Source organism: Agelaius tricolor, unplaced genomic scaffold (assembly GCF_023055355.1).
Source record: "Agelaius tricolor isolate 1412-34295 unplaced genomic scaffold, bAgeTri1.0.p SCAF_12, whole genome shotgun sequence".
NCBI lineage: Eukaryota > Metazoa > Chordata > Aves > Passeriformes > Icteridae > Agelaius > Agelaius tricolor.
Window position 1 is genome coordinate 23,628,142 of NW_027269272.1, and position 72,089 is coordinate 23,700,230.

The following is a 72,089-nucleotide window of genomic DNA, read 5'->3' on the forward strand; positions in this document are numbered from 1 at the left end:
CTTTCTCTATGATTTTTCTACCTTACTGCAACATTTCCCTCTTCCCAGCCTCGGTCAGGCCACACTTCCCTTTGTTCCTCCCTGCTCCTCCTGCCAGGCTGGCAGCTGCAGCATTCCAAGGGAAGCAGGGATCTGCTTATAAACAAGATAAAGGGAGGGATTCAACTTTTGTTTTCCCCCCTGGCACTTCTTTAACTTTTAAAGGAGAGTTTGGACTCCCTCCTTCCACGCCCTTGTTGTGCTCAGAGCCTTTTCCAGCCTCGTGGCTGCCCATCAGGAGATTTTGCTGAGAGACAGAAACATCCAATTTGTTCCTTGGTTTGTCCAGCCCCCAGGCTGGCTGTGTTTGGGCAGCTCTGCTAAAGATCCCTGGGCTGGGAAATTGTTCTCTGTGTGTGGGAAGAAGAACGTGGATTTTATGTTGACAAAAAGCCTCTCAAAGTTGTTGCTTTTTTGCTGGAGGGACAATCCCAAACTCGTGCTGTGGATGCCTGAACAGATGTGCCACAGCCAGGGCACCTCAAGGGCAGCACTCAGAATTACCTCATGGCATAAAAGGGGTTTTTCCCCATCTGCTTAGGAATAAACACCTGGTGTAAAAAAAATCTTCAATCAGTGGCAATTAATACAGTAAAAATCAAGGATTAGAGTCAATATTTAATGAGTGTGTTACAGAGCAGGGAGAACTGGATCAATTGAAGGTGGCAGGACACAGTGGAGAAAACAGAAACTTCTCTTGTAATGAAAGGCGATGTCTAAGAGCATAAACCCCTGTGATGAGATTTAAAATCCTGTGAGTGACTTTCCAGGCTAAGGAATGCCTGAATTGAGTGGTTTTTGTGTAGGCTGCTGCTGCTCTTTCCATACACATTTTCTATTTCTGGCATAATACATAAATCAGTGTCACAACAGAAAGGAAAAATGATGCACACTTAAAGCAAAACATAAAATTACCTCTTTATGGGCTATCTTCTTCTTAGGTATTATTTAGAAAGCACAAAATAAAGTAGCAGAGCTGTTTTGGAGCTGCCTTTTACAGCACAGGAAGGGAGGAGACAGATTTGACAGGGATGAAATCCCTGCACCCACAGTGGCGTTCAAACACCTCTGAGCATCACCTTTGTGCCTTCTGCTGCCAGGGAAATGCAGAATTCCTCTTCCTTGGACAACAGAGGACAAATTTACTGCAGGATTTGCTCCTCACCCTGCAGAGAGAGCAGAAAATGCCTCACATCCAGCTGGAGTCTGGTGAGGGGGACAACCCTGACTTTGCTGTGGTTTCCTGGGACATCTCACGAGGGAGAACTTGGAAATCAGGATTTGATAGCTCGAATGTGAGCTTTAATAAATTGCCTGAACCTCTGGGAATTCTTATTGTGATAGGGACAAATAGACAAGAGCCAATATTCTATGGACAGAAATGCCTACATCTGTAATATTCACCTAATATAATATTGTGGATTTTTTACTTGCATAAAACACACAAATAAATAAAATGTCCTGCTCACAACTCAAGCTTTGCAGAAAAAGCCTGTCTTGTGCTGAGTGTGGGTTGATGGAACATTGCCTGGCCAGGATTTTCCCTGCAAATGGAACCTCCTGTGCTTTCTGTCCATTCTCTCCACCCAAAGCAGCCAGGAGGAGATAAGAGCACAGATCTGATACCTGATCATCAGAGAGATAAGAGGCATTCACCCAGGGAAAGCCCCACCAAAGATAAAGGATTGCTCTGATGTTGTCCAACCTGTTATTAGCTCATGGACGAGTGGGAAATTCAGTTTGTTCTGTGGGAATGCCTTTTTCTACAATACTCCCAATATCAAGGGGAAATAATTTCATAACACCAAAAACCAGCACCAAAACCTGCTCAGGACACCATTTCTGGAATATTTTGCACCAAACTTTCTTAGCCTAAGGTACCAATGTTTGCAGTTCTACCCTGACTCTTTTGGGAAAGATTAATAAATGGAGCATGCTGCCCATAATTCACTTTTTTTTTTTTTTTAATGTCATTAGAAATAAATGGACTTTGTAAAGAGTTTCAGTAAAATATAGCACTGTCAGCCTTAGGAAAGTTATTTTGGAAAAAAAAATAATAATATATTTGAATATAGAGAAAAATCACTTGATGAGATCTGTTTCCTTCCTTGCTGTAAGAAATACAATTTTTAAAGGTATTTAGAGCCTGATTTGTGGGTATCTCACCTCCTCACCTTTCTCTTCTGCTTGCCCTTATCTTTTGTGAGGATGATAAAAGCTTCACCTGCCACGGCTCCATCCTCTTTAAGCCCAGCCATGAGGTTTAATCCATTGTAGGCCTAGTTCATAAAAAGGGTTTTACCTCTCTCTTTCCTAAAAGAGAGCCCAAGACATAATCCAATTATCAACAGTATATGGCTGTTAGAGCTGAAGACTTTCAGTTTTGTTGGAAATAATTTTTGAATGGTGTTAATATCAGGGGCAACCAAGTTTCCTATGAAGAAAAATAGGATTTATTAAAAAATAGGATTTAAAAACTGTCCCCAAAAAAGGTGGATTTGCTGTCTCTTCTGAAATAAAAATGTTGATAAAAATGTCTTTCAGTTTTATTTCTTCAAGCAGAAAACCGCAATAAAGAAAACTGCTGCTTTTTCTATTATAACAAATTCAAGGTTTCATGAATGAATTTGAAATAAATGAATTTTAAAATCTCACACCCAGGCACTAAACCCAAATAAGAACATGCTATGTTATTTTCAAAACCGTTCCTGTTATAACCCAGTGCCAATTAAACCTCAATATATGTGTTAATTTCAGAAACAAGGAAAACTTGTTTCCCCTCGCTTATTGCTGCTTGTGCAGGTTCCTTCTTTGGAAGTTAATTTGCAATTTTTGTGAGTTTTGGAGCAGTTTGGGGGGAGGTACAGAGGCAGCTCTGTACCTCTCTGTAAAATTCCTTTTTTCCAGGCTCAGCATCTGTTGCTAAGCTCTAAATACACAACAAAAATTTCAGGTGAGGCTTTCTCATCCATGGCAAGGCTTAATTTGTGTTCACGTTCCAGAATCTCTCCTGTTATTTGAAACACCAGGTGACTGCATTGCTAATCTTGCAGTTGACAAGTGGCCTTCCTCCCCTTTGGGACTGCAAAAAATTATTTCTGCAAGCAGCCCCAATCCCAAGCAAAACTTCTCCAAGATAGGGGTTATGCTGCTCCTTCTGCTCTTAAATATACATATAAATAAACAATACATAAATAAACAAACCAATAGGACCTTTAAATAAACAAGCAAATAAATAAATAAATAAATAAATAAATAAATAAATAAAGGACCAGGACCTTAAAATAAATAAAACTCTGCAAAACTTTGGGATGGCTCTGAAGGTTTTGGGGCTGTTTCAAGGAGAATTTCTGACAACGTTTTCAAGGTCTGTGTTCTGCACCCCAAACATTAAAAAACATTTAAAAGGAGCACGAGCTACAAGCATTGCAGGTAAAGCAAGGCAGAAAAGCCTTGCCAGCTTGCTGAGCATCAGTGTGTTTAGATAAATCTGGGAATCTCTGTATGGCAATTTATGTTCCAGCAGCCACTGCATAGAAAAAGCTTTTGTATCCAATTTAAAAACATGAATGTTCCATCCTTACCCTAGAGCTTAAAGACAATTTACAGAAGTAGGGCACTGTGAAGTATTGCCACAATAAACAGTTGTTTTACTTCCCTTTTACAGCAAAATTAGGGGAACACTGCAACCCTTGTCAAGCCTTAAAATATGTTTGCAATAAAATAGAAGCCATTGGCTTTCTTTAATTTCAATGAGTTTCTTCATTATTCAAAGGCCTCTTTAAATCTTTCAGAGATTCAAATCTGGTTTTTTAAGAGGAAATACATAATCCTTCAGTAATTAATTAGTGTCTGGCTACTAAAAAATTGGATATTGGTGGTCCTCCTGTATTTTTTTCATGGAGGGAGAAAGCATTTTAATTCTTCAAAATTTGCTTATAGGTTCCTTTCTGTTGGCAGGAGTTTGAATACATTATAAAATGCTTTTCTGGTAATACCCTTCCAGAATTAATGAAGGAGCCCCTTATAACTGGTTACTATGAATTAATTAGAAATTCATCCTGGTGGCTGGAGATTTATTTGGATATGAAAGAAAGTTCATAGAAAGTTGCTGTTTATTTACCCACAAAGAAGTTCCTTAGTAAAGACTGAGGGTACAGCGAGTTAATAAAGACAAGAACAATTATTTTTATATTTTCAGTGAATGAAAATAATTGACCAGAGGTAAATAGTTTCTACAAATGACACAGAGTAGCTCTAAAATAGCCAGGCTGGAATATTTCAATTAACTGTGAGCAGCACTTCACTGCACAATCAGTCCCTCTGAAAACAACAGAAACAGAGGATTAATGTCCAGCAATGAGATTGTATAAATTCAGATCTTTGGGCCCTTTGAGGCAGAGGCCCCTGGATTTCAGGAGCCTGGGTTTGGTACTTAGGGCACACCACGGACACCAGGGGATGGCTGGAGGTGGAGAAAGATTTCTCTCATTGGCATAAAAATCAGTGAGTGGAATTACAGCTTCATCTGCTGCTGTTTGTGTGATAAGGGATGGACAGAAGGTGTTTTCTGGCTGTGTGAATGAAAACAATGGAGAGTGAACTGGGAATCTGAGAGAGGATTTAGGCAGAAAATCCTGGTGCAGCTCACCCCAGTCACTGCAGAGTGAAGGAGAGAAAAATCTTTTCATGTTCTGCAAACCCTGAGCTGGGTGGGCTTTGGGCAAACAGACACTTCCAGGCTACCCTTGACAAGCACAATTTCAAAGTGATGCAGACATGATGTCTTTGTTTGAAGAAATAGCTTTAAACAGAGGGAGCGAGGGAAAAAAAGTCAAATAAGATAAAACCAGAAAAAAAAATCTCAAGATGGGAGTTGTCAGATACTTGGATTTTAGTAAAGCATTTGACACTGTCTCATGAAATCTTAATTGAAAAATTAATTCAAGTCAGCTTGGCTGCAGACAATGGTGTGTGGGTTGAATATTGGCTAAAGCACAAATGAAAAAATGCTGATAAACAGCTGGTAACAAGATGGGTGGAAATGTCCAGTGGGGTGGACATAACAAACATACACTGATTTTTAGTCTGAGTTTACTTTATATCTTCATTAACGGCTTAGAAAAAAGATATAATCAAGATCACAATTAAATACACAGATTATGCCCATCCTAGATGGATGTCAATAAGGGGAGTGAAATAAAAAATGAAACATGGATAAAACATGGCCAAAATAGATTCATCAAGGGAAGCAAATTATTTTACTGCAAACACAAAATCAGCACAAAGCAGAGGAACTCAAGAGATGAACAATAGTTTATCTTTTAGGGGATGGAAGAGTGGCAATGGACAAGAGAGCAGAAGGATGCTGCTACAGGAATGATAAAAAGGGAAATGCAAGTTGAGGATCCAGTGCCCTTTGCATCCAGTGGAAGTGCAGCCATGGACTTCAAAGGGTTCTGGGCATGGCTGGCAGTCCCAAAGCAGGGATTATCTGCAACCTTGTTCTGGCCACTGCAGGCAGCCATAGGAGATGCTCTCCCAGAAAGATGTTAAATTGGCAGCAAATCAGAGAGGAGGCAGAATAAAAAATGAAGGGGTTTTGTGAGAGCTGAAGTGGGAAGAAAAATGAAGGGAATTAAGCAGTTATAATTTGGCCAAATAAGGAATAAGCAGGAGCACAATAACAGCTTTCAAATGTCTGAGGACCTAAGCCTGTATAAAGGATAATAATTATTCACTCTGTTACATGGCAGAAGGAGTTTAACAGGTGAAGGGAATATATTATGAGGGAAGAAAGACATTTGATGTAAATATCAGGAAATGCTGCATATTAAACTGTTGAATAATAGAGGAGATGGAAGTCCTGTGGTCTGGGATTTCTGAAACTCAGATTGAATGCCAGCTATTGAAATGCAGAGAGGAACCTTTTCAATTCCCCAGGACACCAGGAAATGCATCTGCCTTGGAAAGATTGGGATCTTCTCCCGACCTCTCCCTGTGCAAGCTCCATGTGTTTTAAAGCCCACACCAGGAGATGCAGGAATATCAGAGGATAAATTGTTCTTAATAAGGAATAAACACTCCTCATATCTTCTGATTGTGCAATCTGCTCCCACCCCTGTCTGACTGAGATCACAGCCTTTTCTCAAATCACAGCTTTTTCTCAAGTCAATATCTTCAAACTGCTTTGTTCTGCTCAGGCAAAAATAAAATGCTTTACTGGGGTGGGAAATGGGGATATTCATAGCAGCAACCCAAAGATTTATTAGTAGAGGACATTTTTTACCTCAGTTTGTCTCAGAATACTGGTTGGTTTGGTTTTTTTTCCTGCTAGAAATACTGTCTAGAAGTGCTATAAGACTTCTTTTCTGGAGTTTTTCTTCCCCGGTCTCATTTTTTTCTTAGTTCTTTAGATACTAAAACCACTGACTACACTAAAAACCATTAATGAATTTGTTTGTTCGCATGTGCCCACTCATTCACAGAGCAAGGGGTTTGACTAAAAATATTAATCAAAGAGAAAAATATAAAAATCTGACTTTTATTCCATCATGCAGTCCATGATAGGGGAGGGAGCTATTTCTATCCAGCAATTCCTGCCTTTTTCCACCCCCTGCATTTTGCTTCCCAGCTCTCCACCAAACGTAGGAAGCAAAGACAAATTTCAGATGATAAATCAGGAAGGCTTTTTTTTTTTCACATATCAATGTGAAAAAAGGCAATTTTAAATACAGCTAAATATTTGTAAACATGGGAAATGCCAGATCTCACTTGGTGTAAATGATCCCAAGTTTATTCATTTTGATTTGAGCATGACTGTTTACACTGGATGTTTCAGTGTGTGGTAAATTACAGGACTTCACCCACTTTAATATCAGTTTTAATGACCAATAATGAGCTCAGGCAACAATAAATCAGTTTTTAGACTTTAGACCTTGCTACAGTCTATGGCAGAAAACATTAAAAGTACTTCTTGGCCCTTTCTGTCTTGATTTGATACTAATGCACAATGAATTGCAGCTTAAGGAAACACTAGAGAAAGCTTTCCATGTCTTAGTGTAAATCAATAGATTTTATTACAGCAAAACACGTCTCGTACATCTGCAACACCATAAATTTATGCCTGGGAAAAAAAAAATAAAAAATCAACATGTCCTGCACTGCAGAGATCAGAGCTGAGAAGCTGAATATTCAGTGTCAGTAGAATGCTGCAGGAAAGGCAAGGACACAACACCTGAGGACAAAAGCAGGACAGGGAGGAGCAGGAGCAGGGAAGAGGTGGCAGCTGTCCACAGGGCATTGCTGACCCCTTGATTGGAACAATCTGCTTAATTCTGCAGCCTGGTTTCCAGGCTGATCCTGAAAATATTCCCGTTAGGAATTAGGAATAGGAATATTTTCAGGATCGGCCTGGAAATGAGGCTGCAGAAAATATTCTGAAAAAGGAAGGTGGGATGCCTGGCAAAGATGTTTTATGGAGAGAAAGTTCTGAAGCTGAGTGTATTTGGTTTATATGAGTGTGGTTCAGGGGATGACTTCCTTGAAGTCAGGGAAGCACTGATGTGAGAAATCTTGCAATAATAAGTTATTAAAAGCAGTAACTCTTCTGATCCTCCCACAAACTCTGAGAGCAGCACTGGCATCAGTGGAGCCCCACAATTCTGGGAGTCAAAGCTCCTGGGGGGGTTCTGGGCTGGTTTCTCCTCCATAAATTCAGTCACTGCTCTGATTTGCACTTGCCTGAAAAGACATTCAGGATCAGAACCAGTTCAGATTCGAATTAAATTCAGTCTTGGATATATGCACAAATTATAAATACCTGGAGAGAAACAGATTAAGGATTAAGGCTGGTTAAGTAAAGAATTAGCTCAAAATTAAAGGGAAAACAATACATAAACCACAGACTGTAAAATGCCCTGACATTCCTGAAAACCAAGATTCTGTATTTCTACACACTTGTATTATGAACCTTAAAAGCATGAATGTGTTTTATTCCTTGCCAGGTTCGTTCCTCTACTTGGAAAACATTTATTCTGCTTCTTGTTTACACTGAATTTAGAATTAATGTGGCTGTTCTGGTTGAGCAAAAACAACCTTGACTTGTATAAGGCATCATTTTATCATGCCAAGATATCTTGTGTAAAAACATAACATGAGCAGAGTTCTCAGAATTAAGCTGGTTAATAATTACTATATAAACAGGTCAAGGATCAAGAGAGACAGTAAATTCTTGTGAAGTGTGTGTAGATTATATTTCCAAATTGCAATACTGAAAGGCAGAGCTGTCTTAATGTGCACAGAAGAAGTCAGATATCCAGAGGTGAAATATTGTGGTCTCAGGGAACATTTTTCACACACTAATAATCAAAATACAAACACCGGTAGTTGGTTATATGAAATACTGCACTGTTTGCATTAGTGAAGTATTTCTTAGGTGCAATAATATTTACTGAAAAACTACATAATCCAATCCACATTTTCTTATATACTGTAAAAACGAACAGAAATCACAACTGAGAGACTCCAGGTGGGTTTTCTGATAAGTTTTTCAGCTCAAACTCATTTCCCTGGCCCAGCTTTCCTCCCAGAGCCTGCCCAGACACTGCTCCCATCACCTTCCCCAGGACTTCCACAGGGGAGACTCCTTTGGGGCCCCTTTGGCTCTTTTATCTCCTCCAGCCTGGCTTTGAACATTTCCTGAGGGTCACCCCGTCTTCAGCTTTGGCCATGGTCACCTCTGAACCTTTTCAGACATTGAATGTTTCATTTCATGGTATCAAGAGCATGGTAACAAGTTCCTAGGGCTTGTGTAAGTGGCTGGAGCCAGCCAAGGGTTCTCTCCTGCTGAACAACTTGGGTTGTTCTGGATGGGCAAAATTCAGGACTAAATGGATGGCTCAGAGTCAAGGTTTTGAAATTCAGATGGTAAACACACATAGGGCTGGGTATACACCCAGGTGCACACGTGAGAGTGACAACACTGCAGATCTGATGAGAACTGAACTGTGGACTTTCTTCAACTGGAATTATTTTTCAGACATTTTTCTAATGGAGGTTTTCTATTCAATTCATTTGCTCACAGAAGATAGTATTAAAAAAAACCCCAAACAAACGCAAAACAACTGTTTTGTTTTCTGTCAGAAAATGGGAAGTGGAAAGGGAAGTAGTTCTATGTTCCAGCACTCCCTGAGCAGAACCAGCCCTTTCTCCCTTAGCGATGTCCCAGAATAAAACAGCCAAGCAATACCAGACCTGAAAACTGAATAACTGCATTATTCTAGATGTTAATGCTTCTTTATTTCTTGTAAAAGCAATGTGGAATGTAAATTCCACTCAAATGACAAGTCAAGCCCATGAATTAAAACTCAAAATGGTTTTAAAAAACAATTAAATGAACATAAATGTGCTTTTTTGGGACCTTGGAAAGGATTTCAAAATAAATATAAAACCCTGGTCGTATCAGTAACTACAAAAAATATGCAATACCAGGGAAAGGTCTCAGCAAAGTGGGAAAAGCACAGATGTGCAAACAGAGCTGAGCAGAAATGTGTGTGTGGCTCATTCACTTGTTTGCCAAAGTGTCATTACTGCAGAACGTTATTTACAGATAAAAAATAGCATATCCTTGCAGTCATGTGGTGCTGCTGGCTCCTGAACTTCCTGCTTATCTGACAGGTTAACCAGCAATTCTGGGCATAAATAATCTGGCTGCTTTGGTAGTCAGCTCTTGGCCCCGGGAAACTCCTTCATTCAAAGAAAGAAGCAGCCACCCAGGAAAAGCAGCTCTCCAGGTTGGTGTTTTCCTGCTTCCTTTTCAGACCCAGGAGTGCTCAAAGTGGGAGAGGTGGAAGTGCTGAAGTGATCAGACAGGGAGGTTATGGTGGATAAGCAAAGCCCTGCTGCCCCCCTACATTTTGGGTTAATTTGATGCCACTCCACAGCTCTGACGTTTCAGTGGGTGCAGGACGAGAGCAGCACAGCTCGAGGGGCCCCGTGGTGTCCTTTAGTCCTGAGCTCTGCCCTGTCCCCTCCTGGGACCCACAGACACCAGAGAAGAGCAGCTGGAGGGTGGTCAGGGCTGCAGTCAGCCCCAGGGATCCTGGAAAACCATGGAATTGCACCCAAAACCTGCAGCAGCCACCGCACAGGACTGGCCCTGGCTTTGGGATTAAAGCAGGAAACTGGGGTCCTGTCCTTTTTGGGGTTCCCTCCTCTGTGGGAACCCCAAAAAGGACAATTAATGGATTGCAGATGGGGGGAAATGTCGTGGTGTTGGTTCTTTCTAAAAGCAAAAGAAATAATCCTAGAAATATTTGGGTTGCAAGGGACCTTAAAGATCAACTCTGCCATGGGCAGGGGTGACACCCACTGGAGTAGTTTGTACTGGAAATGCTCCAAAGAATGGATGAGCACTTGAATATGATGCAATACCTTACAGCCATGTTTAAATACAGAGACAACCCCAGAAAGGACATGCAAACACCTCTGTGTCATACTGAGGAATGATGATAGGCTCTACAAAATGTTCAGGTAGAGGGAAATGTACAGGGCATCACCCCTGTGCAAAGGGGAACAGTGTAGAAACAAGCAGAGCTGCAGGGGAGGAAGAGACATCATCTAAATCTAGTGTGGTCAAAAAAAAAATCAATGTCAACCTTAGAACTGCACAGGAATATTGGAGGGACAATTAGCATTGGGTGGTGCAAACCAACAAGACCATGAAAGTGCACATACTCTTTTCTCTTTAAAGTGTTAGCAGGACATCAAGGTGGAATTGAAACATTTTATAAGTCTGTTGCTTGATCCCACTGTGAGTTTCCCCAATCACCAAAAATCCAGCCATAATCACTGCACTCTCAGCTGTGCTGTGCTTTGGAGCTCCTGCTCTCTGCTGATGCCGCTCTCAGGTGTCCGTGAAGGTGTGTTACAAACACCACAAGTGCAGCACTCCCCTCTGAGCTCATCTCCTGCTCCTCCAGGGCTCAGGGGGGCTGGGTGCCAGAGGGTTGAGACTTCAGGGGTGTTTTTCTTTGGGCTGTGGTTGTGCCATGAGAGCAGCAAAGCTCAGACACTGAGATTTGCCATCACTTCCAGCCTGCTCCTTGCTTCTGCAGGAGAGGCTCTGAGATTTCAGGGCTGGGGAAGCTCCTTGGAGCCTCTTTGCAGATAAAACTTGGTCACAGCTCACCAAGGCCCTGCTGATACTGATGCTTTAGGATTTGAGCTTTTCTATTTCCATCTCTCTGTAGCTCTGCAGTTCTTTAGTGTGTAACTCTGAGCTCCACACCCAGTGCCAGCTGCTGCTGTCCCATTTTGGGCAGACACAACAATTCCTCTCCAGGCCTGGCAATCAAGGATACCTCAGTGCCTCAGGGCCCAGAGATGGAAACAAAAGTGAGTTGGGGCAGCAAACTGGGGCTCAATGACTTCATGACCTGAAGCTGGCATTGGAAGATGAGCCCCCAATCTGTCCTGCAGAGCTCCCCTGCACCTCCTCAGGAACCGCGGCCTTGCCTGGCACTGCTGTCACCCCTGAGCCCTGCAGGGACCGGGGGCAGCTCGGTGACATTGCCCAGGTCATCCCTCATGCCTTAGGGCTCTGCTTTTTATATTTTTTTCATCTATTTGTAGCCCTGCAATTCTTTAGTGTGTGACTCCAAACTCCATGTACAGTGTGAGCTGCTGCTTTCCCATTTTGGGCAGACACAACAATTCCTCTCCAGGCCTGGCAATCAAGGACACCTCAGTGCCTCAGGGCCCAGAGATGGAAACAAAAGTGACTTGGGGCAGCAAACTGGGGCTCAATGACTTCATGACCTGAAGCTGGCATTGGAGGATGAACCCCCAAAATGCAAATGGCCCAAAGTTATAAAAGCGTGAAACCCGTGAGCCGTGGGGCATTTTGGGTTGGTCTGCCCTGGATGTAGCTGAAGGGCTTCAATAAATAGAACTGCTTTTTATTGCCTTCACTCTTTCAGGACTGTTTTTAAGTAGTCCCAATAAAAGGCATCAACACCCCAGAGCTTTTGCATTTAAAAATTCCAATTATTAATGTAACCTCCCTGATAGCCCTGAGGAGTGGCTCTTTCTTCTTGTCCAGCTTCCTCAGGACACAGAAACTGTGCTCGGTTTTCCCCTTCTTCCCTTCCCTTTTCTCTCCCATCTGACCCCCAGGGCACTGCAGCAGCCAGAGCTGGCACAATTAATTAAGTTAATCATTACCTGCTGCAGCTCTGGGGTCGCTGCTGCAGGTAACTCAGCTGATTAACACCTGTGATCCTGCAGTGCTGCTTGGTTAAACCTTTGCATTCTTCCTCATGGGATTAATGCCATTTTACAGATTTGTGCTCGGGTTTTTGGATCCTGGAGCAGCCAAGCTGCTCCAGAGCTCCTCATCTTCTCAAGCTCTGCATAAACACTTTTCCATAAGCAGCACTCTTGTTTCACTGAGCAACAGCAGCAAATCATTGCATTTCTAAGAATTCTGAAAAATAAAGTTCCCAGGCTTTCCCAGCTGTAAAACCCTCAGAAAGGCTTCTCTTCCCTTTTCTGCGCTCGGGTTTCTCTGGCAGAAGTGTGGCTGTTACACAGCAATTTTCTTTCCATGTTTTTAAAGTGGCTGATTTTAATTTGGATCTATTTTCCCCTGCAAATCCTTCCAGTCAATATGGAATTACATAAAGCAGCTTTTTGAAGAGAAATTGTATCTGGAGAAGTTTCCACTCTGTGTGTGTGTATTTTACACAAACTATTTATTTTTTATGTCTTGGTGGCACTATCATTTTTGATGACCTGTGCTCTACCAGACTGACCTCAAACACATAAAATGAAAAAAAATGATGCAATAGTTTTGATCCTTCCACATCAAGAGTGCTGCTTTCAAATAAGGACAGGGTGGACAAAGTTTACTTGGATGATGGGAGGAAAGTAATTTTTTTTTTCTTATCCCCAAAAAGCTGAAAATAGGTTGAAGTGACTTAGAAATGTGTTTCCATCATATAAATTTAAAATGCATGTAGTGTATTTTACAATTTCTTCCCATTAAGAAAGGGAAGAAATTGTAAAATTTATAATGAAAAAAGATTTGTATAGGTTTATCTGGAAAGGGCAGTAAAGTTTCCAATCATGAATGACTGTCAAATGCTCTTCCATAAGGGATCATCAAAATTTCCCAATAGCTAATCTTGAATAGAAGGTGAATTCTTTGCATGTGCAACACAAAACCTGAAATAAAATACAATTATTGGCTTCAGCTCTCCATTATTCTCAAAAGGATAAAAGTACTGTGTAAGTTGAGAAAGCTCCCAAACACATTTTTAGAAAAATGATGTGGTTTAGGTGTCCTCCACCAGGCAGCATTATTGATAATGCAAACGAAAATATTCCAGAGTCCCACATATCAATTTTGATTTTCTGAGATCATGGCTGCAGTAGCTGACAATGGAAATGAAATATTCAGCTTTGTTTTCTGTCAGAAAACAGAGCTGCCATGGTGATTATGAAATAACACCTCCAAGAGAACTTTTAGGCTGGACTGACCATTAATCAGTTTATGTTCTGAATACTGAGCATTCATGGTATTCAGGATTTTTACCTTTATGTGCCCCAGACGTTTGAGTCAGGTTTCTCTGACCATGGCAGCCTGTTCTGGGACATGGCACAGCTGAAATGGTCAAAAGGAGCAGAACCCTGTGTAAAACTGCTTTTACACTTTTCAGAGCTCTTTGCTGCCCTGAAGACCTTCCTGTCTGCTCCTGCAGAGCGTTTTCCATATTTTCTCTCTCATTGTTTCATTGATTTGAATGAAACAATTCAAAATCAAGAGGGTGTGCAATAACACCAAACATCTATTTGGGCTTCATCTTCTTTGCCATGAAGCACATTAACCATTTTGGGGTGGTTTTGAAGAATAAGCAGACACTTCTACTGAGTTGTTTAATTTTTTTTTAACATCCAAACCTGAATCCATTAGTGTCTCTATTGGTAGACTCATAAATCTTTATCTGAATGAAAGTTCCTCCACTGTTTTTTCCAGTTGGCTCCATGTGCTGGCTTATTTCCATGCTGAACATCTGCACACATTCGTGCTATCACTTAAACCTTCAACACAAAGTTTACTTTGGATTTAAAGAATCTTTTTGATGCCATTCATTCACACATAACAGCAAGATTTTCCACAGCACCAGCATAGTTCCCAATTATTTTTTAGTATATATATACGAGGGGAAAAAAAAATGTTTTATCTACCTTACAGAGCTTCAGACTGGCAGGATGTTTAAAAGAAAAAATGTCTTTGCTCTGATTTATGAGAAATCACAAGTAATACAGATTCCCCCCTGGGGATATTTCTGGGGAACCACGTGGAGATTGAGCTCCCTCCTGGTGTGCCCTGACTGTCCTGTGGGTGCTGTTACAATCTGGGGCACAGCAGCTCAGGAGCCTGAGCTAAAGCAAGCACGAGGATTTATTGCAGAAGAGAAGTGCAGAATATTTGCTGAGTAAGCCAGGACTTCTTGCATTATGCCAGGGATTTAAAGGGACAAAAAAATCCATCCCAGCAGCAAATCTTGGGGCACTCCGCATTAACCTCTCTGTATGTCAAGAGTTAGAACTTTCTTCCTCTCCTTTGTTTTTCCTATCTCACCAATGCATTTTAATCCATGGCAGAAAATTACCTTTTACCCTACAGTTTTCAAATTTCCCTAATGGGCTTTGGGGATGGATTGGGTCAAAAGCCTTCTACAACCAGCACTAGATGATCTCCCTCAGATTGCTTTTATTCTGTGCACCTTCCTGATGGCACTCAACAGATCTGTGGGGCAAGATTTGGAACGAGGCCAAAGGGAGGGGGAGGATTTGCCCCTCTTTCCCCACTTTATAGATATTCTGGAGTTAAAGATTCACATTTATCAGCCCATCTGAGACTCTGAACTCGACATAGCAGCAGCTGCTTGTCGATAATTTAGACAGGAGGAAATCTGAGAATGTCCAACATATAATTACCCTCTTTGTGGAAGGACAGATTCACATCTTGGTGAAATAGATGGACAGGAGCAGGCTCTGAAGTGCTGCTGTGAATTTCAGTGGCTAAAAAATCCTGGTTGTATCCTTTGGGAGACTATTTTAGGAGAGAAAAGCAGTGTGCATCACATAATCTGCTACTGAAGTTGTGCTCTACAAGCCAGGACAGCCCTGGCTCCCACCTGGGAGCTGAATAACCTGAGTTGTGTTCCTTGTGTTCTAACAACTCCTGAGCTGCTGTATTCCCACTGAGGTGCATGAAAGAAAAGGATTCTTCCTCCTCCTTCTTTTCAAGCTGAGCTAAAAGCTTTTTTCCTTGGAGTGCTTTGAGGGAAGGTGGGAGAAGGTGGGTGTTGCATCAGCTGAGGAGGAAAGCACACGACGGAAAAGCTCCTCAGCACCAGGGAAAAAGTTCAAGGGCAGCTGGGGAAGAATCCTAAAATCTTTGGGAATGTTAAGAGGAGAATAAACAATCAGATGCTTAGTGATGTAAATTCAAGTAAATCATCTCCAAATGTGGCTGTCAGTTATTTGTTCTAAATCTAAAGATTTGGGGCCCCGGTTTTGGTCTGTGTGGTGGGACAGTCTCATCTGTCATGCCACAAACCCCTAAAACTGGTTTTATCCAATTACCTGCATTTCTGAGGGAAAGAATCAGGATCCAGCCTCGAATCTTTGCCAGGTTTGCTTTTTCCTTTATCACATGGGAGGCTGGCAGGTGGTGGGTTCAAAAGCAAACCACAAGGAGGTTTTCCATGGCTCGTGGGATTTGTCACATGGATCTGGCACCACATGTTCTGGACTCCAAATGTTTACAAGGTTGCAAAAAATGCTCAGATCAATTCAAGGGAGAAAAACCTCTGGGTGGCAATAGGAGACAAAACCATCACTTTTTACTGAGATTCAGGTTTTTGTTGGCTAGAAAGTTTCACTTGTGTAATTCTGTGCTTGGCCTGCTCTTCTACTTCCGCAAACTTCCCCAACATTTGGAGAAAGTCCAGAGGAGGCACCAGGGTGAGCAGAGGGATGGAGCAGCTCTGCTGGGAGAAAAGGCTGGAGAACTGGGTCTGGGGAGACTTTATGTGGGTTCTTCTGAAAGAAGGCCTAAAATAAGAGTGGAGAGGGAATTTTTGTAAGGACATGGAGTGACAAGAAAAGGGGGGATGGCTGTAAACCAAGAGAGGGGAGGTTTAGGTGGGATATTGGGAATTGTTCCCTGTGAGGGTGGGCAGGCCCTGGCACAGGGTGCCCAGAGCTGCTGTGGCTGCCCCTGGAGCCCTGAAATGTCCAAGGCCAGGTTGGACATTGGGAATTGGAGCAGCCTGGGGCAGTGAAAGGCGGCCCTGCCATGGCACTGGATGGGCTTTCAGGTGCCTTCCAACCCAAACCATCCTGTAATTTTAAAATTTGTTGATTCACCTTTTGTTCAGATTCTACATGGCCATTCTTGAATATTCTTTATTTAATGAAAACTGTTATTCCTCCTCTGAAATTAACACATCTCTTTAGTCAGAGTGGAAAAGTAACTCTGGGTCACTTCACTGCCTGAGGTGCTCAGTCCTGTAGGAACAAATCTGCTCAGTTTAGCTGTGGTGTACTTAGAAAAAGTGCAATGGGAAACCTGAAAAGATTGATTTTGTTTAGGAGTTTGCAAGAACAATAAATAGGTTGGGTATAAACTACCAAAAAAACCTGCCAGTTTTTGGGTGAGCTGTGCAGTGTTTACATCTTAAGGTTATACTGATGGCTGATTTAATTATTTTATTTTTATTTTCATTATTTTAATACTTTTGATTTTACTGTTTATTTTTATTCTTTTTCCTACCTGAATTTCCTGGCTAGCAAACACTGCCAATGGCTTTAAAAGTGAGCCAAAACTGGGTGAAAAATACTGAGCTGCATAATCACAAGTGAAAATGAGTCCGAGGGAAGTGGTTTTCCAGGATTTCAGGGTCTTCCCAGACAAACTGAGCCAGGAGCTGAGCACAGCTCTGTGGTGATGTGCATTGCTTAAGGGCAACAGCACAACCTGGTGGTTTCTGGTTATTCCAATGCATCAGGATCTGCACAGGAATTTCCCATCCCCAGAATCCAGCTCGTTCCCTGCAACAGAGCTGAAGCCTGTTTTCATTAATTCATATGTAAGGTTCCATTTTACCCGAGGTTTTCAGAATAAATAGAAAACAGCAGACTGCAAGGGCATATGCAAAAAAGATGAAGTAACAGGTCCTTCCCAACATCCCTGATTCTGAAACCTCAGGGTGCTGGATATGTCTGAATTTTGCTTTCAAGATAATAACTAGAGGGATATAACTGAGAAAAAAAAATCTTGCAATATGTACTATGCAAATTTTGGGGAAAAAAAACCAAAAAAAGGACAAAAGGAAAGTGTGAGCAGAAAAAATTGGAAGTTTGCCTTGCTTTTTCTATTAGGACAAAGCCAAGCAAGGTATATAATGCATTTACATAGACTGAATATTCAGACACCAATAATAATATTTATTCTCTTTCTTGTGTGTCTTCAGGGTAAGTGGCGTTGGTCAGAGTGTAACTTCTGAGGTGGCAGTGAAATGAAATGGGTGGCAAATTGCTCAGAGAGAATTTCCAAATAAAATTAATTACATTTTGTGTTTTGCATAGTTGTGAAGCACAGGCGGTGTGATTGCCAGCAATGCAGATGTGGGTGCTGAACAAAACATCTTGAAAATGACAAGTTCAGTTCATTTTCTGATCATGTAGGATGGGACAAAAGCCACTGACTGTGGTGAGAGAGGGGTTTCCAGTCCAGTGCTGGGGCTGTTCCTGACACTGGGCAAGGCTTTCTGGAATAATAGAGGTATAGAATGGTTTGGGTTTGAAGGCACCTTTAATTTCATCCAGTTCCACCCCTGCCATGGGCAGGGACTCCTTCCACCACCCCAGGTTGCTCCAAACCCCATCCAGCCTGGCCTTGGACACTTCCAGAGAATGGGAGTCCCTGAGTTAAGCTCAGTCCTGCTTAACTTGATACAAAGAACCTTTGATTTCACCTGTGTGGCTTTGGAGCTGATAGCAAAGGGATTTTCAAAGCCACTGGAGGACTGAAGTGCTTTGGGGCAAAAGGCTCATTGTTTTTATGCAGTGAATATTCCTATAGGATTGTCTCGACATGGGAATGCTGAGGTGTCTCATTGCTTCCTCTTTGTCCTTTAGCCCAGTCCATGGCTGAGGAATGATTCACAATCACTCTCAAGAAAGCACTGGAGTCCACTGCAGGTGTGTGTGATTCATGCATTTAAACTGACTCTAAAGCTTTCTCTTTTCTCTTACGTTATTGTGACCCAATGTATATGAATCCTGCTGAAATTCATGAAAATACTTGTTATTCTGCTTTGGTTTATTACAAAGGAAACACATTGTTACGTAAATAGGACAAAATGCTTTGAACTGCAGTGAGGATATTTCTGAGAAATTGTACAAAGAGCTTTGGAAAAGTGTAGAATGGGAAGGAAAGGAAGGAAGGAAGGAAGGAAGGAAGGAAGGAAGGAAGGAAGGAAGGAAGGAAGGAAGGAAGGAAGGAAGGAAGGAAGGAAGGAAGGAAGGAAGGAAGGAAGGAAGGAAGGAAGGAAGGAAGGAAGGAAAGAAGGGAATTGTCTTCTTTTCCTTGAGTGCTGAATTAGAGGACAAAATGATCAAAGGCCAAATGCTGCTGTTCACAACCTTTCTCTGTATCCCATTGAGGCAGTTCCTGAATCCCTCTGGAGCAGCCATGGGAAGGATGTTGAGCTGTGCCTCAGCTAACCATAACCATGGACAGAAACCAAACCCCTGAGATGGAAGCTTTCCCAGCTTCCCACACATCCTGCTCCAGACTGGAGCAACCAGAGTATTTTTCAGAGCTCTAAAAACCCTTGGCAAGCACAGGGATGTCAGGTCTCCCTGCCTGATGTGCTTTGATCACTCTGTAATTATTACCCATCAGCTCAGACACTGATTTGTGCTTTTCTCAGGAGCAGCAGACAGTGCTGATGCCTGGCTGGAGAAGCTCAGATCAGCTGGGTTGAGCTGACATCTCCTCCTGCCATGGGTGCTGGGTGATGCCTGGGGCAGCACTGACAGGGTTAATTCTCTACTCTCCTTCCCCTGCTGTTTCACAAAGTTATTCCATATTTTCATGTTAGCACAAAGGATTGTCAGGAATAATTTAATGTACTACCAGGGGACATCTTCCTGTCATGGAATCACTAAGGTTGGAAAAACCCTTCAAGAACCTCGAGTCCAATCAGTCCTGTTCCACATTATGTCACAGAAGAAGCTGGCTTGTACTGAGCATTAATCTGGTTATAGATAATAAACCCAGCCCAGTTCCATAATCTGACCCCTGGGCTGACTGACAGGGGCTTCACCCAAAAACATCTTTCCCAAGGTGCAAGCATTTCACTGGTCCAGCACCTGGGGGGCAGAAAGATCAGACCAATGAGCTATCCAGGCCCAGAAGGTTTGAATAAAAGCAAGATCAGAACAATCAAAAATGCTGTTTGCTGGTGACCAGTGAGGTTTGTCAGGGTCCTGTCCCTGATGCTCGACTGCAGTGGGAACACATGGTGACCCCAATGTGATGAAGAACAGTCCAAATACACAACAATTGTCCTGCAGGAAGAGCAGAGGGAGGCCCAGGGCAGTGCCTGCAGAGCCTGTCCCCACAGCAAAAAGCTGGAAAAAGACAGAGGCAAGTAGAGCCCACCCTGCAGAAAAAAAGTGCAAAAATTACAGCCAAAGGGCTCTATAAAACAAAAGCTTGAAAAAAATCAGAGGAGAGCCAACTCTGCAGCAAAACCTGCAAAAATTACAGTCAAAGGGCTGTATAAAACCAAAAAACAGGAGAAGCTGAAAATACAAGAAAAAACCCCACAGAAAATATGGGGAACTTTGTCTCTGTGCAAGACCACCCAGTTCTAAAAGAATGGAAACTGCTTGAGGAATGGGACAGAGATTATGATAAAAAAGCATTATTAGCGTTAATAACATGAGCTAAAAACCACAACCTCTGAGAACACAGCCACGCCTCCAGCGGGCATGGCCCTGCCCCCTGCCAACCTCAGTGGGACACAGCCACGCCTCCAGCAGGCATGGCCCCGCCCCATGCCAACCTCTGAGAACACAGCCACGCCTCCAGCAGGCATGGCCCCTCCCCATGCCAACCTCTGAGAACACAGCCACGCCTCCAGCGGGCATGGCCCCGCCCCATGCCAACCTCTGAGAGCACAGCTGCGCCTCCAGCAGGCATGGCCCCTCCCCATGCCAACCTCTGAGAACACAGCCACGCCTCCAGCGGGCATGGCCCCGTCCCATGCCAACCTCAGTGGGACACAGCCACGCCTCCAGTGTGATGGTGTTCACAGGGGTCCAAGGATGAGGGAAGAGACGAGGATCTGACTCCATGTTTCAGAAGGCTGATTTATTATTTTATGATATATATTACATTAAAACTATACTAAAAGAATAGAAGAAAGGATTTCATCAGAAGGCTGGCTAAGAATAGAAAAAGAAGGAATCAATAAAGGCTTGTGGCTCGGACAGAGACTCCGAGACAGCTGGACTGTGATTGGCCATTAATTAGAAACCATCACATGAGACCAATCCCAGATGCACCTGTTGCATTCCACAGCAGCAGATAATCATTGTTTACATGTTGTTCCTGAGGCCTCTCAGCTTCTCAGGAGAAAAAAATCCTAAGGAAAGGATTTTCCTTAAAATGTGTCTGTGACACCTCCAGTGGGCGTGGCCTCTGCCCCAACGCTGCCTCCATTGGCGGGTGTGGGAATTACATCCTGCTGATGTCAATCCTGGAAGCAGGGCCCCTCCAACACCTCGGCCCATCCTGTCACCGCCACTGCCCCTCAGCGCCTTGCAACATCTCCTGATATCAACAGTGAGTTTGCCAGAGCGTGGGGAAAGCCCCTGCAGGGTGTAAAAAGCATCCAAGAGTGTTATAGCATAGGAAAATTAGTAAAGAAGGCTGCCCAAAAAAATGGCATTGGCCGCGTAGCAGAGCCGCCTGTCGGCAGCAGGAGCAGGCCACCCTCTCACCCGTGGCTTCCTAAGTTTGGGCAGTCAAGAGGCAAACAGAAAAATTCTAACAGCTCCAGCCAAAGCAGTGCCAACAAAAGCAACGCCAAGTTCTGCACCTCAAACATCAACAGAGCTTCACAGCCCCTACTGCTTCAGCTGTACAAAGGTTCTCATATTCCACGGACTCTAACAAACAAATTACATGTGCTAAGGGTAAAACTGTAGAAAGGGTAGCACACAAGGGTTATAAAAATACACAACTGTTTATTAAATATGCCCTAGAATTCATAGTACAATGTTTATTATTGTTGTTTGTAAAATCAAAATTAACAACTCTCTGATAGCTGATTCTGTTACAGTTACTAAGAAAGTATTACGTTTCTGTCTCAAGTACTGGCTACTGTGTATTAAAAATATCCTAGAATGTATGTTAGGAAGTTTATTCATAATCCTTCTATCATTATTACTTGCAATGCTACTAGATCAACCTAGAAAACTCAAAGAATTTACTTGTTCTAACATTCTAGATCTGTTAAGGCATACACATGCACATTAATTTAGTAATGTCATAAGCAAATTCCAGTTGCAAAGTTTTTCAACTGAGAATTCACCACCTGTCACCATTTTAAAAACTAAAGTCACCTATTGAAGTCAATAACAAATTTCTAACTAACAAAAGGAAGACAAGTATATTGCACTGTTACCATAATAACTGAAAGATTAAAATGCCTATATTTCTTTAATTATTTGTAAGTTGTTCATGTTGAATTTTTTTTATTCCCAAGTGCCACACCTACACATTTTTTGAACATTTTCAGGGATGGTTCCATTGCCTTTGACCCTTTCAGTGAGGAAACCTTCCCTATTATCCAGTCAAACCTCCCCTAGGCCATTGGAGGCCATTCCCTCTGGTCCTGTCATGGTCACCTGAAAGACAAACCCCACCTGGCTGTGCCCCCCTTTCAGGTACTTGGAGAGAGCAAAATGTTGACAAATTAATGTCAACACCCACTCAGAAAACAATCCTGGTTTTCCTGCTGGGATAAAGGAAAATTCTCCTTTTTGCATGCTAAATTGAGGGATAATAGAGAGGGTCTGCACTGTGTTTGCCCCCAAAGTGGAAGCTGCTTTCAGTACACACAGATGGTGAATCATCCTTTACCCAGAGGAGTACAAATTCTGTCCTACAAATTCACTGTGTTCCCATATTTGTCCACCAAATTGTGTCCTCACTGCTGTAAATTTTGTATTAAATTATTTAGGTCAGCTTAAATTTGGAAAGCAACAAAACGAGCACCATTTTTTTGCCTCATTTACATGTCTGTGGTTGCTGTAACACAGTTTGCTTCCTAAATTAAAGTGATGCAAGCAGTCTGCCAAGGAAATGCACGGCAGTATTTTTTGGTTATATTTTTAAAAAGCTAGTTGTAACTCTCAGTCATTAACCCAAAAATAGGTGGACACGTGGAGACTAAAAATTCAGATTTCCTCCAGCATGCACTGGATCTGTGGATACTCTGGTTTGAAGTTTCATCATTTTCCTGTGAATGAAGAGCATTTTGAGTCTTTGCTGAATGGTTTGAGCATATCAATATCTGTGATCCTGTGATTAAGGCCTGCCTAATGGCAGGTATTGTCAGGATCCAGAGGATCATATTAAAAGCCATTAATAGCTCCATGCTGTGCTCTGACATGATGCAATCCAGCAGCTGCCCCGTGGAGAAACACTCCAGGCATCGTGTCAAAGGGACACAATGCTAATAACTGGGTTAGGATGGGTTTATTTCATCCTGATGGTGCCAGAGCCCTTCCTGTGCCTTTGGACAGGCTCCTCCTCAGGGCCTGCCCTCATCCCACCTCTTGTTTTCACTGCTGCTGAGATTCCAGCTCCTGCCAAAAACTCCAGACCCCATTTCTGGCTGGCTCTGTCCCAGGCAAACACCTCCCAGTTCCTCAGTGCTTCCCATAAACATTTCCACGCAACTCTGTCAGCTCCTGCTGCCTGACATTCCTCTGGGGATGCCCTGTGTGGGCTGACAAAAGTTGCTTTGTGGGTTTCCCTGGGTGGGTCCCACCTTTCTGCTCCCACCAGATGCCCCTTGTCATAAATGGGAATGTTTTTATCACTGAGGCTGCTCATAGCTTTGCATGGAGTGACCCAGCACAGCTTTCCAAGCAAGTTCTGGTGCTGTTGGTACTGCAGGCCTTCTACTTTCTTTTTATTTATTTATATTTTTTAAAACTTGTATTATTTTCTCCTACTCTGGAGAACCTCCGTGCTGATCCCAAAAAACTGAATCCCCATTTCTCATGCACCAGATGCTCAGCACAAACTAAATTCCCCCTGCCCAGGTACCCATCATGGTAACACCTGTCTCAGCATTAGCTGGAAATCATTTGCATTGTGACACTCTGGGGTCACCTAAGCCCAGAGGGACAATGATTTGGGAAGCACAGAAAGAGCTGGATCCATTCACTTGCATTCCCTTTGGTCAAACATCTTGTTTCCTCTCTGTTCTGGTTTAATTATCCCAGCAACATTTGATAAATTTTACTCCTTGCCCATCTACTTTGGAATAGCTTCCAGGTTTCTCTGTAAAACATCCAGATTCAGGCCCTTTCCTATCTCATGCACCAATACCTAATTTTCATACAGATTTTTATTGATTGCTTTTCTTGGTGTTATTTTGTTTTGCTGTTTTACGGCTGCTGTTAACATTTACTAGAGGAATTAATTTACACTCTGCGTGGAAGGACATCACTGCAGATATTTTGGCAACATGAATTGTGACTAAAATTTGGGGGGGGGGTGTGGAATAAAAGGAGGAGGAGAGGAAAGGCAGCAAAGGAGGGTGAGCAAATTGCTTTTCCCTTTTCAATGGTTAAACCCTAACCACTGGTAAATGGCCTTTCAGTGGGGAGGGCAGCTCATTTGTGATACAGGTACAAATGGGCTCAATCAGAGAAACAACCCCACAGGCACTTCCAATTCTTTGTGTGACATTCAAACCCTCCAATGTTTTCAGCAGCTGATGATGGGATTTGCCCTTTTTTTTTTTTCCCTTTTGCGTGAACACTAAAATTAAAATCACTTGAACGCTTCCACCGAGCCGGTCCTCGCCATCGTGCTTTATTCCTCCAGGGGCTCTGGGAAATAGACTGAGAGTCTCTGCCAGCCTGAATGATGCTGTGATTCTGTTTTATGGAAGCTGAGGGAAGGCAGTCCATGTGAAACTCAGCAGCACCCACCCACCCACCCACCTGTGGGCTCCCTCCAGCGTGAGCGAGTTGTAGCTTTGGCAAAAGGCACAGGGGTTTGTGCCATGAGGTTCCATCCCTGCTTTCCAAACCCATTTTCAGACAGAGCCCTCACTGCAGCCCTCATTGGGGTTGATTATTTTGCACATAGGAGTCACAGCTGTGCTGGTGGCTCCAACAAGAAGCACTGGCAGCTCCTGGGAGGGCTGGTCCCAAGTGGTTTTCCTTCCCCAGGGGGTGGCTGCCAGCTCAGGAGCCCAGGAATATTCTGCATAACATCTTTTGGTTATTGCCTGTAGTGACTTCTAGAAAATGCAGCCTCTGAATCCCAAGGGCTGGCTTCTGTTTGTTGTGGGGAATGGATGGAAATGATGCTTTTAGTCAAGATTACCACCAAAAGGTCCTTATTTTTGGTGATATGTTGAGAGAAAAACTAGAAAACTGCAGCTATAACAGTGGGGTATTTAAAATGAACCAAAAAGGATGGTGATGTCCCTAACTTTTGGATGTCTGAATGCAGTCCAGGATTTTCTTATGATCTTGGGCACATCTTTCAATTTCCCAGGTTCCTTGGTCTGACAGCTTAAACAGAAAGTCTTTCAGGACTCTCTTCATGTGTTTTGCACTGAACCTGCCTCCAGGCAAAAGGGAGAAAATGAGCAGAGAATCAGAACAATCCTGCAGCCACTAAAACTCCTCTCCCCAGCCGAGGTCCGTGAGCTCTGCCAGGTTCTCCTGCACTGCACTCAAGTTTTCCCTTCCTGTTTTGACCTCTTGCAACTCCTGCTAAAGGAAAGTATGCTGCAGGACCATTTTTGGAGTTGAAATGCTCTGACATGATAGAGGGCAAGGGATTGGAAAAGTTGGTGGTTTAGGCTTGTACAGTTTCCATCGTGCAAATGAAAGTGGAAGGGAGGAAAGAGAAGTTTATGGGGTGCTTGAACCATCAGGGATCTGCATAGGGCAGGATGATCATGAGCAGAATATACTGTTATTAAAGATAATTCTAACTCTTCTATAATAAAGTATTTCCTAATAGTTCTACATGGATAAGCCTTGTAGAATCTATAAGGTTATCTATAAGATAAGCCTAAGGAATCAATTTGGCCTCAATATTTCAATCTGTACCCTCAAAATCCATACTGAGCATCATATTTTGCACATCCCCTTACCTTTCACTTAATGTTATGTACTTAATATATAAACATACAGCAGCACCTGAGGGAGTCTCCTGTATTTTAGCAGGAGGCCACCTGTTCTGCCAGGGCTGTTTTTTCAAGCAGATGGCCCCATGATGGATTATCTGCTCCTCGCCCATCGCAGCGCCTTCCTGAACAATTTGCACTGATGTTTATAATGAGGTGTTCCTGCTTACACAACACTTGCACATCCACAGGACAAAGTGGCCTTCTGCTGAAAAGCCACCTAGCCTGAGAAGATTGTTTCTGGGCTGGGGAAGAGCTTTCCCAAGCCTGTTCCCAATGGGATCTGGCAAGACCCTTTGGAAGAGGTTGGCATGTGGTAACAAAATAAGCACAACCTCTCTCAGGCTCATCTGTTAAACCCAAAGTTATATTTATTTCATGAAACAGAAAAGCCAAAAAAATAAAATCTGCTGGGAATTATAAAAAATGAAGGGAAAATGGCTCAGGAATTTTTTTTTGTAATGATGAGGAAAAATAAAGTGTGTGCTGATGTTGGCCAATGCATCACAGAATCATTTAGGCTGGAAAAGCCCTGTAAGATCAAGTCCAGTCACAAACCCAGCATTGCCAAGCCCACCACTAAGCCATCCCCAAGTGCCACATACACAAATCTTTGAAATCCCTCCATCCCCACGCTTTTCCTGCTGCTGGAGCAGTTTTGGGGAGGCGCAGCCCAGCTGCATGGGGGCTGCAGTCACCTCTCAAACCTCCTCTCCACAAACCTCAGACCTACAGCAGGGCACCTGGGGCTTTATCTCATGACAAACACCCAATTATCCCCACTAAAATCCGTGGCTGTGACACATTCAGGAGCTGTGACCCTTTAATGGGATCACAGGCTGGGACACGCTGAATTTGTTCCCTCTGGAACTTCCCACCCGCAGGTCCCAGCAGGTCCTGATGCCAGGATCAATTTTTTCATTCCTATTTTCACTGTGCTGGATGAAATTGGAATCTGAAAACTGCAGTGGCTTGGGCTGAACCTTTGAACATCCTTATGGCATTTCCATCAGAGACGTCATCTCTCTTGTGGGTGCAGAAACTCAGAGGCAGAGGATCATGTTAGACAAAGCCTAAAATAGTGAGAATTGGGAGGACTGGGAAGAATTTCCACTTTTTAGATACAAATTCTACTTAAGAGATTCAAATGAGCTCATTGATCCACCAAACCTCTTAGTTATTCACAGAGTTTTGGTATGGGAGAGCATAAAATGGTGAATTTCAAGCTGCTGTTGTTAGGTGATTATGGGAATTCAAATATCTTTACTTTAAACAATTAGAGCTTTACTATCTATAGGAAAGAAACAGGAAACAGAAAGAGAAAAAAAATTAATTAATTGTCTGCAGAAATCTGTGAAACCCAAGTTATAATTTAATTAGTTTTTTTCTTGCTAGCTAAACACCAGGCTGCAATAATGGCATGCAAGTCATGTTGAGTACACATTAATCATTTTTTATTTTCTTCATGGAATCTGATCCCTAAAAGATAAAATACGGAATTATGTAATACCTCAAGGAACTAAGAATATGTGAACATCAATAATAATAATAATAATAATAATAATAATAATAATAATAATAATGTCTTCATCTTTTCATTGGCTGTATTTTCTCAGTGGGTCTGATTTCTCCAAGATATTTATACAAGTACAGACCATAATTGTGCTAATAAAGAGGAAATTATACTGATCTATAATTAGAGTAATAAGGAGAAAGGTACAGCAGATCATAATTGAACCAATAAGGGGAAAGTACAATCATGTTTAATGGCTTGCATGAGTGTTAGTGTATTCTGTATACTTAATAAATTGGTACCCATTTTCATGGTGTGTATCTGAAACACTTTTCCTGATATTATCAAATCACCTTTCAAGTCTATTGTTGGGCACTTCTGCTGGCCCTGTAACCCCTCTGGGGTGAGGAATAAGTAGAATAATAGAATTTCAGATGGGTTTGACCATCAGCTTCAATCATCTGTAGCAGCACTTCATCCCCGTCCAGGTTTAAATCCACAGATACACAGGTGTGCAGTCTCCTGACAAGGGTGAGATTTGGAAAAAGAAACACAGAAAAGGTTGAGAGGTGTAACCCCACGGGGTCACTGTGTTTGGGCATGAAAAGATGCTCTGCAAGCAGGACGTGCTCGAAGGACAAGGCAATGATTTATTTCCTGATATTCACAGTAGAATAACGCGGCCGCAAGCCCCAGAGCTGAGCATCAGTAATTCCTTACTGCTGCTGCTGCTGAGCTCCCACCTTCTCTGGGCTTTTTTTTTTTTCAACCTGAAAATTTCACAGCTCGCAGCTTTGATGTGTTTCCCTGCAAGTCCTTGAGCTGCTAACTGTCCCCTTCTCAGCAATCTTCCCCCTGTCTGCAGTTTGACCTCTTGGAGCTCGTAGAGCTGGAGTTTGCTTGTTTCCCTCGCAGCTTTTTCTCACGGCGGGGTGGTTTGCTCAGAGCTTCGAGCCAAGGTCGCGCAGATGCTCGGCGTGGAAATCCTGCCAGGGACCAGAGACAGAGCTGAGCCCTCCCAGGGGAGTTCACCACGGCTCAGCTTTAAAGCAGCCTCCCCACGTCTTCACAGAAATGACATCAAATAGAGTTTGGATATAATTGTCTTGTTGATTTCCCTCTCAGCCATTAAAAAAAATAAGGATGTTTCCTACATTTACTTTTACTTTCCTCAGACATGCCCACTCTTGGTGTGTGACATCCTTTACTCTGAGGTGACACCTGCAAAGATTTTCAGCCCAGTTACCCAGGCAGGAGCCCAGGTGCTGTTTTTGAGCTGTGGATGGCTTAGAAGGGCAGGACCAAACCAGGTGAATGGGATCTTCATGTGCAAGGTCAGAGAACACCTTGGGAGAGAGGCTCATGTTTTGCACCAGAATCATCTGAGACATGCATTTCTCCAAATATTTTTCTCTCTCAAAGATTTCTCAGCTCTGCTAAGTCCTGAAGATCAATGGAAAGAGAGAATTTACAAGAGCACAGAGTGACAGGACAAGGTGGGATGGCTTTAAACTGAGACAGAGGAGGTTCAGGTGGGATATTGGGAATTAGGAATTGTTCCCTGTGAGGGTGGGCAGGCCCTGGCACAGGTGCCCAGAGCAGCTGGGGCTGCCCCTGGATCCCTGGCAGTGCCCAAGGCCAGGCTGGACACTGGGGCTGGGAGCACCTGGGACAGTGGGAGGTGTCCCTGCCATGGCAGGGGTGGGGCTGGATGGGCTTTGGGGTCTCTTCCAACCCAAACCACCCTCTGATTCCATGATTCTGTGATGATATGGAATGTGTGTGAGTCAGGATTTTAATAATACTTAGGTAAAATCCTGAGGGGCAATAATGGTGAACTAAATAATAAAAAAATGCTATATTTTTATAGTACTATATACTATAGTGAACTAAATAATAAAAAAATACTATATTTTTATGTATTTCCATATATATCCATATATGATACCTATTGTTCTCTAAGCTTCTTAAACTAACAAATATCAGTTTTCCCCAGAGCTGAACTTTGCTTTCATTTCTTCAGACACTTGGACATTTCCTTGATCAAAGTCCCCGTGTCAATGTGACAATGATTTCACATGAAAGAACAAAAGGACACTTTCATATTTTGTGGAGATTTAAAAAAATTGGCATTACCTTATAAAACCTCATTAGATAGAAGGATAGACCTGTTTTAAAGAAAAAGGCAAAACCCGTAAAAGTAAGAGTATAAATACATATATGTCTGTAGGTGTACAGCATATATTTTTATATATATATATTTATAGTATTTCACTCACTGGCTTGCACCTCCTTTTCTTCCACTCTCCCATAGGATCACTGAGAAAATGATGACTCTCCACACAATTACTGAGGGCATTAAATGTGTTCAGTCTCTAATTTTTGCACAGGTATTTTTAGCAAGCTAAGTAATAACTAAAAGAAGTGTTTCCTCTCACCGCACACAGTTGTAAAACTTTAATTTATATGTTAATTTTTTTAATTAAAGAGGGAAAAAATGTAGAATTTGGCTTAGTTTTCTTTAAAAGTACAGCATAAGAGCTGAACATTAGGCTGAAGGACAGTAGTGGAGAGGTCTGACATTTACCTGGAGACATCCAGGTAACCCCCAAGGCTGAACTTGGAGTTTCCTGGTGCCTTGGAAACAGCCTGAGACAGTGGATTCACTCATCCCAGGGTCACCTTGTCAGAAAACTCCACATTTTGCATTTAGTAAAGCAGTGCCTCGGAGCAGGAGGCTGCTCCTGGTGCCCTGGGCTCTCTGAAGAGGAGCAGGGAGGGGAAGGCGCAGCCCTGACAGCAAATGAAGGAAAAAATGGACAAGGTTTGAAAACAGATGAAGCCAGAAGCAGCATTTAGTGTTTGAGTCTCCTGCTGCTTCTCTGCTGCTCAAGGCAAAGAGGTTGAGAGCACAAGCATGGTCATAAGAATCTGAAATTTGCTTTACAGTGGCCTCTAACAAGATTTAGGGGTTATGATTCATCCCTCTGATGTCAGAGAAATGAGGGAAGTGTGTGTCACCTGGAGACATCCCCAAATGGGCTGAGGAGGCAGCAGAGAACGGCAGCAAATGCTGAAACATTGAGAACTGCCTCAGTCTGAGTAGCACCATTCAGTGTTTCCTGCACTTGAAAGGTTTTGATCAGCAAGAGTTGTCACCAGAAATAATTCTGAATGAATTTTATTATTAAAAAAATGTATTATTTAAAATTTCATTATCAAGAATTTATTATTAAATATGTATGTAGTTATTATTAATATAGGTTCATTATAATGGTATTCATGTTATTATTATATTATATTTATTATTATACTATATTATATTATATTATATTATTTATATTATTTATATTACATTATATTACATTATATTATATTACATGATATTATATTATATTATATTTATTATATTATATTATATTATATTATATTATATTATATTATATTAATTATATTATATTAATTATATTATATTAATTTTTTTTATTATTAAGTATTTCTATTACACTGCTGAGTTAACAATCTTGGTTCCAAGAAGTCTGAAATCCCGCTGTATTGTACAGTTCTGTGCTGAAAGTTTAGGGATTTTTCACAGAATTATGGAATCCTCAAAAGGCCTGGGTGGAAGGGATCCTAAAAATCAGCCAGTCCCAACCCCTGCCATGGTGGTTTAGGTTTAGAGTGGGACATATTCTCTCCAGTGAACATATCCATGCAAAATACCTGTGGAAGGTCTGATCCCAAAGGACATGGTAAAATTACCAGGAGAAATGAAATAACCCTGCTTTCTTAAACTTTCCTCTGTTAAAACACTAATTCCCATGCTGGCTCTAAAAACCCCACTTGAAATCTCCATATTAAGGTCTATAAACTTAATTCTTAACTTTTTATTTCTGCTTTATTCCTGTTCTGTGCGTTGCCAAATATTGCTTTTGTGTAATTGAAACAGAGCTGTAGTTTGATTATTAAACAGGGAAGGTAATTGTGTTCGGCTCTAAAGGGGGAAGCAAATGTGGACAGCAGGAAAAAAAGCTTAAATTGTGGAAAAATGGCTTTTTTTTTTCTTTTTCTTCAGAGCAGAGCTAGACAGCAGATGCTGCTGGGGGACAGCAGTCCCAGCTCCAAGGGGTGACTCTGTGGTTCCGTGGGGTGGCTCAGGGAAGGGGGTTTGACAAGAAAGTTTGTAAGGGTGGTGGATGGAATTATTTTTCTTTTTCCCACCCCTCTGTTTTGATCTGTACCCTGCAGAATTGTGGCGCTTTAATGCTGTGCTGTGGGACACGTCCCCCATCCGTGGTTCTGCCTGGCTTTGCACCTGCAGCCTGGAATTCTGGTAGCAGCAACGCTCAGGAGCCTCAGGAAAAAGGAGGATATCAGGTGTGCTCAGCACCACGGGTGATTTCCTGTTTGAGGCTTAAGGAAAGAGAGCGAGCAGCATGTGACACCACATGGGTCCCATTTTTAACCCTAACTCAGAAGGGGACAATGCAGCTCTGTGCCACAGCCTGGATGGGCAGGAGTCAAGTGATGCAGCTGGTGCTTGACATGTCCAGGCAGGGCACATTCCTGTTTTGTCTGCCACAGCTGTTAAAACCAATAATAAATACTTATTTACAAAGAAAATCTGACATTTCAGTACAGCAAAAAAAAAAAAAAATACAGGTGAGAGTGCTCTAAGCAGGATGAAAGAGAGGCTTGAATTATTATGTTTACATTTCTATTTATTTCTATAAAACAGATGCCCCACACACAGAACAAATCTCTGTGTTTCCTCAGGCTCATGCCTGGTTTTGCCCAGCCTGGGGTTGTCCCTGGAGCATTTCCAGGGCAGCTCTGGGAGCAGATGTGGGATGGGAGGCAGATCAAGTGGCTGCTGCCAACTCTCGCGAGCTCCATGTCAGAAAGAGTTGATTATAATGTCAGCACCGGCCAATTTACGGGCTTAAAGCAGCAGCTGCACCGCTGCATTTCCCCCAGGGATCCCAAGATCCCCACTCTTAAAAACTTTGTAGTTTCTTGTAATAGAAGCAGGGTAAGTGATTCTCTCTTTGCACGTCTCTGCCTGCCAGGATAATTTGCGGTTCAGCTTGATTTGCGCGGGGATTGGGATCGCGGGGAACGCTCTGCTCTGCCCATTTGTTGCTCTCCAGGGGAAGCTGCCTCTGCTCTGCAAGTGGAACAGCGTGTGTAGCAGACCTTGGCATTATTCAAGGGATCCTGGGCTAAGTAAATTAAGCTGAGCTAGAAATCACTTATTAATTCAACCATCTTTCCTATTTAAATAGTGATTATGTAGTCCAGTGTATAGATTTTTTGGCTGGGTAAAGATTTGCAAGGGGGAGGAAAGAGGCTTTGAGATAAATAGTGTTCCCTCGCTGAATAAGAATGCAGAAGTAGAGTCTGTTTAACTTTTGCTGGGGGAAACTACTACAGCAGCAGGTTTTTACAATGTGCAAATACACTGCTTGCTATAGCTCTGCTGGGTTGGTGTTGATGAGCTGAAGCAATCTTCTGACCCTTTTACTCTCATTGTAATAATCAAGTAATGTTTGTTTTGCTCGGTTTGCTTTACGTTGCTGAGCTTGGTTTAAAGCAGCATTAAAATCCTTATTAAATGTAATATTTGCCAGGCATTCAAGGTGTAATAATAATCCTCTGTCGCTTGCTACTTTTGTTAATATTGGCAGAGTGACCTGGGAGTAGATGAGTTCTCTCATTCAGTAGTACAAAACTTCTGTGTTTTTCAAGCTTGATCCAACTTGTTCTTTGAAATGCCAGAGCTAATTTGAAAGGAACAGAACTAAAATTTTTTGGGTTTTTTTCTCACTACTATTATGATCTAAAACTATTGCCTCTATATTTTGCAATGCTACATTGTTTATCCCATCTCTTTTTAATTAACAGGAAAGTGCAGGAGGAGAATTAATTTTAATTACTATTTAGGTGGATTAATCTTGAGGAACTTTAAAGTCTCTTGTTTTTCTTAGCATCATTTTCTCTTCATAATGACAATATTTTAAATACCTTATTATTTCCAGCTTGTGGTTTTGTCATGATCAAATTCACTGAAGTAACAGTGCCACAACAGACTTAGATAAATAGCTTCCCCCATCTCATAGTGTTAGTGGATGCTCCAAAACCCAACTGGATCCCTTATCCATCATTATTCTTCTCCCAGCTCTGGTGGCTTTTCAGGATCTTGGGTTTGGTTTTGCAGAGGGGCTGAGAGAAGCTCTGGGACGCTCAACATTAATGATTTTTTAAGCACAGATTTACAGAGCAAACCAAATCATTCTTCTCACCCCTCCTTCCATGGCATCTCTTAAATCTTTTTGAGAGAGTTTTAAAATGAAACGTGCTTTGTTAAAAAAAATGATCCCAAGTCTGTGTTGGTTTAGCAGGCTGGAAATATTCAATAAACCGGGTAGGTGATGCCAAATTTTCTCAGAGACAGTGGGATTTAGGGTTAAGTGTTTTAGCAAACCGAGGTAAATACAGGCTCTTTTTTTTGTCTCAGTGCAGGTTTAGGTTGGATATCAGAAAAGGTTCTTCCCCCAGAGGGTGCTGGGCACTGCCCAGGCTCCCCAGGGAGGGGCACAGACCCAAGGCTGCCAGAGCTCCAGGAGTTTTTGGACAACATTCCCAGGATGCCCAGAGTGGCATTGTTGGGGTGTCTGTGCAGGGCCAGGGGCTGCACTGGAGGATCCCTGTGGGGCCTTTCAGACTCAGGATATTCCCTGATCCCATGCCTGGCACAGAGAGAGGGGAGCCAGAAGCCAGTGATGTGTGACTGAGCCTCCTGCCAGTGCCAGGGTGAGTTGGGCTGACCCAAACTCCTTGGGAGCTGCTGGACCCTGTGAGCTGACAAATCACATCTCTAATATTTAACCAAAAATGGGACAATTGCAGGTTTCTGTCAGTCAAGCTGAATCTTGGTGGAGTGTAAGACCAACTCTGGAGTCTATCGCCCTGATTTGCCACCTCATCTATTTTACTTTAACAAAACAACCATAAATGTTTATCTTTTCTAAAATTTGTCTATTTTCTGTCTGTTTAGATGAATGCTAAAAATACTGTCCCTGAAGATTCCTCCCTGCTCCTTTGATGCTGTCTCAAAATCGGGAGCCCCTTTGCACAAAATCTTCCCTTCCACCCCTCTGCTGCATTTTCCTTCCAAGAACAGGCAAACAAGCAGGAGGAGCTCAAATTAGGCCACAGCTGTATTTTCCAGAGAAATTATCCTCATTCCTTTTAAGGACACGAGTGCTCCTCATTAACAAAGAATGGCCTGTTTAAAGGGACAGGACAAAGCAAGCCATGTGTGACAGTGAAACAGGCAAAAAAAAAAAATAGAAGAGAGCTTTGTTGAGCATTTTCAGATATGTAAACCACAGAAATGGATTTATGCAAATGGGCTTTTTGTGAATTTCCAGTTTCAAGGATGGAAGGATGGTGCTGAGGTTTTATTTGAAAAGGTTGGGGTAAAAAAGATTATTAGGGTGCTTAAATGTGATACATAATCAACATTTATATACTTAGCTTTAAGATAATACTGATTATCACTTGGAGAAGTCCTCAGGAAGGAAAAAGCAGACCTTACCCAAATTATTAGGCACTATCTTCATATATTGAAAAATCCTTGATGCTTTAGCATTTTAATATTAATTCTAAATAGCAGAAGTATGACTGCTTCATATGATTCTGCTGGTTGCAAACTTGGTTAAGATGCTCTAGAAAAACAAGATGTTAGAAGAAATTATTCATGTAGGTTTTGGTTGGTGGGTAAATCATTTGCAGTGGTCAGAGCCTGCTTGTATGATTTCATCTCTCCTGGTTTGTTTTCCTCAGTTCTACACTTTTTAGCAAGGGAATTTTTCTGAAGTACTGACCAAATACTAAATACAATCTTTGCAACACAAATAACCAACAAGAACTTACAGTTAAAAACTTCTGTGCTTTGTGCTCACTTTCAGTGCCCCTGAGGTGACCTGCACCCTTATTTAACAGACCATTTTGGTACTAATACATTGCAACACTAATTCTGAATTTATTTTTCATCCTGTGTTCCAGGCATCATGATTTGGACAAATGGTTTAGGTCCCTTCACCGGGTTTCTGATGGGGTTTCTCCTCCTGTCCGTGTTCACCACGAAGGTGGTGCCTGAAGAGAACATCGTTGCGACCAAGAAGGGCAAAGTCAGAGGGACCAGCCTGCAGGTGCTGGGGGGGACAGTCACAGCCTTCCTGGGAATCCCTTATGGGCAGCCCCCCATTGGGAGGCTGAGATTCCAAAAGCCAGAACCTAGGGAGAAATGGGCAGATGTTTGGGACGCCACCAAACACGCAAACTCCTGCTACCAGCCCATAGACACAACTTACCCGGGCTTTGCTGGCTCGGAGATGTGGAACCCAAAAACCAACCTAAGTGAGGACTGTTTATACCTGAATGTGTGGATTCCTTCTCCCAAGCCCAAGAATGCCACTGTCATGGTGTGGATTTATGGTGGTGGCTTCGAGTCCGGCTCCACTTCCCTGCCTGTCTACGATGGGAAGTTTCTGGCCAGGGTGGAAAGAGTGGTGGTGGTTTCCATGAACTACAGGACTGGTGCCCTGGGATTTCTGTCCTTGCCAGGAAACGAGAAAGCTCCTGGAAATGCAGGTTTATTTGATCAAAGGTTGGCACTTCAGTGGGTCCAGGAGAACATAGCAGCCTTTGGAGGCAATCCCAAAAGCGTGACTCTGTTTGGAGAGAGCGCTGGCTCGGCCTCTGTCACCTATCACCTCCTTTCTCCTGAAAGCCATCCTTTATTCACCAGGGCCATCCTGCAGAGTGGGTCTGCAAATGCCCCCTGGGCTGCAATTACATCTTCTGAGGCCAGGAACAGAGCAGTGGCTTTGGCCAAGCAGCTCCAGTGTCCCACCAGCACTGAGTCAGAGCTCATTTTCTGCCTCCAAGACAAGGATCCGAAGGAAATAGTGGAAAATGAAATTTTTGCTGTTCCAGACGGTTCTTTTTTACAAATACAATTCTGCCCGAGCGTGGACGGTGATTTCCTGGTGGACATGCCAGAAGTATTGATGGAGAAGGGTCTTTTCAAAGACACCCAGATCCTGGTGGGTGTTAATAAGGATGAAGGTTCCTTTTTTCTGGCATACGGAGTGCCTGGCCTGGACAAGGACAGCGACGGCTTGATCAATAAAACCCAGTTTGAGGCAGCTTTAACTCTGGCCTTCCCAAGAGCGAGCAAACTGGCCATAGAGTCCATCATCTTCCACTACACAGACTGGGAAAACCTGGGAAAGCCGGAGCACTACCGGGATGCCATCGATGACGTCATCGGGGACTACATCATCATCTGTCCCGCGGTGGAGTTCAGCACCAGCTTCGCCCAGCTGGGCCACCACGTGTTCTTTTATTTCTTTGAGCATCGCTCCTCCAAGCTGCCCTGGCCAGAGTGGATGGGGGTCCTGCATGGCTACGAGATCGAGTTTGTGTTCGGGCTGCCCCTGGAGAGGAGAGTCAACTACACCAAGGCTGAGGAGCTCCTGAGCCGCTCTATGATGAGATACTGGGCAACTTTTGCCAAAACTGGGTGAGTTTACTCTGGAAGTTTGTTCGGTTTGATGTGGTTTCAGCAGGGGGAAAAACTTGGGCAACTTTTGCCAAAACTGGGTGAGTTTACTCTGGAATTTTGGTTGGTTGGATGTTGTTTCAGCAGGGGGAAATCTCGGGCAAGTTTTGCCAAAACTGGGTGAGTTAACTCTGGAAGGTTGGTTCATTGGTTCGTTGGTTGGTTGGTTGGTTGGTTGGTTGGTTGTTCTTTCAGCAGGGGGAAAAGCTTGGGCAACTTTTGCCAAAACTGGGTGAGTTTACTCTGGAAGGTTGGTCGGTTGGTTGTTTGGTTGGTTGGTTGGTTAGATGTTCTTTCAGCAGGGGCAAAAGCTTGAGCAACTTTTGCCGAAACTGGGTGAGTTTACTCTGGAAGTTTGATTGGTTGGTTGGTTGGTTGGTTGGTTGGTTGGCTGGTTGGATGTTGTTTCAGCAGGGGCAAAAGCTTGGCTCTTTCAGTGCTGCTTTGGAGCCTGGCTGGAATGATGGAAGCAGATTAATTGTTCAGTTATCCAGAATTCTTATTTTAGTTCTGACAAAAGCACCAAGGTTTCAATAAAATAAACTGTTGATGTGTTGCTCCCTGTATTGGGCAAGCTTAAGGGATCAATGCTTATCCACCCATAAAAGCAAATACAAAACATTTCTTTGCCAGGGCCGCGGTTGTTACAAAGGCAGGTAATGGTTTCAAGGGTTAGAAACAAAATATTTCGAACACTAGAAAAGACTTCCAGCAGTAGAAGTAGGAGGAAAAAAGCCCAATTTCCTTGAGGATGTAATTTGCTCAGAACATTCAGGTGTACAACAGGGAGGTGTGTTATGTTCACTCGATGAAGACATTGGGATTTCAGAAAGCCTCTCCTCCCTGTGTGCTGAGTGCAAGCCCAGGACAAAATCTCCAGTTCCAGTCCACTCATCTTGAAGTGAAATTTGGCCCAGCCTGCACAAGGAGCAAATAGGAATATTTCATTTGGGTGTTGGAATGGATTAAATCCAACCCCTCTGCAGCTGGGCAGCCCTTGCTCCTCTCAGCAGGGCTGGGGGCTCTCAATGAGATGCTCAGTTTGAAATGAAAATGTTTCAGAGCAAAAACAGCCCCCACCATAATAATCATGTAGGATTAGTCCCAAGCCTGGTGGGAAGGGAAGATTTCTTTTTACAGAAGTTTGGTTTGTGCTCTCTCCTGAGAAAATTATACATACAAAAATCTGTTCCTTGGAGAACACACAACCAAACAGTCAATTCACACTCTAAAAAGCATTTCTTTAACTTTAATGTTAAAATCCTGCATTAATTCTGTTTCTAAGGTGGACCCTGTGTTTGATTTGTCAAGGATATTTAGATTTGTAAAGGGAACTGAACATTGGAACAGGATCTAATTAATTTTTTTAATAGATTAGAAACCAGAGGGGACCACTGTGCTCATTTAGTCCACCCAACCTTGTACATAACACAAAACACAGGTAGGACTGAAATGTTCCCACTGATTAAAAATGTTTCCACTGATTAAAAATCCAGAACAAACACTGTTAGGTTGTTTTAAACCTTAATTCCACTTGAAGCATTACATTATAAAAGTTAGTGTTTCCAGAGTGAATTTGCCTGCTCTAACTCTGCATTTTCCAAGTTTCACATTTTGTTTCACAATTTTTAAGATTCATTTTATGATTTTTGTTCCATATAGAGGTTGGTTATTAAGGATCTATTAAAATAATCCTTATTCCTTTTTTTAAAAAATTGTTTGTTAAACAAACAGGCTCTACCCTTGAGACTTGCACTAATGCGCTTTTTCTCAAATAATCACTCTCCACATTTAAACCTGTGATTCATCCACACCTTGTTGGAACTCTCCCTGCCAGAATTAAACACTGTCATCCCCACAGAGTTGTAATTCCAGGTGTCACCTCTCCCTCCCAGTTCAGCCTGACATTCCCTGCTTATCCATCCAAGGCAAGAGCTGTTTGTGCTTCGTGGTGTTATCTTGGGGCTGCCATTTGTCAAAGGCTCCACCATCCATCCCAATTCCATGTTCCCCCCCATGCCTGGGCTCCTCCAGCTCCAGGACACCCCAAAATTGGAGGCTGCCAACCCCCAGCCCTGTGCTGTCCCTTCCCCTCATCCTCCATGGTGAACTCAATGCTTATTTTTATGTGCATCCCTTTTTTAACAGATTTACTTATCAATCGGTCTGATTGATTGATTGATTGCCTTGATTTGTAGGAGGATTAATTACTTAAATGACTCCCATCCCCCTTATATATTGTAATAAATATTTATTTTACCAGAAGAGATGAGCATATTAAAACTCAGAAAATAACCAATAGCTGTGCTCATCACTGCATAATGCTTTCATACAGCTTTAATTATTGTGAAATTTAATCTAAAATTTAATCCACGAGCTCTTCCTGGCTCCCTCTTTGCTGGGAGCCTGAGCAAACCCCTCTGTGTGAGTTTGGTGGGGAGGGCTGTGATGCAGAGCAAAGCCTCCAGTGGGGCTCAGTCTGGAACTGAGCTGGGAGGGTGATTTATCAAGGCCAAAAATGCACCTGATGGGTTCCCAAGATGAAGGCAGACGTTGGGAAAGGCTTGGGAACACGTCCTGCACCGTGAAGATGGGCTGTGACACCGTTCCTTTGGGGCTGGTGTTGGTGGAGAACAAACCGAGTGAAAGTCCCTTGTTCCATCCTGCCCCAAAGGAGCCTGCAGCAGCATCTCCCACCAGAGACAGCACATCCTGCCATTGAACACAACTATTTCTTGGTGGAAAAAGAGAAATTCAGGTCTATATTTGATTTTGCAGAGCGATATTTACATTTCTTTGAACTATTGGTTTCCATTGGATTATGTATGTATTTCATTTTCATGTATATATTTCATTTTCACGTATATATTTCATTTTCACGTATATATTTCATTTTCACATATATAACTTTCATGTATATATATTTATATATAAATCACAATAACCTGCTCTGCAAAACACTGTTCCTGTCACTGCAGCTCCTAAAATTAGACAGCACAAGGTACATTCAGGTTTAAGTTTGTGGAAGACAGTCCTGTCACCTACTCTGATCATCATTCACACTATAATTAGATTACCCCACAGATTGAATTTCAAGTGGTTTCCACAGCAAACAGCAAATAATCCCTCCCTCTGCTCCCACCACGAGGATCCAAACCACCACTATTGGGGAAAACAATACAACCCAGCAATTTCTGTGTTAGTGAAAGATCAGATGAGGATTAACCCTCTGTGTGACCCTTTACTCATTATCCAGAGCAGAGCCACCTAAGGCTCTGTATCCCATTAGTCAGAGTCTGCAAGCAGTGGGGAAGTGATAAAAATGCCCAATAATTCCAAAATTAATAAGCAATCCTTTTTTTTTTTTCCCCAGCACATTTGAGCACAGCAAACATTTATGAGGAGCTGGGGAAGCCCTGTTTTGACATAATGTTTGTAGGAAACTCTGGCATGATCAAAGGGCAAACCTCTGAGGGGAAAATTACCATTGATGTCTCCAGCAGATGAAGAGAAAAATCAAGCAAAAATGAGAAATATTGTACAGCACATTTTTTAGTGAGGGTGTTTGACCTAATATTCTAATGTGCTGAAGTACAAAAGCACAAGGGAGGGGAGAGCAGCCTGCAGAGGAAAGGAGATGAAGTAGAGTCAACAGAAGTGGAAGAAATCTTGTTTTTCCTGGTGTTTTCTGCCTGAGAGGTGCCAGAGCTGCTGCTCATGAGGGGCCTTCCAGCCCAGACTTTGACCTTAGTGATGATCTCTGGGTTTTATTATCATGCAAGGAATAAAAACGCTGATAGGAAAATTAAAAATGTGCACTGAGGAGCATTTTCTGCTTCTGTCATGGCTTAACCCCAGCCAGCAGCTAAACCCCACAAAACTGCTGCCCCCTTCCCCCACAGAGGGATGGGAGAGAGAACTGGAGGGATGAAAGCAAAGAAAACTTGTGAGAAATCTTTAATGTCATGTAAGGACAAAAGGAAATATGTTAAGGACACAAAGTGGCTCCTTCAAAGCATCCCAAGAGTGTGAAATCCTTGATTTCTGCATTTCTCAGTAACTAAAGGACACTGTCAGCCAGCCCAGGGGTTTCCCAGCCCACCACCATCCCCAGCAGGAGTGGATGCAATTTTCCAGATCTCTCACACTTCCTATTTCACATCCTGGCTAAGAAGAAACATCAGTGATTAGTGACCATTTTTCCTGGGAAAATGACAGGCATTTCTATTTTTGAATAGAAACAGGTATGGAAGATGTAGAGGATTCAGCAGGAGACTGGAACACACATTTCTCCTGTGAGCCTCGGTGCTGGTGCTGCTGTTTAGACTCCAATTTCTCTTCTGCATCCCTGGGAATAGGGTCATTTTTAGGAATCTGCCATATATTGACATAGTCTGTGAAGATCCTGCTCAAAAAGTCTTTTTCATGGCTGAATTTGGGTATCAAATAAGTTTGACCAAGTACCCCAGCCATTCCTTTTTAAGCTATTATGGTATTCCATAAAATACTTTTATTTTTCATACATTTGAGCCTTGAAAGAGCAACATTTTCATCATACTCTGAAAAATCCTTGTTCTACCAGCAAGGGAAGAAGGAGACTTTCTACTCCTGCTGTCTGAATAAATCAAGCCTAATAAAATATTTGGGTTATAAGAAAGAACAGATTCCAAAATCAACATTCATGATTCACACTTTGAGGTTTAATTCCTCCCTTCACCTTGACCTGGGGTCTCCTCAGCTTATTCTTGCATTTAAGAGTATTGGCAGTTGAATATCAATTCATAGCCTCAAAATCATGTGATGAAATACCAGATATCACCACAGTGAGACAAGAGAGATTAGCAGATTGGATTCAGCAGGAAACCACAGTGTGGTGTCAGGAAAAGTGCTGGATCAGCTCTGGTATGACTGTGTTTGTGTGGAAATAACATTTATTTTAACAATAATGTTAATTTTCACTGGTCTTCTCCGAAATTTTTTCCCAGCACACTTGATTTTAAGCCACGCTCGTGAAAAAACAAATCTCTCTTTTTGAACATTTTTAAAGTTGCTTTTTCTGCCTCAATTTTGTTATTCTTCAGAAAGCTTTTGAAAGCAGGCAGGTGACACCAACAGCTCCGAAAAATCCCCAGCCCCAGGATGCTCTGCCAGCTCTGGGAAGGGGAAATTTGATTTATCCCCAGAAAAACTAGATGGGATCCCAAATCTGTGGGTGCCTTTTCCATTCCTTTATCCATTAGATTTGGTGAGTGTGTTCTTTAGTGATGAGGGATGCAAAGTGACAAGAGCCAGACAAATCAGATGGGCTGAGAACTCAAGCAAGAATATACCAGAGCACACAAAGATAATATTTTTTAAGGCTTTGTGAAAAATGTTTCTGATAAAAGGAAACGGGCAAAACTTGTCTCCCTGCCAGTTTTACAACTGCTGAAACAAATCTTTGCAGCTTTTTCTATAAAGTGAAACCTTTGAAATATTTCCTCCCATGTTTTAGGGGAATTTGTGAGGCTTTGATTGTCCCACTAAAGCTGTGAAGCATTTTGTCTGGTTATTATTGCCTTCCCCTGATGTTCCTCTGGCAGACACATAATAAATTTCAGTGCTTTTGTTACCAACTTATCACAACCTGTTTATAGAGAGTACTTTCAGAATAATGAGAACAAAACCAACAGCCTCATACAGAGTCCAGGCAGCACTTGAACTGGGGACCTATATACTCTGGGTATGGGAAGGACTGAATATACCGGGAAAAAATAAAAATAAAAAACTCCCAGCACTTTTAATTTCCTTATACTTCAGGAAGTTGGAAGTTTTATGTGCCTCTGAGCCATTTCAAGGGAAGAAATTTACTGTGGGCTGTATTTCTGCCAGAGATTCACTCGTGTTCACAGGAATAGAGGAAAGTTTTGGGGTTGGAGTCACTTTGATCCTGACAGGGTCTTCAAATACTCCAGAGCCAGAGCTCAGGAGGACCAAGAGGAGCCTTTCCCTGAGGCTGCTGCTCCTAAGATCTCACACCCTTCCAGAAAATTTAATTTTTCATCTTAACAAGTGATTTTTTTCCTGATTGGGTCAAGAATCCAGAAAAAAAAGAGATTTCTGGATAAAAAAAAAAAAAAAAGGAGTATGAACAGAGTGGGAGAGAGATTCCCAAAAATACAAAAATATACATGGAAAGCCTTTCTTCCCCATGTTAGGGAAAATTAAAGCTTTCATTTTGACCCAAAAGGACACATTTACTCTCTCATTCACTGTCTGTCATGTGAGAAATTTCTGAGCTGTGCAAAGAAATTGCAGAAATTATAGTTTTGAAAAAAAAAAAGGGGGGGAAATAGTTTAATTTTGAAGAAAATTTACTCCTATTTTTCCACCTTCAGTTTTGAGTTCTTAAAAGTGACTCATCATCTTTACCAGAGTTTACATCCATTGTTATATTCAGAAACAATAATGGAAACACCTTTTTAGCAAACTGATAGGAAACAGTGGATCATGGAAAATATGAGTAATCAGAGACTCACCTTGGCAGGCCTCTCTCTCTCTCTCTCTCTCTGGCTTGCAAGCTGACAAGCTGTCATTGAATTTCAAAACTGAAAACAGGAGTATTTCCTTCAGATGTCTTTTGAAAATTAGTATGGGATACAAATTGCTGAGATTGGTTTAATTTTATTACAAACATTGCGAATTACAAGAAGTTCCTTCCCATATGTGCAGCAAACTCAATTCTGTCCACGTGGATCTTCCTCCCTCCAACAGATGAGTCAAACCATTGTTTTCAAACAGGAGATGAGAAGATCTATTGAGGAAATGTCCAAATATTGTAGGAGCCTTTGAGTGAGAGCAAAACTTAAACCTAGAGCTGAAATGCAGAGGACGGCCTGGAAGAGAATTCTGGCAGTGCTTTGTGGAGCAGGGGAAGCTCAAACTCAATTGTCAAAGGCTGTGGGATCAAAACCATCAGTGGTGGCTTGGGGCTGAGCAAGGAGAAACGAGCCCTGGAAGAGAGGGAGATCTGAGGGGCTGGAGGGAGAAATGGAGCTGGGGAAGGGTCTGGAGCAGCAGGAGAGGATGAGGGAGCTGGGAAGGGGCTCAGGAAAGGAGGCTCAGGGGGAATTTCTGGTTCTTCACAATCCCTGCCAGGAGGGCACAGCCAGAGGGGTCGGGCTCTGCTCCCAGGAACAGGAGCAGAGGGAACGGCCTCAAGCTGTGCTGAGGGGGGTTTAAGTTGGAGATTAGGAAGAATTTCTCATGGGAATGGGTGTCCTGCCCTGGTAAAATCTGCCCAGGACTGTGGTGCAGTCCCCACCCCCTGAGGGATTTAAAATCCGTGTGGATTTGGCACTTGGGGACATGGGACAGTGGTGGGTCAGAAGTTGGACTTAAAGATCCTGGAGGCCTTTTCCAACCTAATTCTGTAATTCTATGGATCCAAACCTTGGATGTGGCTCTGCCTTTCCTCATAAGTGAGATGGGTTGGAGAGCCTGTATTGGAGAGCCAGGTGTGGGGTCCCTGTTGTTGAAAGGAAATGATGAATCTGACTCCATGTTCTTAGAGGGCTAATTTATTATTATATTATATTATATTATATTTATTATTCTATACTAAAACTATCCTAAAGAATACAGAAAGCATATAGACAGCAGGTTTAACAAGACTCTAATGAAAAACTCGTGACTCTCTCCAGAGCCCCAGCACAGCTGGACTGTGATTGGTCATTAAGTAAAAACAATTCACATGAAACCAATGAAACACCCACCTAACACATTCCAAAGCAGAAAAACACAGGAGAAGCAAATGAGCTGATATTGGTTCTTTTTTTTTTTTCTCTGAGGCTTCTCAGCTTCCCAGGAGAAGAATCCTGGGCAAGGGAATTTTTCCAGAAAATGTGACTGTGACAAGCCAGAGTTCCAAGGGCCTGGCAAAGAGTCTACACAGACACGTTCTGGGGAAAGGAGAGGCATGAAGAGAAAGAAACATTTCAAGAGTGAAATAAAACCATGGTGAGATTGCCACCTCAAATATGGGATTGGGAGTGAGATGTAAATAATTTAGGGTCTGGAGGGAAGTAAGGAAAATGGAAAAGCAAGAGAGGGAAATGTAACTGCTGCAAGACATCAGGTGACCAAGAAATAAATGCACAAAGGAGAAAGAACAAAAAATGAGATTGAAATGTGAGAGCAGAAAATGTCTGAAAGACTTGCAGGGAGAGAACAAACCTGAGAACAGAGAAATGAAGGAAGGGCACACATGGACTTCTTATGAGTTGTATTTGATTCACATATAAAGCAGGCATTTCAGAGAGAATGTATTTTACATGCAAACACACAGTCCCAAAAGGCACTGAAAAATTCTAATTAATGTTTGTTCACCCACAGTTAATCCCCTTTTTGAGGGCCACTCTTCTTCTGTGCTGCTTTCCTGCGGCTTAGTCCTGTTTCATCAGCAGAAGGCAGAAATGGGAGTTGGAAAGGTCTGCAAACCCCATTTTTCCAGGTGGTTCTGGAACGCTAATCTGAGGGGATGCTGAGAAGTTCCGCGGGAGGAATGGAAACCTCTCAGTGCACATTTTAATTTACTCCCCAAAGCCAGAGATTGGCTGTTCCAGGGAAGTGGCAAAGGCGAGGGGAGAGGAAATGAGGAGCAGCAGAGGTTGCCTAACACCACATTTTTGAAGGGAACTCAATGTGGTGTTTAATTCTCTTTTCAATCAGCTGCAGGGGAAGGCAGTGGTGGGGAAATGTAGTTAGAAATTCAGTGCTGGGATTTGGGAGATTCTGTCCCCAAGAATTTGAAGCCGTGTTGGTAGAAATTGGGTATTTTGTGCTGGCAGTTGGTGATATTACACAATTTTATAAGAATATCAAATTGAAGGTGACATTCTCTGCTTCCCCAGACACATCTGTGTCCTCTACCTTTCCTTGCAGGAACTTAAGAGAATTTCTTAATTTCAAAAAATGCAAACCCTAAAGAGCACTACCTCAAATGTACACCTCTTCCTACAGGAACAGCTGTTTAAAAACAGTGATTTTTTTTTTTTTTTTTAAATTCTAACAAAGCTTTTCATTTTAATGAACTTATAAATATCTGCCTCTCATGGGTCTTATTCATGGTGCAACCTCCAAGTGGATTTTCTGTAAAACTGGCAATGCTCAGATGTTTAACAGCTGTTTTTTCCTAGCAATAAAGTAGTCTGCATATAATAATTTCCACAAAACCCTCTCAATTTTGAAAGAGATGAACTTTAAACACATTCCTCCTCTCTTTTCCTACTGTTTCTTCTTAAGAGCAATACTTCCATGGCTCCCAGTCCATGTGTTGGTATTTGGAGAACTCCCTCTTGCTGCAGTTCAAAGCAGAGACTCAGAAGAATTTACAAGAATGGGACATAATTCAAATTTCCTTATCAAAGGAAGTCATATGTAACTTACACTTGTAAATGTCAAACCTACAATGAATTTACACCATAAGAAAATATTACTATCATCATCATTATTATTATTAAATTTTTGGGGAGAAGGTTGAGAGCACTCTGTTTTCTTGTTTACATTTCCCAGCACGAAGCTGCAGTGGTTCAGTTTCTGATGAAGCAGTAACACAAATTCCCCCTCCTGAAAACTACCCAATAGTTTCACTTTTAGGACTGCTCAATTTGGCCTATATCATATGGTCGTGAAAGTTTGTGACTCATGCACTTCCTCCCACTCACAGAAATAAAACAGTAGTAGAAAATATAAAGAAAAATGCCACTGTGATGAAATCCATCAGGACACAAGGAATCCAGAGGGTTTTGGTTGGTGCAGGGCTCTGTGGAGCATCCATCCTGAAAATAAATCATGATTAGGGCAATTTCCATTGAAAACAAATCTCAAATATCATATCCTGGCATAGTATCAAGCACACAGTCCCTAAATTGCAAATTTAGTCTCTAGAGATAAGAAAAGCATTGAACACACTTATCCAACAATTTCTGAGTGCCTGGGATGAACTGCATTAATGGCAGAGAAGGGAAGGAATGGAACCAGCAATAATATCCATGAGCACAGTGTTTACTCTTTCTCAGAACCAGCTGGGCTGACAAATTTTACCAAAGACAGTGGGAATTTAAAACACAGTATTAATAGTTTTATGGCTATAAAAACATTATTCTCTTCCCTATGCTCTTTTTTTGCTTCTGATGAAGCCCTGGTTTGTTCCAGGGAGTAATTCTAGTTAAGATACTGTGTAAGTTTGTGTTTTCCAGGCCATGAGGAGGAAGAGGGGTTGCAGGGGAGATAAAACAGCCCCAGAGGATGACAAAAAGGCCAAGTGCCATGTGCCTTCCTGTCTACTCTTTCTTTTGCTTACCTGTTAGGGAAGGTACTTCCTCCTGCAAGGTCTCCGTGGGGTTCAGGACCTTCTTCCATTTCCAAATATCCCTCTTCAACGAGTTAAGACTAAAAGCTATAGTTCCATTTGATGTCTTGCTGCAGCCAAGACTGTTAAGAAATAACAGCTTTGAAAAGCGGGCCTTGAAAGCTGAAATTGATCCCACACAAAAGGGCAGAAGGATCTTACAAAACACTTTACAGGAACATTGGGGAAAAAAAAGAGGTAAAATAGTTCCTTCAGCTCAAAGAAGGACTAAGCTGCAGTGTTGCCTCTCTCCTGTCTATCCCAAAGCAATATAAATATGAAATGTGAATATTCACACCAGAACCTGAGTCCTGGAGAAAGGGTGAAATCCTTACTGTGACTCTTACACGGAACAGTGGGACAGCTCCAGACCTCATATGACAAAATCCCATCTCATGCATGCTCTGTGTGGAGTTTGGGGTCGCTGGAGCAGCCCCAGGCTTGGCTGGAACATTTCAGAGGGAAGGAGATCCATGTGCAGCACAGCCCGGAGGGTCAGAAGTGCAGCAGGGGTTGAAGGGCTCCTTAGCTCTGGCTCAAACTCATTATTTCTCCTGCCACCAGAGCAGGTTCCTGTCCAGGAACCAGGGCTTGGAAGCACCCAGCTCCTAAACACTCAGCAAAGAGCTGAGGAAGAACATCCTGCATCTAAATGTCTCAAATGCTCCACTATTTATGACCAATACCTTGAGGCCTGCCTTGTGTACAGCAGGAATTTATGACATGCACGAGCAGGAATTGTTTCAACTCAATGGGTGCTCCACAAAGCCCTTTGGAGCAGAACAGAAGACAAAAGACATAAGAGCAAATAGCACAAATAAAAAATAAATAAATAAATAAATAAAAGGAATAACAGCTTGTCGCTTCATTTCCTGAAACTGATATATAATAGCACATCCCACGATAATTTATAGTTAAAGGCATTTAAACAGGCAGCTGCTGTGTCCAGGCTGGAATCTGGGAGGAATATCCTGAGCTTTATTTAGCCTGTGAAGGTGTAAGAAAGCCTGGCTGCAAAGGTGCTTCTCCAGTTTCTCTCAGTTAAGGACTCTGCCAGCTGGATCCTGCTGCTTTCTTCAGGGATCAGCAGAAGGAATAATATTTACCCAGGCTAGGACTTGCAAAGCAGTTTCCCTCTGGCTCAGGGACACTTTGCAGTCACTGGATTATGGACTCGTGTGTGTGATCTGGGAGTGAGAACTGAGCACAGCAGGGTATAATGAACTTCCCAGAAGCAGCTGATTAAAAAGGGAGTTGGAAGGATTCGGGTCTGCACATCCCTCAGACTCGTAGTGCTCATCAGAGGAGCCCTTGCTTTCCTACTGAGGCAATCTCAGTAAGGCTCAAATGCCACAAAATCAGGATTTTTGCACCTTATTAAGGAACAATTGTATGAGAAATTTTTTAATTTCAATTATATGATAATTTAAATCAATTATATGAGAAATGTTTAATGACTTATATTTTCAGAAAACCGTCACTATTTTCTCACGTCCATGGCGCCATCCAAGCAAAGCCTTACAAAACCTGCTGTCACTACCCCATCATCCCCCCAGGGACCACAGCAGCACCCCAAATTGAGATTAACCTGGCAGCCAGTGTGCTGCAGTGGGAAAATGAGCGTAGGTATAAATATCACCCATCCTGGCCTTCAGGAATCATGTGAGACATCTGGCAGTGCTGGCCTGGCTAATGCCACAAACACTTCCCTTCCCTCTGGAGTGGGACTGGGGCAGCACTGGAGGGCCTGGGGCTCCTCATCAACAACAAAATGTTTCCTTCCAAAATGTGAGGGGAAAAATAAAAATAAAAAGAAAAGGTTCATCTGTTTGGTTCAGACCTTGAAGATCATCCAATCATCCGATGTGCAGAAGCAGCCCTTACTCCCAGAGCTACCCTCGGGGTGAAACCTTCAGGTTGTCCTTCTTGTTTGATGCTGAACTGACTGTTCCCATAATTCTCAGAGGTTTTGTACTGCAGCTGCAGGAAACCTGCAAGAGTTGGGGTTATTTTTGCCGTCGCATTCCCTCCAAGGCCATTCCCCCTCCTGGTTTTCTTGTGCCCATGGAAACACTTCATAAAATACCATCCCATGGAAACCAGCTGATTGCCAGTGCTGCCCAAGAGCCACCAGGAATCACAAAAGCCAATGAAAGGGATTCACATTCCCTCTCTGCTGCCTTTAAACCAGCTTTTAAAAGAAAAGGGGCCAAATTGGAAACGAGCAGCAGCAATTCCAACCGGGCTGAAGCCAATCCACTCACCCTGGGAGGAACAGGCCTCCCTTGGATGTCAATTCCTTCTGCACAGGGGAAGCAGAAGGTGAAGCAGAATTATCATTAGTTTTCATTCATCTTAGTGGGCACTGAGATATGGGGTTGTTTTTCTTGTTCTCTGGAGGAACCCACAATGTAAGCCACAAACAGGAACATGGTGAAAGCTTGGGACAGTCTAAGCTACACTGCAGGACACTTGTTTTACAAAGGAAATCCTAAAGCACCCTAAACATGTTTTCAGGAGGGTTAGTAGAGAATATTTGCCATTCTGGACTTTTTCAAAGTACAACTTAACACTACAAAAGAATAACCTCTGTGGTAATGATGGAATTCACTCCATGAGTTTTCACTCTGCTATTCAAGACTTGCTCCCAAAAAAAAAGGGAATATTTTCCAGGTACTTTATATCCTGAATGTTTACCAAAAGCAGTCAGATGATGAATTACATATTTTTGTGTGTCTGTATGATAAACCATTTGTAAAGGTAATGCTGTGTGAATATTAATAAAAATGCAGTGATCTGGTATTGTTTCTCAGGCTATATTGATCATATTAATGAGAATGGTAATGTATGTATGTTTATTATGATTAACAGAGCTCTGTTCATGTTGCATTTTCCATTGGAATGAAATTAACTTTCTGTTTCTAAAGTTGCTGAAGATGAATATTAAATACAGAGAAATGATTGGTGAATAAGCTCTTCAAAACCCTCTTCACGCCTATATCAAATTTAGTACACTTGTTATAAATTAATCTTGAAAACTAGAAGTTATTGGCAATTGTGGATGGAAAAACCCAAAGGGGGAAGAACCTGATCTAAGTAACAAGAAGTACAATGAAGAAATTTCCACTTAAAAACGTATCTTAACAAAATAATTTACTATAAATGAGCTGCTGTGCCACTACCAGAGTAGAGAGAATCCAGCCTATAATTTCAGGGCCTATGCAAAGAGAAAACATAGCTGCAGGAATGAGACAAATTCTGTTTACACCAGAGTTTAAACACAGGTGGTTTTAGTTTGTGTTTTGTTTTGTTTTGCTTTGTTTTGTTTTGTTTTGTTTTGTTTTTCTGTCTCGCATTTCTTTTCTGGGAACAGTTCAAAGAATTGTATTTCTTCATTGCCTTAGGACTTGCTCCTGCAAATGGTAAAAAGGGTAGAAAAGGAAAAAGATTCTTTCTAAGATCTTCAGTGAAGCTCACATTCCTGGTCCAGCTGAAGATGTCCCTGCTCATTTCAGGAGGTTGGATCTTCCAACTTCCCTTCCAAGCCATACTATTTGATTATTTTCTCCAAACAAAATTAAGGGCCTTCTCTGAGTAAATCTTGTCCAAGAAAGGTGATTTGACAAGATAAAACCATGAAATAGAGACCTGTCCTGAAGGTGCAGAGCCCAAAACCTTTTCAGGACACACCATCAGGCCCCAGTGCCAGCACTCAAGTGGCAAATCTGGAATTACTGAAGCAGAGATGATTAAGCAATACCAGCGAATGAAAGAGCAGAGGATTAAGGAATTGATAAAAGATGATAGAATGGAGGTTTCCATGCAAATGGAACTTTATTTTTTCAGCACAAACAAGTTTGTGTAATCGATCACCAAAGATTGTCCATCCAAACCTAAATGGGCAGTGACAGGTTTGTGCAGGGTATTGGATTCCTGTCTGCTCACTGAAGATATTCCCACCATACCTCCACTGTTCTGTATGAATATTATTAGACCTTGAATTTGGTGCAAAGAACAGGGAATTTCACAGCCTATTCTGGGCACTGCAATTCTCATCATGAAGTTATTAGTAAGAAGGAATGAACAGTAATTGTGAGGGAACAACAAGGTTATAATCATAACTTGTTCCAAATTATACTCCTGTGATCTCCCTTTTGCTCTGACTGGGAGCTGCTTTTTAACTTGGGAAATTTTTAATATTAAAGCCAAGAAGGAAATTACTGGGCATCTCTTTGAACAGTAAACTTCCTAGAAATGCAGAGATTGTCATAATCAGCAGGTTCACGGGCTTCAAAGTGCTGTGTTCACCTGACAGTTCTTTCAATCATTTTTTAGTAAAATACATCTGTAGCCATCAAGGCATTGTGTAATCCCCCCACACACCTGTAAATTATAATGTGGGATGTCATGATTTATTTCATAGCATAAAAGCTGTTAAATGAATACTGACAGCACCATTAGCATCCTGATCTTGAACTGAAGTGCAAGTCAGCTCTGCTTAAGTCATCATTCTCAGGAGCCACAAATAAATGTGCACTCAAAAAAGGTGCCATGGGTTAATCAGAGCTGAATTAGTCAGGAAAAATCAGTGAAGAAGGGAGCAGGTCAGGAAATGACAGCATGAAGCTTTTATTCCAATACTGGTTCTTGAAGCAGCCAATACCAAAGACCCCAGAACACAGAAACATGGGCTGAAAACTTGATTAATTCAGAATTAACTGAGAAATATTGATACTGCTTCAGCATTTTGTGCTCTGAGTGCTCCCACCCACACCTCTTGCCTTATTCCCTCTCTTGGGAAGCAGAACCCAAATGGGCTCCACTCCCTGGACTCCTCTTTGCCTTCTGCCTTCCAGCAAGAGTTCTGGTGAAAAGCAAAGCAGAGAGAACCAAATGAACTCAGCTCAGAGTTAATTTATCCCACCAAGAATCACCAATTACTGTTGCTCAGCCCTAAATCCCAGTTTCCTTGATATCAGCTCCTAGGAAAGAAAATGGCTCCTTGTGCTTGCACTGAAATAAAATGTTTAATTTCTATTCTTAACCTCTTCTGAGCTAATGGAGATCTGTGACTGTTTGAAATACAAATCTACTTATTCTAAAATTCATGTTCTGTTTGTTCCCTAATGTAACATTGCCCACTTTGTTGTTCTCCTACACATTTAAACAATTTTTTTCCCCTCATGCAGACACTGTCCTTTCAGGAGGTGAAATCTGGATTCCTGTCCTTAGAGCCTTTAGAATTCTGTTGTTTTATAAATATTTATCACAACTCTTTTAATACCAACAGCTGTGCTCCTTTCACGTGCAGAGCTGGTTTTATAAAGGGTGAAGCCCCCTGTACCTCTTCCCAGGTTCCACAAGATTTCAGATTGTTCCCATTTGGCCCTCCACAAACAGGACTCAACACACTTCCAGAGATGAGAGTTCCTTCTTAATGAGGAATAATTGTTCTCTCTCCCAGTACAGATCTTATCCCAGTTTAGACATTATTTCTCCCTTTACTTGCATGTTTATCCCAGTCATTTACTCCAATCTGTTTGTCCAGCTAAAGGGATCAAAGGCATTCAAACTAAAACACAAACCACTCAACCTCTCAGACTGGCAGGCTAGTTAGTTCTAGAGTCATCCCTAATAATTCACAGCTTCTGTGACAATCTCCAGATTCAAAAAGTTGCTTGAATGTGATCATTTATTAAGTTGTTCCCTTTGATGACCCCAGAACACCACAAAAAGGGGATTTGTTTTTTCCTTCAAATGAGGGTAAATGAAATTTATCTGGCTTTTTCCCCCTGTTACTTCCAAAAGGACACATCAGTCATTCCAAACTAACATGCTTAAGCTGAACAACTATTAAATAAACCCAAATCATGCTTTATTGTGTGCTGAGGTGGTTTCTCATTCTAAATGGAGTGTTTATTTTCTCATTTAGAGCTCCAAATGGGACCCTGACTGATGGAATAAAATGGCCAGTCTTCACTAGTGCTGAGCAAAAATATTTGACACTGAACACCAAAACTTCTGAGGTACTGACAAAACCACGAGCTCAGCACTGTCGATTCTGGAAACACTTTTTCCCCAAAGTGATGGAAATGACAGGTAACAATTCTTTTCTAGATGCTTTTGTACAAAACTTTCGTGCAAGGATCATTTGCTGGATGTTAACGTGATAATTGAGTTCAGATCTTCCTGTTTGCAACTGAGATGTTCATTTGGACTGAATTGGTGTTGGATTGAGCTGTCCACGCTGTGCTGAGGGTGGACCCCAGAACGTGCCCTGTGCTTCTGGCTTTGGGGTCACCACCCTATTTTGTGCCAGGACAAAACCTGGGGACACACCAAGGGCCAGGACTTTGTGATGTGGAGTTATTCTGTCCCAAAATCCTGATGCAGCCACAGTGTGAGACACTGAGTGCTGAAACCTCTGCTCTTGGGTAACCCCTGAAAGAGTTTTGGTGCCACCAGGGTTCCTGGGTGCTGGAGTGAGCAGGAAAATCAGCGCTAAAGGAGAGTTTGCACTGGGAGCTCTGGAGGCTTCAGATGTTCTGTATAAACTGTGGGACGTTACAGGATGTTATATTTGGATTATATTATCTATTATTTATGGGATTCTATTTTATGCAACCGATCCCCTGAGGATAGGAAGTGCACTGCCACTGCCAAGAGGGGATTCTGGTTTCCAGCTCACGTGAGAGCCCTGTGTTTTATTTCTGGAGTGTCACTGCTGAGAACCCAGAGCCTGCAGGATTTGCCTGTAGAAAACAGAACTGATTTGTGCCTGGCCATGTCTACAATGGATTTATGAGATTTCACTGCCAGGAAAAGTATAATTGTTTGAAACTTTAGGATCAGTTGAACAGAGAAGACCCAAGTTTTTCCAAGACCAATGGCGCTGTTTTACCAAAGCCCAGGAATAGATGAAGCCTCTGTGCTTTGGATTTCAAAAGGAATTGATTTTATAAAGTTTTTTTGCAGCTCTGGAATCACATTCTGCAGCTTGACTGAGGGAAGGTCTCATTTCAAAAATGAGATACACTTTTAAGATGTTAATTAGTAATTTAAAATCTTTCTCTAAGACTCAGTTTGAATGCTCGTCTTAAAAAACACGTAAGCCTTAAAAATATGTAAACTGTCATGATGCACAGATGATTCCTTCTGAAATAATTTATTCCCTCCTCATTTGAGTCTGTGACTGTATTATGGCTCAACTTTTATCCCCTCTCAATTCAACAGATGTTTTTCAATTAAATCAAGAGACACGAAATCAGTAGGTAAAATGAATAATTTATGAAGCCTACTGTGTGATTTTAAAATCACAGCTCTCCCGATTACGGGTGGATTTCAGGGAGGTTTCAGAGATTCTGACAACTTTGTGCTGAGCCAGGAGAACTGAACTCTTTTACATATTCCTTTAACCTGGCTGGGAAACCCTAGGGAAAAATGTGGATCCTACAAATGGGCTGAGCTTAACTAAGCCTGCCCGGAGCAGGAGGGAGCAGATCACCAGAGTCCAACACATCCTGGGGGAGAGGGGAGCTCTGCCTGGTCCTGTGGGGTGAGGAATGATGAAGCAGCACTCAGGACCTGCCAGCAGACATAAATTCATCACTGTGCCACATTCGGTAATTGGCAACATCAATTTACATAATTTAATTAAAAGAAATTCACGAGCGTATTCTTAGCAAAAAGAGAAGAATCGTCGTGTCTGGATCCAAATATAGAACTGAGGCAAGAATGTTGTCAACAAGTGGCACTGCCTTGTCTTGTATCATCTGTCAGTCCTTGAAACATTGCAGTAATAAAAACAGTATTTCCATTATGTTCCCTGTACAATATTATCCAATTCTGACAGAAAACCCTTTGAAATCCTGTGTACAAATGTGATATAATAGCTTATATTGCAATAATTCTCCTCACTGAAATATTATTTTGCATTTTCTCTCTCCCTTTATGCCCAAAGGACAGTGCACAGCATTAATGCAGAGATTTCCTCTTGTTCTGAGGGTCTGTCCTTTCTATTACTCCTTTCATTGAAATATTCTTAGGAAAAGAAGGCTGCTTTAACATGAGGTGATATAAGATGACAGGGAACAAGTAAGGAATTTTTATGTTCTCATTGTTACAAGTTCAAGTGAGGTTCAGCTAGGCAAAGTAGAATTCTATCAGGTAGAACCCAAAGAGGATAATCAAAACAACTTATTTTGCAGAAATTATGATTTTTCAGCATCAAGTGACCAGGATTTGCCATGGATTTGCTTAGTAACCCCTTGCCTAATTCCTGACCCACTCCTAGCCCAAGCCTTGCCACCCACTGAGGGATTTTAGAGCCTTTAAAGGCCAGCTCCAAATGTGTCCTGGATCTGAACCAGCCTGTTCCCATCACAGGCTGGGTAAGACAAGTTCCCTGAGGCAGTTAAATAGATGAGAAATAGATATCTTTACTGTTAGAAAATTCACATTTTCCTCAAGCAATCATATCAGATTTTTTTTTTAAAAATTATTATTATGGTTGTGGGGTAGGAAAATAATAAGGAAAAAATAAGGCTCTCCCAGTAACAAAAGAGCAACAGCCATATATAAAACATGGCTTTGATACCTCTAGACTAATTTGTGTGATTTTGGAAGGTTTCTCAAGGTATTCTCCTCGGGTTTCAATTAGAAAACCAAAGACACGAGTCAGAACCTGGATTTTTGTGTCCAGGACCAGCGGACCTGGGCTCTCAGTTCCAGGCAGACACAATTCCTGCAGGAATTTACCCCAATTTCCAAGGCCCTGAGCACACCCTGCCCAGGCCAGGACAAGCTGGGGACACTCAGCATTTCCCCATTCCCAGAGGGGTTTCTGCTGCCTGCTGCTGCTAGGAGAATCACACTGGGGGGACAGTAAACACTAAGTGACTTTTAAGTGGCTTTTAGAGCAATCATATGTTAATTATAAAAGGATCTGTGTTAGACTTTAGCTCCTCAACACAACCTTTAATGCATCTAAAGCCCTTCCTGTTTATGTGAGCCCATTTCCTCTTGATTGTAGAACGCTGCAGGCAGCCAAACTTTCCATTTACTCTTCCATTACTATTTTAGTGTGCCTAATACATATTTTTCTATTTTATTTCATATTACTGGATCATGTATCATCTATGAAGAAATCAAGCTTGGTCATATAAATACGTTACTTTTTAAAACCACCCTATAAAGATCTTTTTTTATGTGGAGGCAGAGAAATGCTCAATCTCTTGACCAATGAGCAACAAAAATTATTGTATTTGCTGTGATCCTCCAACCAGTATCTGGGTTCTACAGAGATAAATACTCAGGGTGGTAAGGATATTAAAAAATTGACTAAATATAAAATTCACCATCAGAATTAAATTAAATTTCCACAGAGTTGGATACATGAAGAAATGTGAATTAATCACGGGTAACCTCACCAATACTATCACTCCTCCCAGCAAAGACTTTATGAACAAAACACCTATGAACAAAATGAACACCTATGAACAAAAATTTTCTGCATCTAAACCATCTGATTTCTTTCCAACATTTCATTCCATATCAAGGAAGATAACAGCCCTTGGAATAACTCATCTCCCAGAGAGCTCTGCTGATTTCTGGAACAACTAAAAAAAATAAAATAGAGGATTTTGTAGTCCTTAAAAACACATGTGAAAATGAATATACTGCTGTGTCTAACAAAGCTTTGATATCCAGAGAGTGTGATTAAAGAATATTCAGTATAGATATTATTTGTGATGTTTGTGGAGAAACTCTCACCATGAGAATCTACAGCATAAACCTGTGGCATTTATCATACTACTGAACCCAGAAACTTGAAGGTTTGCAAAAACCTGCAATCATGAAACCTGCAATCGTTGAGGACATAAAAATTAATTCTAACTTGTCATCCCTTATTAATTAACAGCTATATGGCCTTTATCCCAATCCTCAATGTGGTTTTGTGTGTTAACATTAAGATTAGCACTTTATTGGCACATCCAGCAGTTCAAAGGATGGGATGGGGATAAATTTAACTTTGCTGTAACACCATTAAAGTAAGGGAGAGATGGAATGAGAGGAAATCCCAGCTGAAGAATCAAAAAAATGCCTTTTTAAAATTTTGATCTGTTCAGCTGGAGCCTTTCAGAGCACTGATTCATTGCCTGCAGAATCTCCCCTTTTCTCCTGCCCAGCCTCACTGGGCTTTGCACAGGAATTAAGGGAACGTTTGGGATTGCCCCAGTGGCTTCTAGAAAATTCCCTGTTTTCACTGTGAGCAGGCACCCAGTGCTCTGAGCTGTAATTATTGGTCAGCTTGGACTCTCTAATCTTTTTCTCTTTTGCCTCCCAGCTGTCAGCTCATCTAAGTCATGGGTGGTTGCCTCCCGGAGATTGATGATGTTGGTGATAATGGGATGCATTGACTTGTGACTTCAATTTGGATCTTATCACTGGGGGGAAGAAAAGCAAACAAATGGGAATCCAAGTTCCTATTTCAGTGATTTCCATCCCCCTTTTGTCTTTTAGATCCATAATGGTGGCTCCTCTGAATTTTTTGATGTCTTCTTTCTCTAGCTGGCTCACTTGTTCACCATAGTCTTTAAAAAGGACTGAAAAACCCCATAATTTATACTCCAGAACAGTGACTTTTAATTAAAGACGTGTCTATGGTAGAGATGTTTCGGTGTCTTTGGGCAGACTTGAAACACCTCTTCACCTGAATAATTAAAGAAGAGAGGTTTTTGAGTTTCCTTTTTAATGCCTAAGTGGAGGTTTTGCCTGAATAAATAAAACTGGACCCCCAAAATCAAGAAGAAAATGAGAAACACAGTTCAGGCAGTTTTCTCCAAATAATACTGCTACTGCTTCATACACTAAATTACCAATCCATTTGACTTAATGTGAAAAATTTGGCTTTGCCTGAGACCCTGACTACATCTTTAAATTAAATATGTGTAAAGGAGAGTTCTTAGAGTCAGGAAAGCAGAATGTTGTGCATGTTTTGTTCCCATGTTGCTGAGTTCTATCTGCATAGTTAGCAATGAAAATGAGATCTTATTGTTACCAGCACTTCCAAATCATCTCTGAATTAATGGCAGTTGTGGCCTGCAGAAAGGAAATTTTAAAGTATCTGACCTTTCCTTTGATCTCTGTTATAACCAAGCTTATTTACAACTTTGAGCTGAGGGAGAAGGATGTGGTTAATTTATTGACATTTTTTTTTCCATATTTGTTCTTCAAACTTTTCTTTTTGACTGCATTTAAAAGTGCAGAACTTCCCGGAGAAAAAAAATATCCTGGTTTTATTTCTGGTCTCACTGGAACCAAGAAGTAAATCTCATTTCAAAGTCTCATTAAATTGCCATCTGGATTTCCAGACCAGAAAGGTTTGCAAACGTTGAGCTAAACTGCAGATAAGCGACCAAATTACTGGAAGCTTCTCCAAGCTAAATCTCGGAATCAGTGAACTCTCTCCCCCGAATATTCTCTCTAGTGATGTGTAAAACACTGAACTATTTCATTTTCACATCACCAGTTACACTTGCAGTGCTGGCAGGTCGTAAAAAAGGGGGAAGGGGTGTATTTATGGAGGGAAGAAGAACAGCAGAAGAACATAAAAGCCAGAGGAGCATAAAGAACCCACGGAGCTGTTACCTCAGGAACACCATCCCCAAGTTTTTCTGGAAGCGAGCCATGCCAGTGAGGGACACCACCAGAGCTGGGTCCAGAATGAACAAAGCACTCACCGTTCATCAATGGCTTCTGAACTTTATCCTGAGCTCTGCAGCTCAAACAAAATGATGAGCATCAGTGACTGATACAGCCTGCAGGTTTTGTCCTCACTTTGGTGCTGTCTGGGATGTTCCTCTCATGGTGTTAATCACCTTTTGGGGCATCAGGAGGGGATGCCTGTCCATAAAATACTCTGGGAACCCCGTGAAATGCTGTATTTTTATGACTCTTCTCATCCTCACCCTCTGTTCCCGTGCTCATAACAAATTTGGCGATAAACATTTCCTTGGGACTCAGGATTACTTGGAAAGTGCTTTAAAGGTGGGGATGAAAAAGGAAAAGAGAAGATGGTTTCATTTTGACATAGTGCACATTTGACAGTGTCCTACTCCAAACCTGTGCCCTTTATGCTTTAAATTTGGGGATTTGTTCCATGGGAGGTCAAGAACCTGGATATCCATTGAAATGTATTAAAACAATGGAAATCCTGTTGTTGCCTTAAAAAAGTTGTGATTTCACCTTATCTTTGCAAGCATCTCTCTCATTTTGCATTATTTATTCTTCAGGGTGTGTGGGTTTCAATGCAGGGTATATTTAACCAAAGGAATATTTTGAGGATTAAAAAAAAAGAAAAAAGTGACTTTAAAATGATGATTTTTATGGACAGAAGAATTATCCAAAATGCATTTAAAAATATATATATATTTAAAAAATCCAAAGTGTATTTATTACCCTGCCAGAATGATATCTTTACACTCCTCCTTTATGATGTAAAGACAAAATACTAATCACTGAATTTTCAGTCATTCCAGGTTTAAGAAAAGAAGCAAAAGACCATCCCATAATGTATTTGGAGCAGATGACATTGATAATCAAAATTATTTTTCAATTAGCATACAAAGAGATTCAAATTTAGATTAATGTAACCCATTTCATGTTTTACAGGAAATATTGATGAAGCAGAACGAGAGTGGAAAGCAGGATTCCATCGCTGGAACAATTACATGTCAGACTGGAAAAATCAATTTAATGATTACACCAGCAAGAAGGAGCTGTGCAGTCTCTAATTAATATGTTTACTCTTTCCAGTGTGTCCCTAGAACTGTTCATAAGGCAAATATCCAGGTAGCTTCACAACCTGTTGAGCATTAAATATATTATGCAGATTAAAAGGAAATATGACAGATACAACTCTGATTTCAGATCTTTCATTTATATTTTACCTCCTCTCTCAATATAAAAATACAAGGCACCCACACCCTTTGAAGCTTCCCTGGGTTAAGTAGGACTGTAGAGATTAAAGGCTGGAGATTAATGATGTACATATTCTTATAAATACTCGCTGCTTAAACTCACCCTTCAAAGAAACAATGCAATCTGTTAGGGGAAAATGGATTTTATTTGAAACAGAAACAGCAGTTTTACAGCATTGCCATGCAGAGCACAATCAGATTTAATCTTTAACTGCAACGCCACCTCACTCAAGCCTTGTTTCAGACATAATTTCATCAACATAAACATAAAGATGCAATAATTCTGCTGGACGCACCAGGCAATATTTGCTTGTTAGACCAAAAAGTTTTAAGACTGCCATAAAAGTGGGAATCAGTTCTTCTTCCTGCCCAAATATGTGGACAAAGCCATGGCAGGAGAGGATTTGAGCTGTGTATTGAAAGCCTAAATCAAGTGCTACAGTGAAATAAGCTGGAAAACCCAACACCTTCCCCACAATTCCCATTTTTCAAGGATTAAAGAATTATGGACTCACAAATAATGAATTCACATATTTCCAGCTCAGGCACCCTGGGAGAAATCCCTCCTATGGAGGCAAGCTCCAATTATGATTTTTTCAGTCCACTCAGCTGCCTCCTGGTTGAGGGACACCCCACATTCACTGGAACACCAGGGGCAGGATTTTACACCTGCACCAGAGCCTCAGTCCCTGTGTCAGCAAATTCCCAGCCCCAAAAACTGCCAGCAGAGTGGGGCCTGGCCAGGAATCTCCTGATGGAAGGCTGGGGAAAGGATCCTTGCAGTTGTGACCTTGGTGGGAAGGACCCAGAGGACTCTTTGCCACGGCCAGGTGAGCTCCCTGCCCTGCGAGCTGGCATCTCCCACACTCCTTTCCACCTGCTTGAGCTGAACCCATTAAAAACCTCTAAAGAAACCCATGGATGATTCTTTCTCCTTCCCTGCTTCTGGATGGGGCTGGAATTTTTTCTGCCTGAACACCACCGTAATTGGTTGCTTTTCACTGGCCCAACTGGGAAGAATAAATGCCAAGAATTTGATGAATGTAAGTAGTATGTAAGAGCAACAAGCCATCTCGTAAATAAATTATCCTGAAGCTTTCTGTAAATGCAATAGCATCTCAGTGCATCTATTTTCTGTGCTGGTGATTGCAAAATGCCTCCTTGGATTGAGCTGAAGAACTCCAGATAATGAACTGAGAGTGTTCTCTTCCTGGCAATCAGTTTGACCACACGGGCTCCCTCCAGTGAAAGGATTTATTTATACAGGAAGGCCAAATTCTGCAAGAGAGGATGGCCTATCATCTTTTCAGTTATTTCTAAGAGAACACAATTATTTCCCTGACTACTCTATGGAAAACCACCTTTTAGCACAGGATTTTCAAAGGCTGCAGTCAAACCTGCATAGACAAAAAAATCTGATCTGTTGTGAACTTGCTGATCAAAACTTGAAATTATCCGGGATTCAAAAGCCCTTTTTGTGTAGCACTACATGTCTATACCAAAGGTAATTAGCCAATTACATAGATTAGCATAGTATTTATCAAATATTCTTCAGGCTAACCATGGGATAGTGAAAATAAACACAGAAGGGTGAACTTTTTGTCCATCCCTGAGCAGTTTTGGCACTCCCCATTTTATTTCTGTGCTGTTCTTCACAGATATGTTGGGTGCTACTGTGCCCACAGTGAGCCTTGACAGCACCATCAAAGCAGCATTTATTTCTTCAGCCATCCCCTTCACTGCAATATTTCCTTATCCATCTGTCTGATCAGCCTAATAAACGGGGGGAAAAATATCTGAGCCAATTAAAATGTAAAATAACCTTTGGAAAGGTGCTGAAGGAGTTTATAAAATATTTGGTTGCAAAGGTGGTTTTTGTTTGAGTAAAACAAAGGTTAAACCACTTTTTGAAAATCAGTTTTACTGATTTTCTTGGTGTGACTCGCTAGCTTTGTATTTATTCACCTGCTGGGAAATAATATCTCCATTTATCATTCAAATGAAATCAGTACATCATGTAGTCATTCATGGCTCATATCTGAAAAAAAAAAAAACAAAACAAGGAAAGCCTGAAGTAGTTGGATGTAAGTGGTTAAGGTAGTGAAGAGTGAAAAAAGACTGTGATTGCTGAAAATGATGATTATATATTAGAGGGATATCTCACCCAGACCTTCCTGAAGATGCAATGTTGTTAATTGAAGTTTTATTTTCATTCCTGAGAGCCAAGAAACACAGGTTTCTCTGTGAAACCTGAGAAAATGTGTTGCTTCTTTCTTACCATCTTTGATACCCAAAGCAAGAATTCTGAATTTAGTCACAGAGTCGATGAAAGATCAGAACAAGATGAACTGCAGTGCCAACAAAAACGTTGGCATTAAACCAGTTGTCATTGGGTTTATAATCTCCCAGGTTTAATGACAGATATTTCACACTTATTTTAGATGTTGGCATTGGAGAACTGTAGTCAGACATTTCCCAGCAATCAAACCCATCATTTTTTCTTCTTTTTTTTCTTTTTTTTTCACATTTTAAATGTTTTGTCTGAAGAACTTTTTGTTAGGTAAGCTTTCAGTAAAGTTAAGCATTATATGTGTGAAATCCAACCTGAGCATCAAACTCAGAAGAGTTGGGATGTTCACGGTACCAGGCCTGGTCTGCAAAGCTGGACCAACCAATGCTGAAGATTTCTGGCTTTCAACAGAGTCCAAAATTGTCCTTAACACAACTTGGACCCTCCCAAAATTTCCAGGCTTCCTCCCAAGTGCAGATATTACCCTCATAACCCCCTCACAGCTTTTTACCCCTCATAGCTTGGATTTCTGGAATGGAAGTTCAGGCCTTGCCATTCCAAATCTTGGCTGTCACTCTGATGTTTTCACACTAAAAAAGGCAAATTTCTGTTGCAGTGGGAGGCTGGGGTTTGGCCTTCTTTGGTCAGTAGAGGCTCAGTGTGTTTATCCAGCAGAGATTTCTGCTCTATAAACACACGGATTTATGTACCCTGTTAAATCTTCATGAGGAGACAGCTCATCCCCACCAGCTCAGAGCTGGGAAGGTGTCATTTCAACAGAAGGAACTGAAGTATTTTGTGGGTTTTTTTTAACAGAAAAATTAGTATTTGAATTAGAGTTTTGTAGAGAAAATTAGTTTATAAAAGAATGGGCCCTTCTAATGTTCCTGTCCCAGCAGATCATTACCAAGTGGTTTGGCTTCTATAACCCACAGATACCAAATGGATTAATCCGAACATAACATGGGCAGAGGAGGGACATAAATTTGTCTCTATCAACATCACAACGTCGTCTTCAGGGGCTTGATTATGTTCTATCATTTCTCCTGGCTCAGCACCAGTTCTGCACCATCAGCAGAGCTATTTAGAGGGACATAACAAACGTCACCATGCTTGAGTTACACCTGCAGCATGTCCAGAGTGTGGAGAGCAGCCCGGGCTGGCCCTGCCCCCTGACACTGCCACTGTCCTCCTCAGCTGGAGGGGAGACTTGCACGAGTGAGAAAATAAACATCCCCCCCCCAAAAAAAACAAAGAGAGGAAAATAAATATGGAGGGAAAAAAAAAAGGAGGAAAGGAAAACAATAAAAATTAGGAAATTGAACAAAACTCACACCAAACCAAGCAAACAAAAAGGTCCTCCCCTAAAAAAACCCAAAAAATGAACAAAAACATCCACACTCCCCACAAAAAAACACCAAAGAGGGGAATTAAAAAACAGAAAAACAAAAAATGGGAGGAAGGACAGGGGAAAAAGGAAAGGAAAGGAAAGGAAAAGAAAGGAAAGGAAAGGAAAGGAAAGGAAAGGAAAGGAAAGGAAAGGAAAGGAAAGGAAAGGAAAGGAAAGGAAAGGAAAGGAAAGGAAAGGAAAGGAAAGGAAAGGAAAGGAAAGGAAACAAAGAGGGTCGGGGAGCAAGTCTGGCAAAAAATGGGAGTGATAAAAAATAAGGTGTGAAAAGAACCCAAACAAATAAGGGGACAAGAATTAAAAGAAGACCTCACACAAGAGCATCTGCCCCAGAATGCTCAACCAGGGAAGGGTTTCACACCCTCCACTGAGGCACTGAGTATCTCAGTGTCTCTGTTCCAGTAACTCCAGCCAAAAATTCCTCCCCATGAACTGCCAAATAAGTTTAGGAATTTGACAGTGATTCTGAGCACGGGGTGAGGAATGAGCCAGGCAGGTCTGGCTCTCTTGGGGGCTGCTCTGGGAGATGCTGCTGCCAGCTGACTCCTTTCTCCCTGTATTTTCTCTTCCAGCCCCTGGAATTCTGGGCATTTGCCAAAGCCCCAGTGCCCTTGGCCAGGCAGAGGCTGAACCCAGCACCTGTGTAACAGATCTGTGCAGCTGGAGGTGTTTGCCATGCCTGCTCCATCTGTTCCACGTGCCACAGGTGTGCTGATTTACCCTGGCTGAACTGGGAGCAAGAAGCCTTTAGAATAAAAAAAAAATAAAGAGTTCCTGGCTGAATTACTTATTCCTCTCTTTCTCCATGCTCTGTTTTTATTTATCCTCATCTGCTGGATGAGCACCATGAAACTTCTTCTAAAAAATCTCTGGTAAAATACAGAATTTTAGACTGTTTGGATACTTTAGGATCTACAACAGGAATTTGGCAACAGGGTTAATGTTTAACAGCTTGACTCTGTGAGGTGGGAGGACCACATTGTTTCTTAGGGAATATGCATCCATGCACACAGATATCTATGGAAATACAGGTTCAGCAGCATGGAGATGCAGTTTTATCTGCTGCACTTTGAAAACAGAACCCCAGTATCTTGCTTTTTTGCTGAAAAATAAAATACTCACAAAACTTTCTGATATAAATCGTCACCTCAGCCAAATGAGTTACTCACAATCAAAAGTTCCAAAGCTTTTCCCTCGGATTTCAGTTGTTTCAGGTCCAACTTTTATGAACAAACATAATTAGCCATTTTGAAATGCTTGGCCAGACAAGATAATTCCTGCCTGACCCCTGCTGATTATCCTGGTTCAGCACAGGAACCTTGCAGCTCTTTGTTGATAAACCAGATCAGCTGCACTCACCCAAACTTTAACTCCTGCACTTAATGACTGCAAAGCAGTGATGTGAATCTACAATTAGTGCAGGTGCAAGGTTTGGAGAGGCTTTTAATTGGGTTGCAGGTGAGATTAACTCAGGCTTCCAAAAATGCTCCAAGTGCAGGGTGGGGAGGCTTCAGCCCAGTGATTGTTTGGATGGGTTTGGGGAGAAGCCGCAGAAAAATGAACTTTAATTCCTGCACAGGATCCACTAAACAAAGTGAGCAGTGATAAAAGTTCCCTCCCTGACAGCTTGAGGACACTTCCAGAGCCTGTGGGTGCTGTGTAGTGAATTTGGTCATTACATGTATCACTCTTTAAAAACCCCGGCATTCTTTTCAGGGATCTGGAGCTAGCCAGGAAATTATTATTGTACTAAATCACCATTGTATTGAAAATTATCCATCTATTCCTTCCAAATCCATATTTGTCTGGAAAAGAGCACCAGCTGCTGATATTTCCAACTCTGTTCCACTTTAATATGAGCCCTGGTTGCAGGAGTTAATGTTTTATCCTCTATTAACAAAACCACATGTGAAAGGTGTGAGCCTGGGAGCGCTGGGGTTAATTATTTTAATTTATGAACTATTTATAAGTCCTCAGTTAGAGTGAGAAGTGGTGAAAGTGTGTAGGTAGAGAGGAGTTCTCACCACAGCTCTCAATGTTCCCGATGAAATTCCTCCTTGCAGGATGTTTGATCACCTCATCAGCCTCTCTCCAGCACAGCCTGTGCAGCCCCTTTCCTTACAAAATAGTTACATTTCAACTGCATTTTAATACTGATCTCATTTTATCATCTCACATGTGAGAAAATTGAGGCTTTAACCCAGAAGAAGCAGCAGAAGATGTGACTGATCATTTATCCAGAATTGTTTAGAAAGTAATTCAAAGGACCTTATTCAGGATGGTGAGAACCAGCTGAAATTACACATCCAAAGGGATGCTTCTGAAATATTGAACTTTTCTCACTCACTAATTACAGGGATATAAATTTTATAGGTACTGTTAGCAGAAGTTACACCAGTCATTAAATAACCCTAACCAAGCCTCATTTCTCATGACCTGAAGCAAATATATTTAAATTATTTTATTTTTTAATTAAGAGTTATAACTGCAGAAAAAAAGAAATAGCTCCTGTTCTATTTTCAGCATATTTTTATCTAGATCTTCATCCCATTTCATCTCTCATTTTCAGTGCTACAGTGATGAGCACAGTTAGAATTTTCCCCATCTCTGCTCTTAAAAAGACCTTGACCCTGGGGCTCTCACTGCAGAATTCTGGTTGCAAAAATGATTATTACAAACCAAAATCACAATTTCATCGACAAACACTCACTACTGCCTCCATTCCATAAAACTTCTAGATCCATCTATCTCTGGGAATGACACAGCACTCCCACTTCTTGATCATTGGGTGACTTTCAGTTAATTAAAATTTTGTCATTGCCCTCAGAGGAAACACAAGAACTCCTTTGAGTGACATTTGCAATCTTCCCTATCACTTAACAATCTGGGAGGTATTTACTATTTAACAAAAAAATAAAAATAAAAATCCGCACCTCAGAATGTATTTTTTCCCCACAGGTTTCTCTTAATGATGAGCTAAATGGGAGAGTAAAGATGTGAACAAATTGTGTTTATCTTCTCCTCTTTGCAGAAGAGGAAAATCCACTACAAATGCCATTTCCCTTACATATTCCATGCTGCTGTTATTTGTGAGTAAATGGGCTCTGAAAAATGGAAGCAGAAACCAAAATTCTCCTCTGCCAATCCTTGGGAGAACTGGCAGTGTCTCCAGCCCACCTGAGGATCCTCTCTTCACCAAGGCTCTCCACAGATTTTTGTCATTGCCCCATAAATTTAATCCATTTCCCATCCTTATCCACACTCAGAGTAGGTATGATTCCAAATATTAAGGCCAACACATCCAAAAATTCCTTTCTAGAGAGAGGTCTTGACAAGAAATCTCTGCAGGAGCTCCCAAGCCTGGGACTTGTCAGTCCAGAGGGCAAGGAGGGATCTCAGACAAAGCTCAGCCTGCAGGGGAGGGAATGAAGCTCAGAGCAGTGGAGGCTTTACCCCAACATTTCCCCCACTGCAGAATAAACTCTGAAATTCCTGTCAATTCAAGAAAAATGCCAAAATCCCTGAAAACCCCACTCTGTTATTTCTCCATTTAAAGGGAGATTTCTTGACACATATCCAACCCCTGCAGCCTGAATTCCTTGTCTTTCCCACTGGCATTGGTTACAAGCTCCTAAAAACCAGGCTGGAGTCAGAGTTCTGCAGTGAATTCATGGCATTTGACACTCATAACTCCACTGTTATAAAAACAGATCAGTGCATTAAAAACCTCCTTAATAACAGCTCTGTTATCAAAGCAGACATTGCCCAAAGCAATACAATTATTGGTCAATAATTCCTCTTGAGCTGTTTCTATTACCACCACTTTATTTCAACACTTGCCTTCTTACCCTTTGATCTGCTAATTATCTTTTTACCCTCTGATCCTCTCTACAATTCCCTGGCAATTTGATCCATTAATTACAGAGCCCACGTTCCCCATTTTCCACAGAATGTGCAGTTTTTGTGACCTTCTTCACCTTCCTTCCCACAAACACTTGCCATCTTTCTCTAGGGTATGGCTACTTCTGTAAATACACAGATAATGGTACAAAATGCTGTAATTAAAAAGTATTTTTGCATTTTTCTTGCAATCTTTTGGGCTTCATGAAAACATCTTATATAGTTTGTCATTGACTTAGATTTCAATGGAAATGAGCAGTCTGGTAAATATTTTTGACTCCATCTTTAGTACCATAAACACTTGGATTTTTTCCCCAGTATTAAACATTGATTGTATTTCCATACTGGAGATTCTATTAAAAACACGGTTTCTGCTATATTTTGTGTAAAATAAAATTATGATTATAAAATTATAATTATATAAGTATAATTATAAAAAAGTATTTTCTGATTTAAAGCTTTTCTCATTTTATGAGCACGACCCACAAATTACTGAATATTCCGCATTGCAAATTTCCCATTCCCTTCTAAGCCAGATTCAGACCTAAGTAAGTTCTAGAATGGAAGAATTTTAAGAAGATAAAACTTGAGCTTTTTACTTGTACAATCCAGAAATGATGGTGCTGTGGAAGGGGGGCATTTTGGGGACTGGGGAGCAAAAGTTTGGCAGCTGGAACAGAACCTTGGTTCTGTTTGGGTTCTGCTTGGGTTTAATTAATTTCTTGTGACCAGGATATCCTGTAAGGACTCCAAAGAGTCTCTCATTCTACCAGGAAGTCTCTGACACTGTTGGGTTTCTCCTGTGTTTGTGCAAAAGGACCCTCTCATTTTAACCTCCAGTGCCTCAGTTGGTGATGTGGGGACTTTTCTGTTAATATTTGGATTTTTAACCACAGATTTAGTTCAGAACTGAGAACTTTGTAAATCTCCATCAATAAAATGCAGCAGAACACAGGCATTGCAGTTAATTTTATTCTCTTTTTCCGTGCAAATGCTCACTTAGTCCTTTGGCCAAAGTTACCAGCTGCTTAAAGTAATGGCTTTGTGCTGTGTCCACTCAAATGAACTCAACCACTTCTCATTCCAGAGAAACCTATGCAGAGCTGCCAAAGAATGATCATTAATGCAAGATTTTTCTTTTTGACAGCTTTTCTGCCTGGAAAATGATTGATTGGGCACTTCTTGTATAAATAATCTTTGCCGTTTTTAATATAGAGAATCCATTTTAATATCTGCATCATAAAAAACAAGAAATTCTCATTTCTGTGCATCCAGTTCTTTTCAATCAGATTATTTTTATAAATATGAGGAATTGGAAAAGCAAAATGCGTCTTGCAGAGCAGAGGTATCTTCAATAATCCAGAGGAAAATCTGCTAAGGAATAAAATTCTTCTTGCACAATTTCAAACCAAAATTGTGCTTATTGAATATAGTCCTGTCTAATCATATTGACTTATTCTTTCTTTTTTCCCTTTCAGACCTAGCTGGTAGCATATAATTTGCCATTTTTCACATTAGTTCTTAAATAGCTCACACTTCCTCGCATCACGAGGCACTTAACAGCTTCTCAGTAATCTGATTGTTCAATTGTCTGAAGATTTCAGACACAGAAAAGCCAAGTACAGGATCAGCCTGAAATACTTTGAAATACAGGAGGCCATTCCAGCGCAGCTGAAGCAAGTAATGGAGAATTTGTAAAATAAAACACAAAGGAATGAGTTGTGGCTGGCAATAAAGACGTGAGCAGCTCCGAGGGTGTTTCTGTTTGAGTTATGGAGCTCCTCAGGAGCTGTTTGGGGATCAGGGTTGGTCTGCTTGGCTTCCCTTTATGGTCCCCCAGTCGGGTGTCTCAGTGCTCCTGGGTCCTGCAGTGCTTCAGAGCCACGGGAGGAGCTCAGCCCTGATGGATGGCACAGCTCACACCTGCCAGGCGCCTCTCAGAGCTGCTGACACCGTGGTTTTCCTTCCCTCCCACCTCCTTCATGCAGGAAAACTTTCTGCTGCTTCCTGTGCTGAATATCCCGTCAGGTATTCCAGCCTGGGATGCACCATCCCAGCAAAGACCTCCTCAACTCCAGACCTGCACTTGTGACTAACCTGAAATGTGCAAAAGGAAAAGGAAAAACTCATTTATCCAGAAAATCATCAGACAGATGAACCATTCCCTTGAATCAAACAGCCTTTCGTGTGTAATAGCTATCCTGGTCAATATTTAGATTATTAAAATCCAGCAAGCTACAAAATATGAACACACACAATTTGTTTGACATCAGAATCCAGAGTTCAGCTGATTGTGGCACTTTCTAATCTCCAGTTTCAATCCAAATTCACATAAGAAAAACACTTAGGTAATTTTCTTTTGCCATCTCTCACTAACCACTAAGTAATCTCTCTATTTTTCTTTTGAATCCCTGTGGCAAATTGCATCATGTAGGCTTCAGTTACTCATGTATTTTTTTACCCTTTCCTTTCTGTCTCTTGCTTTTTCCCTCTGTGTTGCCCGGACTGTTACTAAGTGTTACGGAATTTTGAAAAATCAATTATTCTCTACCCTTTTGCTTTATGATGGAAGAAAGACAAGGTGATTTTCCATACAGGTTGCCATACACAGAATTCAGCTGCAATAATTTCTTCATTCTTTCTTCATTCTGCCTTTCCTACCACTCCAAGTAGTTTAAAACTTAAAGCTTCAGCCTAGAAAAGTTTTTTCCTTTCCCCAACTTGTGTTTGTCCCTTGAGCTCCCAATAGCAATGAAACTCCAAGATTTAAGAAAACTTTATGGTTTTATTTTCAGTCATCCTCTGATTTCATTCTCTAAGATTTTTTTTTGCTGCCAGCCGTTTCAATATTTTGCACTAAAAACCTCATCTAAAGGTGATTGAAGCCTGCCAGCCCTGCAGTTGGGCTTTGTGGGCTTTAAAGTGAGCCCTGATTTACCCCAACCCTTCCAGCAGAGGATCCATGGGTTGTGCCTGGGCTCAGGCACACACAGAGTCCAGAACAATTAAGCATTTATTTATAGCTGAAGTTGAGTGTATGAGTAAGGCACACATGCTCAGGAATTGCAATGCTTTGTTGACCTTAACATTCCCCAGGAAGATTTAGGGAGGAGTGAGGTGCCAGCTTCACTTTTGCACCAGGGGCCTCTCCTATTTCTGCTGGGAGAGGCCCAGCCTTTAAACCTGGTTTAGCACTGACATATTTACCTATCTTTCCTCTTCTCTTTTCTCCCTGTGATATTTGAGCAAGAGGCTTTATTTGAACAAGAGCTCTTTAACCTCGTCACAGGCAGGGTTTGTTTTTTTTCTTCATTTCAATCTTGTGATTAATTAACACAAACCCCAGTGATCCTGCTGGCCCTGCCTGGAGAGGAGCTGGTTTGCTTTTTGATGAGGAGGAAGCAGCCTCCAAACAGAAGCAGTGCCCCAGGACAGGAGTCAGTGGGCAAAACCTGAAACCCAGAACACCAGGAAACACAAATTTACTGTGGGGATGACCGAACGCGCATTCACGGTGAGGATGGCCAAACCAACTGCCTAGGAAGGTTCTGGAGTCTCCATTCTTGAAATTATTCAAAAGGTGTCTGGACATAGAATTATGGAATATTTTGGGTTGGAAGGCACCTTAAAGATGATCTTGTTCCAACCCCACTGCCCTGGGCAGGGCTGTCACTCACTAGACCCAGTTTCCTAAAGTCCCATCCAAGGTGACCTTGGCAACTGGCTCTGGGTGGTCCTGCTTGAGCAGAAGGGTTGGAGCAAGTGACCTGTGGAGGTTCCTTCCAACCTGAACCATCCTGAGACTCTGTGAATGTGTCCATTAATCCAGAGCCTCAACGTGAAGCACATCAGACATGAAATGTGAGGATGTCAAGTGCCTCTGACATCCTCACATTCTGCCTGGAATGAAAATACACTGCCAGGAGCAGTAAAAAATAATAAAATAAGTCATATTAGATTAGGTTCCCTCCATCCAATGAGGTTCCTAAACTGTGTAGCACCCCAAATATGATAATATTTAGATCAAATTTTTGGATGTCTTTGCTCGCTTATGAAGCCTCTTGGCCTGTTCTTCTTTGCTCTCCTATTTCTGTAATAAGAAATAAATATTTCTTCACCTGGCCAATTTTTTTGAACTGAAAAATAAACCTGTAACTTGGGGCATGCTTGGAAGTGTTTACAGATGCTCAGTAACCCCGTGAAGACTCTCCTGTCCCTTTGAGTTTAATGGAGGCTGACACGGAATTCAATGAAGTGCGAATTTCCCTCTCGATTTCAGGAGCTCTTTCCCTGGATTTATTATGCCTGTGATTCCACCCAGTGTCTGTGAACAGTGTTAGAACACAGCCACCAGCTCAGCCAGGGCATTCCAATTGAGAACTCAGAGACCAAAATCTTTT

General features: G+C 41.7%; 1 protein-coding gene across 3 annotated transcripts; it reads left to right on the top strand.

The window, feature by feature from the left end:
- The first annotated feature begins 31,945 nt into the window (after nucleotides 1-31,945).
- Nucleotides 31,946-60,035, top strand: BCHE (butyrylcholinesterase). Of its 3 annotated transcripts, none has more exons than XM_071438144.1 (4): nucleotides 31,946-32,122; nucleotides 35,161-36,682; nucleotides 53,044-53,210; nucleotides 59,784-60,035. In XM_071438144.1, exons 2-4 carry the CDS (start codon nucleotides 35,166-35,168, stop codon nucleotides 59,903-59,905), a joined length of 1,806 nt encoding a protein of 601 aa, XP_071294245.1. In that variant the 5' UTR covers nucleotides 31,946-32,122; nucleotides 35,161-35,165; the 3' UTR covers nucleotides 59,906-60,035. The 3 variants fall into 3 exon arrangements, with proteins under 3 accessions (XP_071294245.1, XP_071294247.1, XP_071294246.1); XM_071438146.1 differs by lacking the exon at nucleotides 31,946-32,122 and adding an exon at nucleotides 32,151-32,273; XM_071438145.1 differs by lacking the exon at nucleotides 31,946-32,122 and adding an exon at nucleotides 32,218-32,316.
- The last annotated feature ends 12,054 nt before the right edge of the window (nucleotides 60,036-72,089 follow it).

What these genes read in the sequence shown, in the direction of transcription:
- BCHE (XM_071438144.1), top strand. Translation starts at nt 35,166, where the DNA reads ATGATTTGGACAAATGGTTTAGGTCCCTTCACCGGGTTTCTGATGGGG. An exon ending in GCAACTTTTGCCAAAACTGG is followed by an intron (nt 36,683 to 53,043) that starts GTGAGTTTACTC and finishes TTTCTCATTTAG; the next exon opens with AGCTCCAAATGGGACCCTGA. An exon ending in CAAAGTGATGGAAATGACAG is followed by an intron (nt 53,211 to 59,783) that starts GTAACAATTCTT and finishes CATGTTTTACAG; the next exon opens with GAAATATTGATGAAGCAGAA.